At 46.1% G+C, this 60,948-nt stretch overlaps 1 protein-coding gene and 1 long non-coding RNA gene across 5 annotated transcripts; both read right to left on the reverse strand.

Moving 5' to 3' along the window:
* Positions 1-17,832: 17,832 nt before the first annotated feature.
* On the reverse strand, positions 17,833-23,502 carry LOC113844028 (uncharacterized). The gene is made up of 3 exons (XR_003498104.3): positions 23,236-23,502; positions 21,124-21,284; positions 17,833-18,984 (listed from the first exon to the last, which is right to left on the reverse strand). It is a non-coding gene; the product is annotated as an uncharacterized lncRNA (long non-coding RNA).
* Positions 23,503-28,563: 5,061 nt separating this feature from the next.
* Positions 28,564-58,282, reverse strand: XPNPEP1 (X-prolyl aminopeptidase 1). 4 transcript variants are annotated; one of them, XM_072039773.1, is made up of 20 exons: positions 58,146-58,282; positions 55,531-55,661; positions 50,122-50,185; positions 48,573-48,677; positions 48,166-48,258; positions 47,115-47,258; positions 46,641-46,736; positions 44,322-44,403; positions 43,168-43,378; positions 39,573-39,662; positions 38,409-38,459; positions 37,235-37,293; positions 36,484-36,561; positions 35,873-35,944; positions 34,072-34,132; positions 33,178-33,247; positions 31,880-32,053; positions 30,957-31,033; positions 30,162-30,260; positions 28,564-29,123 (listed from the first exon to the last, which is right to left on the reverse strand). In XM_072039773.1, the coding sequence occupies exons 2-20, from the start codon at positions 55,645-55,647 to the stop codon at positions 28,995-28,997; spliced, it is 1,872 nt and encodes a 623-aa protein (XP_071895874.1). In that variant the 5' UTR covers positions 55,648-55,661; positions 58,146-58,282; the 3' UTR covers positions 28,564-28,994. The 4 variants fall into 4 exon arrangements, with proteins under 4 accessions (XP_071895874.1, XP_071895876.1, XP_071895875.1 ...); XM_072039775.1 differs by lacking the exon at positions 58,146-58,282 and adding an exon at positions 57,996-58,130; XM_072039774.1 differs by lacking the exon at positions 58,146-58,282 and adding an exon at positions 57,829-57,969.
* Between the last annotated feature and the right edge of the window lie 2,666 nt (positions 58,283-60,948).

The following is a 60,948-nucleotide window of genomic DNA, read 5'->3' on the forward strand; positions in this document are numbered from 1 at the left end:
TTCTGGTGATGGAAGGAGTAGTGGGTGGTCCTGCACCCCCACCTCTTCCTCAGTCCCCAGATACTGCCAGGGTGAACCTTGGAAATACAGGATCCAACACCTGCTGAGAGGGCAGCTCATTTCCAATAGTCCCTCAGTAGCCCAGCATTAGTATAGGAATAATGGGGCAGCCCTTTGTCCTTTTTTATCCCCTTTCACGTCTGTCCAGTTCTGTTTTTACCATTTCAGATGGAATTTAGTTTTGTCTCTTGTCCCTCAGACATCTGTGCCCAGGGAAAGGCAGGAATTGGCCAGCTTGCATCACTACAGCTCAGCCAGAGCCTGGTCTGAGCCAGTCCCTGCCCACTTCTCCTCCTTGTCCTTTGCAGACCAGCTGCAAACCCAAATCCAGCATGCAGATGGGGTGGATAACAGAGGGGTCTGAGTCTCAGTGTGCTCAAAACCCAGCCTGATGCGATGGTGTAGGCACAGTCACTCACAAGCCTGGAGCCAGGGACCTCCAAGACTGCAGAACACACCCCCAAGGGGAGAGAGGTTGCTTGGAAAAGCTCTTTTCTTGCTGCTCAGCCCTTCTCTGCCCTTCTTGTAGGGCATCACATTCCCTTTCCAACAGCAGAGGCAGGTCCTGGGGCAGAGCCACCAGAGCAGCATGCTTCTACAGCTTGCACAGGAGACTGGCAGATACCTGCAACCACAGTCCCCAGCACTCCTCACACACCACCGGGAGCTCTGACATTAAAAAATCTCTTGTTTGTGGAAATGTAACTGCCTAGAGGGGAAAGATGCCACTGAAGCATTGTGAGGGGTAGCCGGTCAATAAAGTGCCATATGTTAGCAGGAGTGTAGGATGTGTTCGTACATTGATAAGCTCAATATTACCACTGTGCAGAGGCGCTGGACTGGGCAGGTTCTTGTTGTTATTTTTTCCTCTGACTGCTTTTCAGGCCCACTGGGATAAATGACGAAGGCCACCACTTAGATCTGTTTAGAAACACGTGTACCTACAAGAAGTGAAGGCAGTTGCTGTAAGAAGGTCACGCTGTCAGACAGCAGCCAGCAACTGTGCCTGCAGAACAGCCATCCGGCTCTCTGCAGACAGCAGAGCAGTGGCAGCAAAGCGAGGTCACTACGGCTTGCTCCCTAACCCACAGCAAAAAAGCCAGCGACTGAGGCAAGAAGACCAGAGGAGGCAGAAAGGGAAATGTTTCATTTCCCCATCCCCACCCCCATGTAATCCCACGGAGCCTAGAATCAATTTGTCCCGACTTCCACAAGCATGGAAGGAGAATCAGAAATCCTATATCAATTTATTACAGCTCTGAAAGGGAAGAAATCAAGCAGATGGTAAAGCAACAGCATTTTTTTCTTCCTTTCACTAGCCCTAGAGTTATTGGGACATGCATACAAGGAAGCCTCCAGAGACCCCCCAGTCCTGCAGTTGACTTCCCCACTGAGCAGATTGCTTAGTTGCATTTATACTGCCTGACCCAGTTTTCATCTCCCTGTTTGAAGAGACAACAAAATCATACAGAAAACCAAGCGCAGCCCAGATGCATTCAGAAAGTCTTTGGACTGAGAACCACAATAAAAGGAAACTTGCAGAAAAGAGACTTCACTTTGCCCAGTATACAAAAGGGACTGGTATCGTATTGACTTTACCAGCAACTTAATCTCCCCCTGCCTTCCTCCCTACACCACATTTTACCCTCACTAACAAGACTACAGCCACACGTGCCTGTTCTAGAGCTACTGTAACATCGTGCTTGGTGTAGGTCAAGGCAAGCTTTGTGTGAGGGAATGTGGTTTGCACTTCTGGTTGGGAAGGATGCTTAACCTGGAGATGTTCACCTGCAAGAACCCCAAAGCTGTCTGCCAAAAGGTGGAGTCGCCCAAAAGCTAAGGTCACTGACTTCAGTATTGGAAACCTGGGAATACCACCTCTTCACATATATCACAACCTTTGCTGTGACCAAAGATTCAGTCCCGAGGCCCCACATCATACTTTGTTTCTGATCTGATCATGGGAGGGGCGGCTCCCAGAGTTCTGCCTAATGAATGTCATAATACAGCCTTACGATTAATTTTTCATCCAAATGAGAATTAATGGACTTGGGCTTCAAATGAGAAACATTTTCCAGTTCTCTCAGGAGGAGAGCTCTGCTTCCCATGTGTGTGTGTGTGCACATGTGTGCACATGTGCTACCACAGGCATGTGACAGACCAAATCTTGCCTATTTGCAACTGAAGCATATTCATAGCTGGCAGTTTCCCACTCTGATAAATTCTCTCCCTCTATCTTGTGTGTTAACAAAACATGTCATAGTGTCTTATTTTCCCTTGAATTTTTTAAAAGTGAGAGCTGTAGAGTAATTTAATGTCCCTATTTACCACATTTTTATTGAATACAGGAATCAATAACAAACTACTGGTCAATAAAGAGCTGTTTATTGAAGACAAAAGCTTCTTGCAGGTGCTATAAAGGAAAAAATAGAGGAATAATTAATAAGTGTTTGACAGTGGCCACCGGGCTGTAACTAATAAGGGGAATGTATCATCTGTTAGGAGAAAGTTTTCATTTCACAGCTGCCTGGAAGACCTGGGGACATTTTTCTGGCTGCCTGCAAGAGCAGAGCATAGGTGGTTACCTCCTCAGATGGATGTTTTAACCAAGCAAAGAAAACTCCTTTGCATATCTTAGAAATTGGTTATTGCTTGTGCAGAATTGCTGTCTCCAGTGAGTCAAGAAGTCAGTTTTATATTCCTACAGAGAAGGATTGAGATCCTTATGCCCTCGTCATCATATGGCTGCACCCGTTGCTTCAGTGGTGTTTAGATCTGCCTCACTGGCACAGATCTTCTGGTCTTTACTGTGCAGCTAGAAAGCAGATGCTAACTGCAGCCCATGCTTCAGTGGTGTTAGTACCACCCAGCAGAGCAGGCTGACATAAGCCCGGCCCAATTTATTACAGGAGGGATTTTATTCTGCCCACACTGAGCTGAAGAAGACCCTGGTCACTCCCAACAAGCTGGCTTCAGCTCATAGGAATACAGCAAAAGGGAGAGGAAGAAAAATATCACAACAGGTACACGGCAAAATACTGCAGAGCTATATTTTTCAGGTGCCCCTCAGGTGCCTCAGCTGTTAGATTTTACTGCCCCATCAGCGAAGACAAGGATATCGATATTATCTATACATCCATCCTGATGAACTGCTAACCACTACAAAAGCACCTTGAGGGAGAAGGCATTTGAAATGCCCAAGAAATGAAATTTAGAACAGAAAAAAAGACAGAGCCATAAAGAAATGAGGTGGTTGCCTGTATGGGGTACGTGTCTGCAGAATACCAGCCTTCAAGTTGCTGCTTGCTGCTGCTGCTGTTTTTACAGAAGTGAGAGTGAACAAAGAACTGAGCTGTTCAGGTAGAAGAAATAATTAAGCCTGTAATCAGTTATATGTCTCCAGATGGAGGCTCATTAGTTTTTCAGGCAACATGCATTAAAATTCTGACAAGTTCATAGCAAAGTCCAAACAATTCATACACCTCCCTAGCATGTCTCTGGCCTGTAAGGTTCTCTTTTAACCCTCACAGTTGTAATGTGTTAGTTAAAGGTAATGGGAAGAATGCTCCAGCATTGAACCCAATCCATACACGGTGGTGATGTCAAGGCATCAGGATGTAAACCGGCTGGCATTTGGTATATTTAGGGTTTAATCTATATGTAAATTTCCTGAACATACTTAAGTAAAAAATAATTCACAAAAATTTACGTTTACAATGTTGAGTGTGATTCTTTATGTCTTTAACTAATGTTCTCAGATCTGTAATGTGGTATTTCAGAGCACAGAGCTGACAGGTTGTTTGAACAGGATCAGGACTGAACATTTCCTCTTCTAAAACAACAAACACCTGAGAGATGTTGGTACATGAGTAACAGGCAGTAGTAAGACACAGAAGACATCTACTGAGTAAGACTCCTGTTAGTTAGGCATCTCCTGAACTGATGCAGGAAAAATATAAGGACAGCACTGACATCTAGCTTAACTTTTAAATGATGTGGCCTGCTGAACCTTTCAGTGTGCCCGCCCCATCCCCAGCTGGTGATTAATACTAGGTGGACAGTTCACTGCATCCCATATGTTACATGTGAAGGCTGGGTCATTTGGTAATAATTGTTCCACATACTGGGACTGACTCCCAAGGTGCTGTTGAGCAATGAATTAAAATCACTAGACATTTCCCAGCTGCTGCTAAACACCGTGTGGACTACACATATTAGAGTTGGAATTTTAATATCACATGACACAGGTTGTAAGCAGTGGTTGAGTAAATTCTCCTTGAGTTGGCACAAAATTGCTTGGGTTTTGTTGGACTTTTGTTGTTTGGGTTCATCCGTCTCTAGGTGTGGGTTCTTCAAGTAGACACGGTTGATGTGTGTCCATCTGAAGTCTCTAGGCCAACCCAAGCCATGAAATGGTTCAGCTTGTTAGATGCACACCTTTGCAGACAGGTGAGGGACCAGTTCTCTGTGCAGTAAACACTTCCCAGCCTCCGAGGGGTCACCCAGCACCCAGCTAACTGCTGAGGTTTCCCACCCTGCCCTCATGGAAGGAGTTGGGCAGCAGATCCTAATTCCCATATGTCTCTGTGTATGTTTCCCACCTACAGGTGGTAGGATTTTCCCCAAAGTCTGACGTTGCTTTCATATTCAGATGTTTCTGTATGTGGGGAAGGGACATGTCTGTGCAGCATGTGCTGTGTGCACCACCCCAAACCCAGGATCCACTCCACACACACATGCATGAGTTGAGACCTCCAGAAGATTTGGGGAGGCCAAATAAACAAAAGCTATTTGTATCATAGACATCATTTTAAGGCCAGAAAAGGGCTTTAAACAAGGACATAGGTCACTACCTCCCCTAGTTCCTCCCACACAGAGAACAATAACCCTCTCAGACAGTCGGCTCTGACTGAAAGACTTCAAGCAACGGAGATTCATCATTCCATTAACTCTCACAATTTCTCATTTCCATGACAGCAAAACAGCAGTTTTCATGCAAGCCGAGAAACAGGCATGTTGAAAAGAAATGCTCATACATACAGAAGGAATGAATCACGAATGCTTGCACTTAGTACCCATTTAAATTTCTCACACTAATGTGCAGGTTATAAACAAGAGACCTAACAATTTTGAGATTTTTACCTAGATGCACGAATCTTCTCTTTAATATTAAAACCTCTATAACACATAAAATTCAAAAACATATATTTTTGCATATAACCAAGCCATTTGCATTCAGATGGTTTAATTGTCTAGTGCAGTAGGAGCCACATTTGCTAGCTGTATGTAATTTTCAGACTATTTTATTCTTATTATGTTTGTATAAAGTCTGAAAGAAATGGATTATATGCACTTTAATGTCTTTGTCTTAAAAAGTAGGAATATTTACATGCAATATCTGATAAAAAAATTTACCAGTTGGTAGCACTGAATTGGGAAAATTTAAACATAATTTCAAGATAAAATATACAAAGAGTATATGTACTTAAGACCAAACCTGTTGCAAGCACAATCAATAAAAATATTCATTAAAAACCTTGGCTGTTCAGAGTTAATCGTTTTCTTAGAAGGCTCTCAAACACCTTACGGGGAAGACAATACACAATGAAGACATTTAATTAACCTTAACTCTGACCCCCATAGCAAGAGCTTACACGTATCTTGCAATCATTATTTCTTTCATACCTGCTATGTACCTGTGGGAGCACACTTTCTCATCACAAGGATCTTTCAGTGCTTTTCTAAATTTCTCTAAATCAAGCATAAGGGACACTTAATGAAATCACATAAGGAAGCAGAGGGAATGGGATAAGATTAAAGATAAACATAGATGGAGATCATCTCCTCTGCCAGGGTGGGAAAATCTTCAAGATATGAGAAGATAATCTGTAGTAATGCAAATATAGCTGTTCCTCTGCCCTGGATGTACTGCAACAGGAGATCAATGAACAGAAGGGAAGAGTTACGGGGAGAGAAAACCTTTATTTTACACACAAGAAATTACATTATTCTGGGAATGAGTAAGGCTGCCAGGCCACGTTCTTGCCTTGATTCCCTCTTTGTAATAAATAATAATCAGGGCTTTCCCATGGACACCCAAAAAGCAAGCTCTACTGAGATAAGATGAAGGAAGGAAGAGACTAGCTCAAGCTCCTTCTTGGAAAACTTCCCAGATTTATGTTAAAACTCCTTGTAATCTCTCCCCTACTGACACCATATCTGTGATAAGAACCTCAGACTGAGGGTTGTTAGAGATTTATTCACTAAAAGCTTTTCAACTCACCTTCCAAATGCACAGCAAATTCACATGAGTGTCAAGAACTCCTGAAAAAAATACCACTTGGAAGAAAGCAAAGGCTGAAGATTTTAAGAGGTGAATGAGAAATGGCTCATTTACACTCAGAATATCTCAATGTTCATGGGAGTCTATGAGAACACATGGGTTTAATGGAAAGGGAGAGGCACCCCACACTTCAGAGAAATTCCTGATATGGGAGGGGATGTAGCAAGAATGTCATCCCCTTGTCCTCACAAAGGAATACTCACAAAGGAAGACAGAGAGCTCTTAAAAAGGCAGATCTGCTGAAGACATGGGCTGACATGCAATAAGACTTCAGCTGTACTGAAGGAGCAAAAATACACTGTTGAAAGGAGTATTTGGAAGCTTTTTGGAGGAGAACTATCTCCCCCATGCCATAACAAAATAGCCTTCCTAAGACACCGCAGTTATGGGAAATAGTGCCATAAAAGGAATGCAGATCATTTAGGAGAGTCAAATTTGGTGTAATATGGATTACTTTCCCTTGACTTACAAAGGCAGCATACATTTACTGTACTAGACAGTAACTGAGAAACTGGCCCAACCCTTGAGTCAATGAAGAGGCTGCCACTGACTTCATTTGACTATAAATCCAGTCCCAAGAAAGATAGGTGAAATGTATGTACTTTCTACTACCAATGAATCATGGAACGGGCGAGAGCTATTTTTCAGCCATGTCCACGTTGTTTGAATTCAGCCAAAACTGCAGTTCGTGGCTGAAGGCAATCACCTCTGCAACACAGCTTCTGCAGAGGCAAGACATGGATCTTTTAAACAGCAGAGTACAGCAGCACCTTAGAGATGAGAGCAGCTCGAGAGCTCATTCATTGGCAAAGAGCATGTGCCATTATCTCTTTGACATACACACACCCCGGCCCATGATAGCCCAAAAACGTATGGATATATTTTAACATCTAGAAATCTCAGAACAAACATGAGTGCTTGGATAACCTCTGCCAGGCTGCCAAGGACCTGGAATTCAGCCTCAGCAGAGATGATGTGGTTCCTTCAATCACAAGCCCCTTGCCCTGTAAGATGCTAAGACAAAGTCAGCTCAACCCTGTTTCATTTATGAGAGCTGATGTGATAATAGGCCAAGGCCTTACAACCTGAGGGCAGTGGCCCTTTGCATCCATATATGAAGCAAAACAGCTGAACTCATTACTTGCTGGAGCGGACAGCATCTGTTCTATCATGTCATCGTGCAGACTGTCAAAATAAATGACTTGGAAAGATCAATACTGGTAAAAAAAAAACACCAGGGGAAAGGCAGACAGATGGCTTAGATAGGAAAAGTTGAACTCTTCATCAAGGCTCTGGTTTATGCTCATAGTTTGGTTGTTTCCTTAGACCTGACTTTTCAAAGACCTGCAGACTTGCCTGCATAGAGAGTGCAGGTGAGCTTAGAAAACATGAAGAAATAGCCCAGACCTTGTCTCTGAGAGCCCTAATATTGCTTCTATTGTTTCACTGGCAGAAACTGAGCCCTACATTTAGCTCCATTACCCAGGCTTTGACTGTGCTCACTAAGAGTAAGTCTGTTGGCACATCACAGCAGTCAGTCTGGTTCCTTTCTCGTAATCACAGACAAGAGGGCCAGGCAACAACCTTGGCCTGATTCACCTCCTCTTCAACACCCATCCAGGTATCCTGGCTGTGAGACCCAACCCAGTGTCTCCAAAGACTTTTTAATTGAACTGCAGAAGCATCTATCTGTCAGCAGATACAAATGGCTTTCTGATAAACACCCTCTCCCTACACTTTGAAATCCATACACTGCTGAAAAGCTCGTCACTGAGCTCACTCCCCTATTGAATACTATTGGAAAAGAGTAGGAGACATTTTGCTCTCGCAGCTTTTGCATTGAGCTCAACTACTTGTTCAATGCTACCACGAACTTTCACCTTCTTGCATCCAATATTTTGCCACCCAAAGCAGGAAAATCATGAGGAAGAAAAAAAAAAGAATGTCATCATAGAAGAAAATTAGCATCCAGCAGCCCAATAACCCCTTCACTGCAGCCCATGCAGGGTGTTATAATTAAAGCCATAAAATATTCAGAATTGATTTTTGCATTTGGAAGATATGCTTACAACATAACTGATGATGGCTGCTGCTGTGAACCTGGGAAAAGAATTCTCCCCCAAAAAGCTGTTCTTGCTAGAATACCTGCAGGCCTCATCCTGCCTCTGCCAGGGGGGAGGAAGGCCAGATAACCCAGGCAGCAAATACATCCTGTCCCTACCCAGCCCACGTTCCAGACAGTCACAGCTTAACTCTTCAAGATCAGAGCCAGGCTCTTCTGCAGAACCTCCTTGAGTGCATTTACACACAGATGTGCACCCAAGCCTGGTGGCATGCCCTGTAGCTGCAGGAACCAGCCCCTGCTGACCTGCCCTGCCATGAATGAACCAACCAGCAAAGCAAGCAGCATCCAGAGACCAGCAGATCAGTGAACAGTGCCCAAAATTCACAGAGCTCAAGGAATAAGTCCTGGCTCCCAGGAGGCTGATGATTTACTCATGCACCTCGTGGAACCATGAACTTTGCCAGCTCCTCCCGATAGTAAATATCAACACCACTTTGAACCTACTGTCTGTGATTTCTCTTAGACAGAAAGGCTGCCCTGACCTGGGATTTTGCTTTGGTGGTCTTTTTTCTGTTTGATAAGTGTGAAAACCTTCTCCAGTCTGTCACATTCCCTTTAAAAGCAGCATAATTTCCTAATTTAGAAAGTTTAATAAGAAGCGTGAGAAGTCAAGATGAAAAACCTTTTAAGCAGAGTTAATTTGCAATAATATTTTAAGCCCTACAATAAGCAGAAAGCATCCAGTCTTCCTCACGAAGTGATAGCTACACTTTTATTGCATTTTTTCTCCTCCGTGTTCCCCCCCTGCTCCAGCCACTGCAGTAGCAGTTGTGCAAGTTGTCACCACCGTGCTGCAGGGCAGGGGGATGAAGCCAGTGTTTTCCTTGCAGAGCCACAGCAGGTACTTACTCGTGTGCACTGGCCTGCTTATGCAGAGAAGGGAGGGAGCTGCACAAGCCGGCTGTGCTCCAGTCATAAAGAAAAGGCAATCTCTTTAGAAACGTTTTGGTGGGAGATCTCCGGGCTGAAGCCCCCTGCCAAGTCTCCATCCGCCTCAGCACAGGAAGGATGGCAAGAAGCCCTACAGCCAGGACCAGCTCTGCTTCCCTAAGCCTGCTGCAGAGCAGCAAGTATCTGAGCCTATTTCAGGGAACAAAACCCATTACCAAAACCCTGGACATAAGTGTCAGCAGCTGCAAGAGTTTACTTTAAAAACCAGCAGTTCCTCCCGCTACATTTCATGGTGAGAAGCAGGAATTCTTTTCCATGTGTAGCAAAGAGGGCAAATACAGCCCGAGGCCCACCCTGCAGCCAGCTGTGAGTTAGAACAAAGCTATTACCATAATTCAGCTAACATTTGCTACTTGTCCTTTCCAAAAAAAATCACCATCTTGTAGAGAACTTCAGATGAGTCCCCTCGATTTACAGCTAAAGTCATTAGGAGCTGCAAGAAATAATAATGACCTAAGAAATGTCTTGCTCCTGAACGCCAAAAACAATCTGAATAAAAAATTCATTGATCAATATTCTCCCATCATTTCTCACCAATTAAGCCTGTAAGTTAGTGTACCTGAAAAGATACGCCACAGCAAAGACTTTATGGGCTTAGCCTTGGCCGTTCACCTGTGAAAAATAAAATCTGCTTAATTTTTATGTGATAATAATTATGTAACTTATTTTTGGAAGTAAATAATTCTGCAAGGATGAGATGCACTACACAGAAGAGTGGGCTGGGCCCGTGTTTTGCCTGCTGATACGGGCCAATTCTGCTGTCCCTTTGAATGCCTGCAGCACCAGCATTAACCTCTGCAAACATCTTGAGAGAGAAATGAAAAGAGACCTCCCAGCAAAGCTAAATTCCTCTGCCAGCTGACATTTGTTTCCTTTTATCTATACATTTGTCTAATTAAGAAGATATAGTGCTGTTTTAATTTTCATATAAACTCTTAACTTCAATGGGTATGCATTCTGCAAACCAAACAAGGATTTATTAAGATAATAAAGCAAGCACTTCATAAAAATTTAAATGCCTGCTACGAGCGTCTTTTTTTTGTGGAATTAAGAGGCCAAGGAAATCTCTTAAACTAGGGGAGGCATCTGCAGTAGTCGAACAGCCTTGGCAAACTCATGCCCAAGCACATGCATGAAGTCCCTGAGTGCAGGGGCAGCTTTCTATATCTTAGGCCATCCTCTGCCCACAACACTGAGACTTCAGCAGGATTGTAGCTGTGTGCCAGCCTTGCACCTTTTCAGGCTCATGGGTGCACTGGTTCAAAATAATTGATTCATTTACAAGGACCTCAGCGCGGGGGGAAGCATATTAGTTTCCTTTGCTTGTGCTGCATCGTCTGTTTATAACAACGTAGTTAATCAAAGAAAGAGGAGATGAAGATCTTTTTTTGCCAGTGTGGCAGGAAAGACTGTGAAGCTTTAATTGACCCCTCGAGAGACAAAGTGAAAAGCTTGTGGAATGAGCTGAATTTTTAACACAAGGGCACATTTGCCTTTCAGTTCTGCTCTGGAGAGTAAAAGAAAGGGTCGTGCTCCCTGGTCCCAGCTGTCCCGGGTGCGGCTGCTGTGCCACCTCCTCACATGAACCTTTTCAGAAGCAGTGCAGGTATTAATACTTCAGAGTAATAGCTCACAGTAATCCCTTAAACCCCGTAATTGAAAAAAATGGTCACTGCTGACTAATGATTTTAGAGGCTGGGGTTTAATGGACTGAGTTCTGAGTAAGACGCATGGGGATTTTTAAGTGGTTGGTAGCCCTGCCCGACTTGTCTGGGCCATGCACAAAGGTGTTCCTGAAGGCTATGTGACCTGGGGCAACCAGAAAAATCTAGCCTAAGACCAAGACTGCAAGGGACCAAGGATACTGTCCCAGTTGCCACATCCTACCTCCACTCCCCACTTTGCAGCCAGTAGTGGATTTTACGTAGATTTAGCAGGCTCCGCAATGAAGAAAGCTCCCAGCTGGCTGGATGAGGAAGGACAGCATCCCTTGTGACTGAATGAAAATGTTCATTTTGGCTTTCTGTTGAAAGAAGGCTCATCTATTGAAGGAGGTTTCATAAAAGTACTTTCAAGCCCCTGCATTAGTCATGAGATGCCAGCATCCATATACAGCCTTTAGAAAGGTGGAGAAGGTGGAAAATATTCCCAGAAATACTCAAACGTGACCAAACACTCGTCTAGTGGCAAGGTTTGCTCAGGATAACTAGGATTTGTTTCTAATTCTGCACTGTGGGCTCTGTGTCCCCTTCCTCTCCTCCCTCCCTGTAAACCTGAAGCACAGAGGCAGTGGTTTCCTTAGCGGACCTGGCAGCCAGAAGGTTGCTGCGGGTCCCAGCCAACAACCAGTGCCTTAGCATGTGGTGTTTCCTGGAGCTGAGAAGCCTACTGCTCGTGAACACTCTGATGATTAATTCCTCCAGCCAAAACAAAGCATACGATCTGCTCACAACCTGTGGTCACTACCCAGATGTGGACACGTCTGTGGTAGCAATGAAGAAAAGCTTTTCAGGTAGGGGCGATTGCTTTGGTTACAGCAACTAAAAGCTATTACTTCTGCCAACAAAACTCATTTTGCCCTTGTTATACCGCTGCAGCTCCAACAATGGTGTCATAAATAACAAACATACCCAACCGTGTGGCAAGAAAATCTAAGCAACACTTTATCTGCTACTCATTTATCTTAAAATATTCTAGTCAGATTTCCTCTCTAGTGTAGCAAACATTATGTTTTCCTTCTACTTCTCAAACAACTGTGACATTCTCAACCACAGTGCAAGAAAGTTCTCTGCAAGCCCCCAGCATTATGCAGCCCCATCAGTAGCTTTGATTATTTAGTTGGCACATCTCCAGCTTGCCTGCGTGGCTCTAAGACTGTCAGTCCTGCGCCCTGATTCATATTCCTACCAGTTAATACAGTTCAAGTGCCAAAGGCAAGCCAAAGGGCGAAGCCAAAAATAGGTAGTAGCATCAGCTGGGAAAAGTAACTGATTCACATAATGTCAGAGACCCCAAGATGACCTTTTGAGCCAGTATTTAATAGAAGGCATTGAAAATGAAGATTTCATGCCTAAGGCCATATTGATAGCATCATGGAAACTACCATAAGCCAGCACTGTTCTTCTGTGAGTTGTTTTTTTAATGATTGCTAATCTTGTTTAAGACAAGAAAAACTGCAGTTTACTTGACTGTTCTGGGTCTACAGGGAGGTTTCATTTCATTCTCCCTTTCCTTCCTCTGAAGCACCAGATGCCAGACAAGATTAGACAGCAGTTTGAACTAGAATGAAGAAAAAAAAAATCAAAAAACATTTGCATGACCTCAAAAATGCTCCTGGAACCAGACGTCCAGATCCTGGTCCTCATTTGAACCAGCTTTATATTCCATCAGTGTAACAATGCAGAGGAAGTTGACAGAAAGTTGTCAAAGATAACTTTTATGCCCTACATAGAAAGTTTTTGGGACAAATAACCAATGGTCCATGGATCATTTGTTAGTGAGCAAGGCAGAAACATATTTTCATTCTTTTCTGAAAATGCCCGGTTTTGACTTCCTTATCTTGTATGGAGGGGAAAGCCATCCCTGTTTTCTACTCATTTTGTGGGAACTGGTTTCTTTGGAAGTCTTTCCTCTGACTTTCCAAATCAAACTGTCATCTAGAAATCCTTCACCATCATACCAAAATGCAAAAATGAGTATTATTGCTGAAGGAAGCAATAGCTGAACAAAAAAGGTACTTATCCCTTATAAGGCATAACAACCCCAGGGCATCCCACAGGAGTTATCCCTATCACCACTGGATGAATAAAGATTTTTACTGGTCCACAAAGCCCAGATCATACATATTCATGCCAAACATGTAGAGCTCTTGTCAAAAAGGCTTTAGCCAAACACAAGGCAGGATGTAGGTTACTCTTGAATCAATAGCTCCTCGTATGGTGATCTACAAAATGTCATAGCAACCAGTCCTGCAATGGGTTGAACTTCCTCTGAGGTAACATTTCTGAGGGGAAGTTATGCCAACAACTCAAACCACATCTTGGGATGCAGCCCAGAGCGAGGAACTAGCCCCAGGAACTGCTGGCACCCTCCTCTTCAAGCTGCCAACTTCCTGGGTTAAGCTATATGAAGAAAAAAAGAAAAAAAAATGTGGTGAAAAACCAGGAGGAAATTGGACTGAAAATGTTCTTTCCACTGGAGTTAAGCAGTACGTGAAAGCTGGAGCATTATGTTCAGGAGACAGCCATTGAGAAGGCAGGTTCTTTGCCTCCTGTGGGTTGCTGAGAGGGGATTAGCCCCAGAAATGACCTTCTGCCCTGCTGTCAGTCTTGCCAGCACCTTTAAAGAATAACTGCCTGTGCTGTGACCTCCACAGCACACCAGCTTGTTATACGAGACACATCTAGCCTAAACTACGTTCTCCCAGCACACCAAGACTCATGAGGGACCAGCACTTAAGAGATCCCCAGGCACAGGGAGAATAGCTGGGTGGGGAAACAGAAAGAATTTCTGGTACGTTTTTAACCAGTAGGGTTGAGTACAAAACCTGAAGCTCTATTTTTCCAGTTGTGAAGATATCTGGAGATACCTGTGTCCTGTGTTCTTAGAAACACTTGTGTCCAAAACATCTGAATGCTGGAGTGTCATGGCCTGGACTGGAAATGCTTGTGCTGTAACTCACACAGTACAGAGTGGCAATGATGTAGCCTCAATCAGGGGATCCCAGATGTTCTCCAGCCACAGAGCATCACACCACGAGGCACAGTGTTGTGACTCCCACCATGACTTTGAGGAGTGCCCTGGGACTGCACTGCCCTACAGCACGCAGCACCAACAGCCAGTAGATAAGATTTTCTCAAACTGTTGCACCCTGTGCTTTCTCCTTCATAAAGTCCACCCTTCACACTATAATCAGCATCCAGATACCCCTCCTCTCCTTGGGACTCACATTGCCACCTCTTCACCCACACATGCATGTGCTTCTTGTGCTCTGCTGGGGATGAGGAGAAAGGGCAGGGGATCGTATGCCCCTTCAGGAAAGGCTGATTAGATTATTTCAGCCTGCTCCCCTTAAAAATGTATAGTTATGGACCAACAAATAGCACACCCAGGGGTGACATTCCCCACATAAACGATTACTTAAGGATTAGTCACGCAGCTGTACCCAGAGCATATGGCTGGCTTTACAGGAAGGATTGTTATAGCATAGATGAATACAGATGACCAAAACTGCCAGGACAGGGGCCCATCCTTCCACTTCAGCTGGCTAAAAAGTTTGTTTCAGGAGCTCTGCAGGGCTGTATTTGGTGCCTCCTAGAAGCTCCTGCAGCACGGCAGTTGGCAATCATGAAAGGCAGGAAATCCTTTGCAAAAACAAAGGAGTGGAGAACACAAAAAAAGTGTCTGATTTCCTGATAAATCTTGATCACTGCAACAAAAGGTCCTCCCCCTCCAGCTGGCAGTTTCTGAAGGACAGTAGAAAGACAAGAACTTTCCACAGCATTTTTGACTGCAATATTCATAGGGGAACCCCAGGAGCTTTTTGCGCAGCCTGAGCACACAGTCACGGTGCAAACTCCCCTGCACAGGGCCCGTCCTTTCCAGCAAGCTGAGCCCAGCCAGTTCGTGTTCACCTTCAAACCCAGGAGCAGAACTTGCTTTGGGAAAGCTGCTCTGTGCAGTGCCCTAATCCAAAGTTTAGCCCTGGTAAGGGTGGAAAACATGCCCCAGGTGACTTTACCAGGATTTCAAATCAATTGTCCTTTACATTAATAATTGTGGCTTTTAGCAGAGTGGCGTTCAGCATGTAGGACTGTAGGATATAACAGATGCGCTTTGGTTGCTCTAGTTTTTTCAAATTGCTAGTTTATCACCCTCGTAACTCTGTGAAGAAATATCCATAGGGAACATATATATTTCTGGGGGGTGGGGAGGGTGGCTGGACATGCCACACTCACCCCCTATGCTGTGCTACCAGCGCATGTACAGGCACATGAAGTCCCCCATGAAACGAGACCAGCCTCCTGCTCTCACCGGAAAACACACATCATCACTCCCTATCCATGTTTTCACGCCTGCGAAATCATGAACAAGACAATTACAGAGCAAGCCTTGCAGCAGCAAGCCTTAATTATCAAGGCACCTCTACCTTCATAATTTCAAATACTTGTCAGCAGGAAAAAAAAAAAAAAAAAAAAGGAAAAAAAAAATAGGAAAATGTCAAGCAAACCACAGATGCACTGAGAGACATGATTATTACATGATTATTATCTTCCCAACACCACCACCATGTTTTCCTCCTTTAGCCATGGCTCTTCTCCAGGCTCACTGGAAGCCAGCTTGCTTGCTGCCTCCTCGCCAAGCCTGTGGCTCTCTGTGTGCTTTGTGTCACCTCTCCCCACTCTCCAGCTCAGTCAGCACCCTACAGCTGCTCAGAGGGGGCCCTTTGGTGGCAGGACACAGCCACGACCAGGCTCAGGCCCCAGCTGCCCATGGCCCTCCAGGGGCACAGTAAATGGCGGAGTTGGGACCAAGGCAGAAATATTGAGTGAAAGCAGTCCAAGGCTCAGCCAGAAATGCTCGCTCTAGGGATGGAAATCTGCAGCATGGAGAGGAGCAGGGGAGGAATAGGGTTAAGAAAAAATCCTGGTGCAGCTCTGCTCACCAGGAGCTCCTGTTGAAGCCACATGGGGTGCACCAGGAGGGGCTGTCGGTGCTGCTGCCCCATGGCCTAGGTCCTCTCCTGCTCCTCAGGGAAAGGATCAGCAGGGCACGGCCCAAAGACACGAGGCACTGGCTGTACTCTGTTTTTTAAGGTTGGTGGATGGTTTTGTGTCAGCAGAGCCAGAGCTTTTATGAACAAGAAATGTTATTTCTTCCCAGGCTCCAGGAAATGAACCAAGAATCCTTTCCTGGGCACGGAGAGCAGGCATAGAGCCACACAACCCAGCTCCCACCCAGTTACAGGGAAAAGATGCAGAACAGGGAAAGGATGGATCATCTCAGGGCAGCGGACAGAGGACAGACCAAAAGCTGTTTTCTGATGACTGCAGTTCAGCAGCTAGCACCCAATAAAATGAATTCAAATTCCTTTCTCACAAATCACCTACGGCTTGCTCCCACTCTGTGGATGGAAATAATGAAATGTCCTTGAGAAATTGAAATCCAGCCACTGTGTACATTTCAAGTGCCCCAAACTGCTAGATTGAAGATGTGGCTGATTCACCATCTCTAATGACCTCCCAAACCTAGGAAAAGGACAGATCAGGAAAGGTTTTTTCTAGGCTCCCCTGGACTCAGGGGAAACCATAGCAGCTCTGCTAAATGAAAAATAATATAATGCAGGTCCCAGTCCTCTATTCATGATCATTTAGCCAGGTGTGATGCTGTCAATAGCAGTGGCTATGCATTACTTTAACACAGGTGTAATTTAGCAAAGGGTCATGTCTGCTTTTTTCCCCTAAAGAGCCCTCACAAAAAGCAATCTGTCAGACCTTCCTATTCAGATCATTCCCAAGTTATGTTCTGCAATACAGTCATAGAGAAAAATGTAGAGTGCTTTCAGTTTAAAGTGAGATGATAAAAGAATACATGATAGCCAGCAAGAAATTTCAAGGGGGGAGAGCAGTCCTTCCAACTCCTCTTGGGGTCTGACATTACAACTCCTCAGGCAAGTAACCTAATAACTTACTTCATTCATTCCTTTTAGTGGGAGGTAAACCCAAGTCCTAACTATTGCAGATCTCATGCCTGGCTTGGGGTCTCAGTTTTTCTAGCTCTAATGAGTAGGTGTTTGCCATCTGAGAAGCTCACTGTTAGCGGAAGGGCAGCTAATGGGCATAGGTGACCTTCTGAACAAGTGTCTCAGCCTGCTGCAGAATGCAGACATCTGTGTACAAGTGGGTTTCTTTGCAGGGTACCCTCTCACAGCTTTTGGTGCTGCCAGGAAACTTTCAGGGACCTTAACAAGTTTTTCAGGTTCTGCACAACACATGTTGCACAAAGCCATGAGCTCTTTTCTGCATCCTACTCTGTGACAAGCAAACCATTTGATCCATACCCTTTCAGAGCCACCAGAAGGCTCCTATTAGCTTGGCTGAGTTTGAGTTAGGCCTAGAGGCAATTTCCTGAAGAATCAGCTATTTTTTGCCAGGGTCCAGCACATAAGGAGGTGAGGTAAACATGCGAGCTGGTAGGACTGAAGATGTACAAAGGGTAGAGGGATGTCCATACCACTTACTGCCAGGCATCTTTGAGGAATTCCTCTCTTTTGCCCCACTGGAAGTGAAGGCAGGCAAGGACTCCCACCTCTCCAGCACAGACAGATGAATTAGTGCTTAGGTTTGTGCCATTGGTAATATTCACGCACAGTTTGACAGGTTTGGAAATGAGAAGAATAAAATTCAACCCTGCCCAGTTTTGGCAGAGTGGCAGGGGGATACTCACCCTGTCCAGATTAACAGAGCTGTGAGCACATCAGGACATCCAGGCTATGTACAACCCATGGCAGGCAAAATTAGTGGGTGGTGCACAATATTAATTCTGCTCCTTATCCATGTGCACCAGGATGCTGTCTTTAATTAAATTAACATAAGCTCTCTCTTTGACATTCTGATTTAATATTATAGGCTTGGGGGTTTATCCCATTAAATGTGCAAAATGTGAATGCATCTCAGACTCATTTTTTCATTTGTTTCTCTGTACCCACACAGTTTCAATTGTCTTAATGATCTAGTTTATCTTTGCCAGCTGGGACGTATGCAGTGTTTGGTTCTTAAAAGGGGAGAACAAATCACTACAGTGGCTCCTCTACTGCAGGGCTGTGGGGAGCATCCCACTGAGATGGACAGCATGATGGCTGTCATCTTCCCAAAAGTCACCCTGAGCCTGTGGGACCATGCTAACTGAAGAGCAATTTATGCTGGGCTCCAATTCAATCCCTGCCCCATTCACCAGGGCAGAGCTTCTGTGGGTCCTTTGACCATTCCTGAGCAGATGAGGAGGGCTCTCTGGAAAGGCTGTTCTCCCTGGGCTGTTTTCTCTCTTTTAAAAGCACTTTTCGTGTTGTCAAGTGGTGTGAAAGTGTCATGGAGAGCCTTATTCAGTACACAATGTACAGAGCAGGGATGGGTCATGCTTTCTCACTCATAGAGGGAGATTCCCTTGCACACAAAGTCTCCAGGTGACACTGACCTGTTTTGTTAAACCTCACATCCAGTTCCCTGCCCACCATAACTGTGGGTCTCCTTCCTGGCCAGCTTTCTGCCACCAGGCAGCTGAGTCCCAGCCCCAAACCCATCCCAAACCCTTCATCAATACCAGCACTTTCAGCGCAACGGTGCTCGCTCTCCACACACAAAAGGCTTGCTGCAAGGTAGTGAATACAAGGATTTTCCCCACTTGTTCTTTTTTCTGCCTGCTTGTCAGAAGCCGAGGAACCAGACTACAGTTTTGCAACACGTGGTCTGTGTGCTTCCATCCAGTCTTCGCATTTGCATGTTCCTGCCTGAATTAATCACTTAAATTAATGCTTGCTGATTTTCTCACGTCAATAAATGCACTGAATGCAAAACAATATCATCCTTACAGTGACTATTTCTAGCTCTACAGCTACAGATTAAAACAAAATTTGCTGATGTTTCAGAACCAGCAAAATCAGGCATCTGCAGTACAACTCTGATGCTAAGCAGTCTGTTACTAATGATGGGATGGCTTGTATTAAACATTACATGGTTATTAAAACTACTTTTAAATGCTTGACCACAGCAGCATAAAGCTCACTTGCTTTGCTCTTTAAAGGTAATGGGAACCTGCTGTACTGCAGGGTCATTATCAGGTTGGTTGTGCTGCTGGTGCTTTTCTGGCACCAGTGGGTGTCTTCTCTTGATTCAGCATCTGAATCTTTTTTGGATTTTTACAATTATTCCACCTTAATCTAGGAACCCATCTTCTTCTTCTCCCGCTGTAGGTCTAACTGGACCCAGATCCGTCAGCCTACAGAGAGAGGGCAGGAAACAGCAGGCCAGGTTGATGAGAGTAGGGGTACTCCTGCACAAAACCATTCCCTGGGGACAGCCCCACTCTGACCGTGCCACATCTCCTGCTGGAGCATTGGCTTGGCCTGATCTCCATCTCTCTGTCTACACCATGGTCAGTGAGCTGGCCGGGCACTGTGCAGTCCTCTCTGAGCCAGAAGCAGAGTGCGCTGTGCTGACGGTGATTTTATAGCTTAGTCTGGTAGGGTTCAAGGTTTATTTTTACTAAGAGCTGACAGCTAAAGCAATATCAGCTGCCATGCACGAGTCCTGTCACCCACCCCCAGCTCAGGCATGAAGGGTCACTCACAGAACCCAAACCCGAAGAGAGCAAGAGGCAGCACACAAAACATCGTCTCTGATGATATTTAGCCATTAAAAACTGAGTCCTACCAAGCTGCCTTGTAGCTACGCTGAGGCTTTAACATAAAGTCTCTCTGTCAGGCCGCTCCCTTTAGCGAAACCAACAGCGCTTTCAGGGGAGCATTTTGTAGGAGAGGTTATGTTTTAGTCTGGGCTTCGCAGGAAGTAGCTATCCCAAAACAAGGGCAGTCCGGCCTACTGCTTCCTGCCCAGTGCTGGGGCTCCCATTTCTCTCCACCGACCTCAAATCAAACAGTATGGACCAGAACACACACCTCGTGCATCTTTGCTGCTGCTCGTGTTTCTCAGAAACTGCACGATCACAGAGTCAGGATTTTTTTTTTTTTAGCAAAATGTTTGACTTCAGTTTTGGTTTAGAGTTTCAGCCAGGTTTCGTCAGGTTTATGCCCAAGAATATTCTAATGCCCTTTCAAAACTTGTCAGAATGCCTTATCCAACCATTTCTAACTGGAAAATTTGCAAATCTTTTTTTTTTCTTAAGAAATTAATCCAATTGGCTATGTTTAATTAGAGTTGTCAGTATATTCACATCTTCTGAAAACAAAATGTTTGATGGATGTCATTTTTTCATCCCAATATTTTCCCAGGCTTCTTGCTAGTAAAACTGTTCATGGCTTTATCATCTCATCCCAGAAAAGAGTTACCCTACAAAATATTTTCAAAAAGCAGGAAAAAAAAAATCCCTGTTTTTCCCTCATTTTGACCAACTGAAATTGCAGCGATCGCAGCAGCACTGTGCTCGCATGCCTCTCACAGGAGCTCAGGCTCCTGAAAGAGCAAGGGAATGCTCACTCCAGGGTTGACTTTACTTAATTAAACTGAAGGAATATTTTAGCAAATGACAAGGATTCTTCCCAGACCCCACCCTGATCAAGCTGTGCGTCGAAACATGCAATTTGGTGATTTTTTTTTTTTTTAAGCAAAATTACTGTCAGGCTTTGTGACCCAGCAGGAAGACAGGCTATTAACGAGTCAGATATTTATAGTGCGGATGTCAATAATTCGGACTATTTAATCACCGCTTACTTCGATTTGTCCACAGCTCAGGCAAAGGAGCAGGCTGTGCCAAGGGCAATGGAAGTGCACGGAGCTGGTCTCAGGTCTGGGATCTGGCTGTGGGTCACTGGAGCAAGCATCCATGGCAAATTTCCTATGTGCATGTGTCCCAGCCTCCATGTTAGGCAATTGAGTCATGTACTTAATAAGCCTTATAATTAGATAATTACCTAACGGTGAGTTTCTGATGATCCATCCCAGCACAGACGCTAGTCTAAAAGGTGCTCAGAGGCAGATCTCTCCGGCACACCTCCCAGCACAGCTGTTCAATGACAAAATGGCCCCCAGATGTTTTTGCAGGACCCAGGTGCCTTCCAGCTGTGCCCTGCTGCTGTAATGGGAGGAGACAACGCGTTCAGGCTCCCACAGCTCACAGCACAGCCCTGCACCCCTAAGGTCCTTCTGGGGACTTCTCCCCACCTGCAGCACACAAAGGACTCCTGGATTACAAAAGCAGGGCAGAAATACAGTGGTATTTTGCCAAACTCCTCTTCTTGCCTTCAGCAATCTGCAGTTTAACAGTCTAGAGGGATTTTTTTTTCCCCTGGATTTGCTCTTCAGCTAGTTTTTTAATCTCTTTAAGCAACCAGCACCCACAACCACAGCAGAGGTCAGCTCTGCCTTGTGGGAAGCCCTCAAGACCTTCCCCTCTTTTGAGCATCCACCTGGAAAACATCATTAAGCATCTCCAATTTCTTGCATAAGAAGCACATAATGGACCCAACCTCTAATCAAGCCATGCTGGGTTATCCATCCTCCAGCCACGGCTGGATCCTGTACATCTGCTAATGCTCAGCAATGTGTGGTCTTAAAGGAGCTGTGGGTGGGGATGGGAAAGATTTGTGTTTTTTGACTAATGGCACGGCATATATTTTGCTTGCAAAAGGCCTCTCAGATATGAAGTTTCACAAATCTTATGGAAGGGTCTTTTCTGAGTGCCCAGAGATGGTGCACAAGCTAATCCTGTAGCACTGAGATGATAAAAGCACACCCTGAAGAAATGAATAATTGACGGCCAGCCCTAAATATTAATAGCATACAAGGGGGAGAAGACACTTTCCTCAACTTTGCACTTACCAAGCTGCCTGTTTGGATTTGAGCGGAGATATTCTCACAACCGCTCCAAGCTCCTTAAAGCCCCTCCTAGAAGTCTTTGGAGCTCCAAGCTAATGCTACCTTCGCCTGAAATCCCCCAGCTCATTTTCTATTCAAACCTCAAGAGGAACACGGCAGTGTTTATCAGAAGACGTGATCCAAATGCAAATGGACACGGAGGACTCTTGCTGAGTCCCCTGTCACACACACAGCAGCATCTGCATGGGAGAGAGGATGCACAGAGCCAAGGGACTGGGCGCAGTGAGCTGGGACGCCTGGCCAGGGCTGCTTGACACGATGCTGGGGTGGTGTAGGGGTTACTGAAGGCCCCAGTAGACCCCCTCCAGCTGGCTAATGCTCATTTTGGGAGTGTTTTACAACATGCTGCCCCAGCAGGGAACATATCCCAGCCTGATTTTTAAGCAGGAACAGACCAGTGCAGCTCTGTGAGTTGCAGAAGCAGGGACAGGCTTTGTGCTCACCCCCATACACTGCCCCAGTGATGCTGCAAGAAAGAGCACGTAGCTGAGTGCCCACACGGGAGCATGCCTTCAGCCTCTGCAGGCTGCGATGCCAGAGCTGGAGCAAGCCACTGGCAGGTATCTGACAAATGATGAAGGATGCGATTGGATTTTTTTTTTCTCTAAACTAATCTGAGAGTGGAAGTGGGGCTCTGCAGACAGTGCATTGCGGGCGCGAGGCAACAAAACTCCCCTGCAGCATTCACCAACCCCAGGCCAGTACAAAAATAGGCAATGTATTAATTTAAAAGAGAGAGACACAGAAAGAAATATTCTCTATTCTTTCGTATGACTTAGGCTGCTCTCTGCTGGCTCTGTGTGCTCTGCACATGTTCGTGGTCAGGATCACCAGCAGCATTACCAACAGTAACATTCATCCCCAGATCAAGCCCTGGGAGGGGAGACACAGGGTCCCCTGCTCATCTGCCACTGGCTTCATAGAGGAATTTAGACCTCTGCCTTTATAGTTTTCTGACCTAAGTTTCTGTACCCCGCTTTCACCTCTTATTCCACATTTTACACCTTGCTAACCCAAATGGCCTGGTGTGAAGTCCGGACTGATTTCTAGGTTATCCCAGTAAAATCTGGAAAGGGCCTTAATGAGTTAACACTCCCACTGTTAGGGGGCTAAAATACCCAAATAAAAGAACTTTCCTCTACACTTACTTGTGTTAAAGCATCTCTGTGAGGCTCCATGACTTCTAGACCTGACTTCTTTGCTGGCAGCAGTAGCAGTGTGGCAGCACCTCTGCTGAGGAAGCAAGGGGTTGGGGACAAAGTGCATTTGAACAGCAGACCACATTTGGCTTGGTCAGCCTCAGGAAGCAGAAAAACAGTCATTTGCAGCCAACACTGTTTTTGGGGATGGTTTTGAACTTTTTAGTGATGGGGGTGTGCCAGGTGCTGAGAAGCACTGCCCCAAGGGAACCCTGTGGAAGCTGCAGCCAGCCCAGCCCCAGCCAGGTGCACCAAATTTCTATGAACTGAGCCCAAACGTGCCCCCCCTCTGCCTAATGTTTTGCAGGTGTTTGACCATTTACATCAGATCAGCTTCAGCTTTTGAGGACTCAGTGGGGTTTGCTCAGCCTCCATTTCCCTGTGTCAGGAGGCAGAAATGGTCTCAGCACTGGAGGGGTGATTCAAGTCCCTGTCCTCCAGCCAAGCCTACCACAAAGGGCTGTGGCTGGAGAGCTGTCACTTCCCCAGTGGACATGCCAGCGACACACCCTCACAGAGGCCCCGCCAGCCTCCAGCCAGCAAAACCTGATGGTTAAAGCCCACCTCTGAGCGTGGTTTTGCTGATGGCTCATCTCACAAGTTCCTCCTGGAGGAAGGACAAGAAGGAGCTTGTGGGCAGCGATCGAGGTACAGCTGCTCTTCAGCAGCTCATTTGGAAGCCCAGCCAAGGAGAAAGAGCAATTTGAGTAAATGAACAAATAGGTCTAAAATGGCCTCAAATAGCTTTTGGCTGTAAATTAGGAGACACCTAACAGAGCAATGTTCTTGAGTCACTTTGCACAAGGCACAAGCAGAGGAGAGAGCCCCCCGTGCCTGCTGTTTACAATGGAGCCAGGTGAGCTCATGAAGGAGCTGCCCCAAATCCCTTCCTCCTCATGGAGCAATGCAGAGAAACCTTAAGAAACAAGTTTTTTATGGGGTCAGGCAGCATTATGTTCCTGTTTCTTTCCTATGCTAATCCTTATCAGACAGCTGATGCTTCACTGCGTCGCAGAAGCAACCATGTCCATGGGCATCCGCCACATCCCAAATTTAGAACACTTTTTAACAAGCTAGGAGAAGCAAAATAAACAGCACTTGATCTGCGAAGCTTCCCATTCTTGACAGCGTCCCCAGAGGTGGTGGAAAGCCGAGGAGATAGCTCCTTTCTTTAATTGGTACATTAAAATTCTTCCAAGCCGCTACACAACTGTTAATAGGCAACTTAATTAAGTACTAACCCAGTTCATATTTCCACCCTCCAGAGGCTCTTGTTTCTTTTTTTTTTTTCTTTTTTTCTTATTACAGCCAAAGCCATAGGGAGTTTTGTCCTTATCGTGTAAAACAAGCTGAGGGCACTGACACCAGACAATTTATTTAACTCCTGATCTCAAGACACCTCTGCCAGATGCCCAGGCCAGCACTTTCTTCCCTAAAAAGAAGACTTGGAGAAATGATCTGTCTCCTTTTGCCACTCTACAGCAAGGGGTCCTGCTGTCCCCGTTTGAGCAGAAAACCTTCAAAGCAGATTAATTACTTCCCACAAGGCAGAAAAAAAAAAAAAAAAAAAAAAACAAAAAGGGAGCAGACCCAGGACTCTGGGAACAAGGTGCGAATTGCTACAAGTCAGCAAAAATAAATGGCGAAAATCCTCAGCAGCAGCAGCAGTCGATTCACCCCTGCTGGGTGCCAAAAGGAGCCGCTGCCAGGCAGTGACAGCTCCTCTCCAGACATCGGGTGTGAGCACACAGGCGTGTTTTAGGCAGTTGTGTGACGTATTTTAGGCAGTTGTGTGACTGAGTAGCCTCCTGCAGCCTCGCAAGAGCACCCCGCAAATGCAGAGAAGGGGCAAAGGAAAGAAGGTGCCATCTCCTGGTCCCGAGGGCTTCCATACCTGGCTGCTCCAACCACCTGGCTCTTGTTGCTATCTGCTGAAGGGATCACAGGAGGGAGTCCCAACATCATTGTAGGGCAACTAATTCCCTGCGTGCAGCTTAAATGTCAGGCTGGTTTGATGGGGCTGCCAAGGAGGTCCTCAGCAATGGTGTTCTCAGTTTTCCTCTTCTTTCTAAGGCCAGGCTGGGGTAAATCAAAACCTGCTTCAACGGCTGCCGTGTAAAGTGAACAAATAGTGGGGTTTCCATTACAGGTGAAATATGAGCCATTAAAAAAAAAAAAGGAAAAAGAAAGAAAGAAAATGGGATTTCACTGCTGCCAGGCACACTTATGGTAATACCCACAGACAGAGGAAGGAGATGTGACTGCAGAGAAGCCAACCAGTCTGCTAGGTTAGGGAGTGAAGGAGCATTTGTTGCTCGAGATGAATGAATATGAATCCTTCTGCTCAAGGAGAAATGGTCTGTTTGTCTCAGAAGCCTTGTACACCAGCAGGCACATTGCCAATGCGTGCGTCATGATTCGTGATTGAATGGTGAAGCTGATGGGGATTTTCCTCCCTGAAAAATAGGGTCTGTCTCCTGCTGTACCATTTTTATTCCAAGGGAAACAAAGGGTTTGATTGCCCCTAAACACAGTTGTAGTGCTAGAAATCTCCAGCTATACTAACGTTACCAAACAGCTGGGCAAGGGACAGTGAGGGAAGTGCTCTGGCAACACAAGTCAAGGCGGCCATATAGACATCAAATATTTTGCTGATGTACTGTCCCATGGGTAGAGACACAATCAGGAGGCCATGGTGACAAACTGCCCCCTTAGATCCTGGGTTGAATGGAAGGATTAAGCCAGACAGGTTGCCCCAGCAAGCACCCCTTTGACCGGGACTGCATGAGGAGCAGAAATGTGCCTCGTTGCATCATCCAAAAAGGGGAGACACCCAATGGGTTAAAAAACTGCAAAACCATATGCGTTAAAAACAGACCACTAAGCATATTGTTGAAAATGCCCATTCCTCCCCACACTGAAAAATTAAAAAAAAATAATAATAAAAAAAAGCCACTATGGAAAGAAAATAGTAATAACAACAAAATGAAATAATATGGTAATTTTCGTGAGGAGCATAATCTTACAGTCATTTCTGTGGATGGCACATACAAAAAGAAAACCTAAACCTGACAGAAACTTGCTTTCCTTTCCTTTTTTTTTTTTTTTCCTTTTGCCAGCAGAAATGAAGACAGAGACCACCCAGGAAAAGCAGACACTGAAGAAATAAATCAGAACCTGGAAAAAAAAAAAAAAGCCAAATTTAATTTTCTGAGAAAGAAGTAAGGATCTCCTCAAAGATCTCCTCATTGGGTCCAAGGCACTTCAGCAAACTCCCTGCAACAAAAGCCCACAGGGTCAAAGTGGTACAAGACGACCTGCTGGGGCTCCCCAGGCTGGTCCCTAGAGGAGCTAAATCCAGATATTCCCATCTCTGTCCCTGTGTGCTGGAGGGATTTTGGGATGGGAATGCACCAGGAATTTCTGGGACGTGGGTGGGAACCACCCCACTTGGTGTATGACTGTGAAGAGGGAATCCATGTGGGAAAAAGCCTAGTTGGGCACTGCCAGGTTTGAATGGCCCCAAGTGCTGTTGGTGTCACGTCTCCCCTCCCCGCTGAGGTGCCTGAGCCAAACACGGTGACTGCGGGTTTGAGACAGGACTAGAGCTTCCTCGGCTGCTCTGTTTGATAGAAGTCATCCTCTTCTGCATTCCCTCAGGAAACATTTGCCCTGAAGTTTGAGCAAGGAGAAATCTACCCTTAGTCTTTGGTCTCTGCCAGGACAGCCAGAATGCTGTTGTTGGGAACACACACAGCCAGCAGCTCAGACCCCTTGTGGGTTTATGCTGACCACCAAAGCTTCCTGCATGAACTTCCACCGCCACCCTGGAAGGCAGCTGCTTGCCCGCAGACAGTAGCTCACGCAGCCTGGCGAGGCTGCAGCACTCAGCATTGCTGCACGCAATGATTTTGCAGGGAAATTCCCCTTTTGTCACAGTACAACCTGCTCAGATCCACCGCTCGGTCTTTGATCCTGTAGCACCGTCAGTACCAGCAGCAGTAATTTGGGCAAAAACATTTCTTCCACAGGTGCAATCTGTTTTAGTTGATAGCACATACTCCTGAGACACTGGGGACTGCTTGATGTGTGAGCAGGGTTTCCCACAGACCCAGCTGAAATGACAGCTAATACTTGCATACTTGCAGGTGGTGGTGGGAAACTGCGTGGATATTTAAATACAGACACACAGCTGCAGAGGCTGTAGCATCAAAAACTTTTAAACCACTTACTACACTTTTATTTTTACACTTTCTTGGATAGCATAGCAAGGAGACGAGGGAACATTATTTCCTGGAATATTTCTCTTCCTTTCTCTTCCAAGTTTTGTTTGGCTACATGGTACTGCTTCCAATTTCTACATCTCTTGAGGGATACACCAATTTCATGCTATTTAACAGAGATTAACATTTCCCTCTTGGAATTACAATAATTATTTTTTTAAAAAGAATTATCTAAACATTTCCATTTGCACAGACCATTTCCTTAAAGTGTCAGGAATGTGAGTTACTATTACCCAACTGTCCCTTTTATATTTAATACCGAGTTTTAGTTTGATTGAAACACTGTAGGTAAGTGTTAAGAACGTTTCTTTTAGTAGGTATATTCTTACAAAACCATTTGGCCTTAAGGACAGTGCTCTGATGGGGCTGCATACAGTGACTTTCCAGAAGCCAGCTGAGAAGACTGCAGAGCAGAGCATTCTCCCTCCCAGCTGAAGGGAGGGAAGAGCCCAAACCTGCATTTGCCTTGCAGTAGTTCTCTTAACCACTAGATGTCTTTGTGCACTGCCTAGCACTCCAGAGCACTGCTCCTGGTGTCCAGGGCCTGACTGATTTTGTATGAAAGTTGCAGAGAGGCCTTCGTTTGTCCATTGCATTTTTTATTTTTAACTTAATAATTGCCTTGTATCCAGAAGAGCTGTAATCCCACAATACTGCCTACACATCCTGCACTGCCACAGGTTATACAAGTACTCCGTGAATAACAATAGACAGTAGTGGTCTGGGTGCTCCACAGGCACAACCCTCCACCAAGTGTCACTACATCCCTTCCACGATCTGTCACAAAGCATAGACAGAAGTGATAGCTCCCACCAGGCCTTTCCATAACATCTGCCCAGCTCCTAGCACAAGGCAGCTCCATACACATATATGCAGCTCTATTTCTTCACTGTTCGAGCAGGATGCACACAAATGTGGAATGATCTGGTCCTTGCCCTCTTTTAAGCTGTCCAACCCGATATATCACTGATTACAAGAGAAGCCAGACAGAAAATAACGTGTTGGAAACTTTTATTCAGTAATCAGTCCTGCTGTTTGGGTAGCATCCCAGCAACTGGAACCCAAGTATGTAAAAATACTGAGTTTTCATAGTGAAAAACCACACCATATAAAATATTCCAGTATTGTCTCTTAGAACCATTATTTCAAGAAGACCCCTGTTTCAAAGGCAACATGCTTATTTATTTTGTTTGCTTTCTATTCTCAACCTCCCCCCTGCTCAAAAAATGTTGAGACAGTAACCCTCCTTACCCCCATGCTACCTGCCAACTCAGGGGAGGAGGAAGACACTAAATGAGATCCCCCTTCTGATTTCCAAAGGCTTATCGACAAAATTTCTCCCAGTGGTGTCAGGGGCCAAGAAGACGTAGATTACAGTGACACCAAGCAGTCCTGATGTCCCCTGTATCGAAGAAAACCGTGGTCCTACTGAACTCTGATCAGAGGCTCTGTCTCCCGGATGAGCCATTGAAGAGCTTCAAGCCGACCTTGCCTCTCCAGCTCTGCTCCAATTACCTCCCGGCACTTCTGATGATAGTCATTCACCCAGTTCAACTAAAGAAAGGGAAAGATATGACAGTCAGCATGAATGCAGAATAGCTGCTGCCTTTAGAAGGTATGTATAGCCAGAGACATTAGTAGGCCACTTTGAGATGGGCTGTTAAGCTAGGATAGGATCTTGTCCCAGAGGCAGACCTCTAATATATGGAAGTGACTTAAATTCGGTAAATTTGATGAGGGTAGGAACTGAAGCAATTAGTCCTGAGTTTTCAGAGGAACTAAGGTTCAGTTCAACTGATAAGTATTTAAAGTCTCTGCAAATCACTGCCTCCAGCAAGTCAGAATAGCTACCATGGCACAGTCTACTAAATAGCTTTGCAAATTTGTAACTGAACAATGCAGTGATGAGATACGAGTAGCCTATTGATCTCAACAGGTAACCTTAAGGTAGATAGATCTTGGTATCGTTCAGTCCTCTTCAGAAAAAGAAAATACAAATTGGATTACCATTCAGAAAACTAGGAGAGACTGAAGAAAAATGGACAATATGATAGAAAACCAGGATGAAACATGCCAAGGTGAAGGTAGAGGGAAACCTAAACAGAAAGCTGTGGTGGTAAAGCTATTTAGGAAATGAACGCTGCTGAGCAAGTATCCTATCTGCTCAGAGTCCATATGCGCTGATAAATGTGGCATGGCTAAATGGGACCGACCATGCGGAGACACAAATAGCACCATGGGACAGTCATCAGTGTAAGTCTCTGGGGAGACAGCACAGGAGTCTGACAGAAGCAAACGAAGGCAAGAGTAGGAAAGACTATATGTAACAGCAAATACCATAGCAAAGGAACTACCAAAACAACATCACTAGAGTGTCCTTGCTGCCCTTGTCATAGAATGATTTAGATGGGAAGGACCTCTAGAGAGCTCATCTACTCTGTTCTCCCTCTCAAAATTGGATCATTTAAAATTTAGTCAGATTCCTCAGGACTGTTCTCTGAATCTACCAAGTAGAGCAGAGGTGAGTGGTTCTTGTAAACAGAAAAGGTTCTAGCATAAAAAAAGGCAGTGGAAACTTACTGTTTCACTTACCTCTTTTTGTGTCAGCAAACTAACATCAATCATTTTTGTCTGGATTGGAACCAGGGTTAAGGGTTCAAAAGTCAGGCTCCCTCTGTTTTTGAAATTGTACTGCAACAGAAACACAAATGGGGTTGCAAATTCTTAGGAACAGCTCTAGCAAGATCATACTCTCATGTCAACACCGGACAGTAAAAAATAAAAACAGCCTTGTAGCATTCAGATGAGAAGGTAGCAACTTAACAGTATTTTTTTCCTCATATATCAAGCAGAGAATCTCAATATAAACCACTGTCATTTCTTTCAGTGGTCACTTCATAAAGGCTATGTCCCAGGTCACAATTGCACAGAACTAGCCATATGGTCATTGCCAGTTCAGCATTTCCAAAAGCGTAACCCAGACAGACATGCAATTACAATGTCAAAATCTGCCTGTAGCTTTGGTTCTGCTGCCAAAGGGGACTCTCTATCAGAGATAAAAACCCTGACCTTAGAAGATTAACCAGCAATGATTCCAAGGGGCTGCATTAAAGATAATTCTGGTCTTTGACACCCAGACAGAAAACATTTTAAAAGAACTCTCACATACACATTTCAGCCTATGGAAACTGCAGAAGCAGAACAGTCTTCTGTGTCCCCATTGACAGGGGAGACTTAAAACCAGTCTTCACCAAAGTAGGGTTTTGAAGAGCAGCAGACTTGAGTAGGATTCAACTACCTGCAGCATGATCCCACCTCAAGTTCCAGTACTCTAAGTTTTAAACCACAGACTCATAAAGAAAGGGGCATCTTCAGTAGGTCACTCACCTTGGTTTCAGCAGGAATCACAAGGACAACATTTTCTATTCGGATCCCAAAGGACCCATCTTCATAATACCCAGGCTCTGCAGAAACAGACAATAATTAACTAAGACACACAGATACACTGTGCAAATACTTATTCCCTATGGCCAAACTTCCCCTTCATTGCTTTAGTTTGCTGAGGTCGCTAAACAATCTTGACATCAGGCACCCAGAGAAGCAAACAGATTTCTGACTCCTTAATCTGCACAGAAGCCCCGAGCAAGGTGACAGCAGAAGTTCTCAAAGATAGGAGAAACCAGACAGCCCTCAAGCTCAGAGAGTCTCCTTCCAAGTCAAGAGAGAACACCAAGAACATGTTTCAAGTACCAGAATCTCCAAAAATCTTCATCTCTTTATGAAAGGCAGGTAGGAATCCTCTCCCCTGAAGTCATTTTACGAGGGTGTTCCCTGACTCCCTGAAATAACTTAACAGCCCTGAAGGAATACAAGTGTCTCAGCAAAACCCAGCAGGTTGTTAATTTACTACAGGGAAAGTAAGGCATGTAATGATATAAACAGCCGGCTCAAACAGCCCATAGCAAAGACAGAATTATTTCCTGGTGTCCATCTAGTTGTGTAGCCAGCTCTTCTACTGCAGAAGGTGAAGGCCGCCTGACAGGGCTGAGATGGTCAGCAGCACAGCTCTGCTGAGGTTTGCCCTGTACAGAGAAGGAAGCAGGCCTGCAGAACCCAACTTGCTTTATTGTGACAGCTAAAATCACAGGGTCTTTACCCAGAGAGTTTAAACGACAATTTAAACTGAGAAGGCAGGGCCAGAGCTTATGATCCCATCCTCCCTTTCTACCACTGTCAGATTTATCCCCTCTGCATCTTAAGAGCTTGGTCCCTCCCCCTAAAATCCAGACAGAATCACCACTGTTAAATACCATCAGAGACGATCATGCCAGCCTCCAAAGGTTCATCTGCAAAGGTTTTGTAGCTAATGCCGCAAGGACCCTCGTGTACGTTTAGGAAAGAGCCAACACCATGTCCTGTTCCATGCAGGTAGTCCAAACCACAGTCCCACAAGGCAGAGCGGGCAAAGGAATCTAGAAGGTGACCTGTAGGCAACACAGAGAAATAAAAATTGATCGAGTCAGACTTCCTCAGAGACTGATAGTCACACTGAGGGCTCAAAACTGGAAAGTGTGCAAAGAAAAATAAGAAAATTTTAAAGGAACAAAAGAAAAGTCACTGGTTTGTTAGAAGTTACAGGGCACACAGTCTGCCATTCAAGCCCATTCTTTTCTAAAAAGCCCCTCTCCTTCCAGGTTGCACAGCCTTTCAGTTTTGCTGCTTGCTCCACGGGGGTTTTCAGGAAAGAACCTGGTGTTTAAGTAGTGCATAGAGAATTCAGTATCTTTCTTAAAAGGTAGCTGTGCTAATAACTCAAAGTAGAAGATGTGATAATTGCAATTGGTGAACAAATCAGACAGCCTTCTTGCCTGGATGCCCAGTCATTTCAGGCTGTTTCAATCAGTGTAGAGGATTTCTATGGCCTGCATACAGACACCAAAGTCCACACGTGCAAGTTCTAATACCCTCCAATTTCAGTTGGAGTTTCTCATGCCACTACCCAGCTGCTTTTCCTTCGCATACCCAAGAACACAAACTGGAAGTAATCCTACAGAAAGGCACCTTGGTATCAGATTTAGGACCAGGGAGAAAACAGCTTGCAACATTCACCAGCAGTGAATGTAGATTACAGCTTCTCCTGCACAAAATTAAAAGTTCCTCTGTGTGTCATTTTCCCATGCTGCTCACTGATAAAAGATTCCGCATTAATTGGAAGACAATTAGCCAGTTCTTTTGAAGCTGGAAAGTGACCTATCCCTTTGATAAGGCTGTGAGTAAAACATACTGAAGACAACCTCAGAGCACAAACAAGCCACAGGCATATTACAGTGCCAGTGACTGATTAAAGTCACCATCACCCTAGAACCATCACACTCTGAACACCCTTCAGACTTCTCCCTCAAAATGTTTGGTGCTGGTTGCTGCTGAAAAAGGGAGAAAATCAGTAATCCAGAATCCAAAGTGTTGGTGGTGTAACTGTCCGTGTCTGTTTCCAACACATCTGCCTAACATATGTGGACCTGTCGCTCATAACGCTGCTCTCAGACCACAGAATGGTTCTTCAGAGGTCACCACAGCCATGGTCAAGCACTCCAACTCCCCAACCTACCTTTGGTTCCATTCGGGAAGATGGCTGCACTCACAGCTATGTGTCCCTTCAGGACATAGGTGAAGCATTCCTGCCAAAGAAACACGTACCATAAATAAGCAGGGAGAGACAAAACATCATCCTTCCCAGGAACAGAAGAGACTGCATCTTGTAGCAAACTGCAGAGGATCTAGAAAGACCTACTCATGCTTTCCTGTGACAGGCAACGCCAAAGCAAAGCAGAGCAGAAAGTTTAAATTGCTCTGAAGATCATTCTCAGTTAATATGCAGAACGTGTCACAATCTCAGGCTGCAGGTTTAGCAGCAGGATTCATCTGACCTACATGACTCATTTTCTTTGTGGCTATAGTTTTACTTCCTAAGCACGCCCTACAGCATATTTTCATCACTGAGCAAACTATAATGATGAAATGAGTGTTAATTAAAGAAACAATTTAAAATAAACAAAATTACATCGCTGAATTTCCAACGTGGACCTTCTCAGAGCAGTCAGAATGGATTTTAACACAGTACACTAGACACAAACCACTACTGCAGCCCTGCATTGGATACTGAGCTTTATGCTAAATGAAACTCCTACAACTCCCATGTTGGGCAGCCAGTAATGGGCATCCACAGCCCACTGATTTTATTATCTCTCAGAGAAGACATGTCATTTAGTAGATAAGAGGTGTGCATTTTATGATAAAGAAGTGTCATTCTCTAAATTACTGACGTTTGATGAAAACCTGTGGTCTGACAGTCTCCTTTTCAAATCAGCAAACTGCTACCACTTTTATTAGTAAAGAAATGATACCCAATAGATCCCTCTGACTATGTATCAATAAGGCACATCGCTATATTTAAGCATCTCTAATAAGGGTCAGACTGAAAAACACTGAGATGCCAGCTTACCTTTTCATAGGCTGATGGTGTGCCAAAATGCATTGTCCTGGTCACATCTGTTGTACCATCTCTTCCAGAAGCAAAGAAAGATACAGCAAGGGATGTGGGGGGAAGAAAGATCAAAGTGAAAATGCACAGAAAACTCAATCAGACTGCAGAAAAGCAGACTAATCATTGGGTAAAGTTATCCACTGTGCTACACAAAACTGATGCTATAGAAGTTCCCAATCTCAAAAATTCCTGAACACACACACATCCCTCATGTAACAATAACAATTTACAATTCAAAATGTTATCTTTCATCCATAAGGATCCCAAAGCTCTTTTCAAATTATAATCTAGACTGCTCATAAACATCAAGTTAATTTGAGGTTCAGCAGCTGGTACCTGCCCATTGAGAACAGGACAGAGAAGGCCAAATTTATTCTATCTGTATGAAAGATGACTCATTAGCAGCTTAAAAATATATATTTATGCACAAATTACAGCTACCAGCTGAGGAGAAGCAAGTGCAAGTAGGTTTTGTGTCCTTTTCATCCTCAGGATGCTTTGTGCTACAAATTATCTATCATTTGGATATGGGTTAGTCTGAGACATCAGAAAACGGCTCGAAGTTCTTTATGCAAATATTATTTTGAGCCTGTTGTGAAAAACACAAAGGGTCTTGAAATAATAGGTTTCCTCTGAAGCACTCACTGCTGTGCCAGCACTCTTCCCCAGCACACACTGGTCATGGCCACAAAAGAACTTCCCAGCAGTGACAAGCTGAGCATCCCTGTGACAATGCTACTGTAAGTGCCATTGAGGTCCAGCTTGCATGTTATTCAAACGGCTGCTTTTCACAGAGGCACTAAGGAAATCATTAATTAGGCCATTGGGGGGGGAGGAAGGGAGATGGATCTCATTGTAAAAATCTTATCAAAAGATGTCTACATTGTTCATTTTCAAGGCTCTTCCTGACTGACAAAATAAAAAGGCTTAGCTCCAAAGACAAAGCTCATCTCAAAGGAGCAGCCAGGCCTATCTTGCATCTCTCTGAACAAACTACTTCTCATCTATTTACACTGGTTAAAAACACCCCTTCTTTCATTTTCCAGGGGGTCAGAGCTACACAATAAACAGCTGCAGAGACTGAGGCTGCTGCCAAAAAAAAAAAGCAGAGAGTGAGTCAGCCATGATGCCTTCCCAAAAACACAAGTGAGACCAAGTGGCTACTGGGATATGAAACCCTGCCCGAGTCTCTTTCTGGAAAGAGAAAGAATCCCACAAGGCAATGCTGTCCCACTCCTTTGCTCCATCTTGTCCTGACTTCAGCCAAATTATTACCTTCTGCCCACATCCTTACTCAGCTTTGTAGGCAGCCTTAGGCTGAACTGGGAAGCCAGGCCTGCTGCCTATTCCCTGCAACTCTAACGTAAATATGCCAGTGAGCAGAGCTGCAACAGACAGAAATGCGTGCCACCAGCTGAAGCATATCCACCATCACACTGTCAATGGGATTCTAGGGAACAGCACTTTTGGATCTCATCCCCTGCCCCAGGCCAGGCTAGTCATCGGCCCTAGTCTACTGCCTGGAGCCTAACTCGGTGCCTTCTGGCAGGGATCAGTCACACAGTGACTGTGGGGTTATGAGCATAGCCAAGAACATCAATCTCCTCCCATAGGGATACAACAAGCAGGCTTTCTGTGAAATGGCACTGCAGTCAAAACCACGCTGTGCCACATTTGCCAGAGCAACTGCGAGCTGACCCAGCAGGGAGGTCACTAGGAGCAGAAAATGTAGCGGTTCGGCCCCATCCATCCCACTCACTTGTATTGTGCTCCCGAGTCCAGGAGGTAGATCTCGTTCACAGACAGCGTCCTGTTGGTCTCAGGAACTGGCCTGTTAGGTTAAAGACAAATGTTTTTGTTCCACCGCTTTAAGGTCTCCAGCCCACATCTGCAGTCCAGAAGCCATATCAAGTGCAAGCTTGGATGCGTCAGCTCTGATTTGTGGCAGTGATAGAAATCCAACACATGCTCAAGCAGGGTTCATACTGAGGAATATATTTTCTACAGTACATGGCACTAAAGTACAAAGAATAGCTTTGTTGCTTCCAGGAAAACCCTCAGCATCTGTTCCTGGACACACTGCAGAAAAGCTTGCACTTCATATTTGTCCTTCCCAGACTTCTACCCCCAAATAGCCCTTTTCTATGGCCCCTGGGCAGTTCAGCATCATAATACGTGCATGCTGCCAGCGGGAAGAGATCTTTGTTTAGTATGTGTAGGAGCTCTGGTGGAATAAAGCAAGATGGCAATCAACAACAACTGCATCTCCCTGGAGTGAGATCATGCTCTGCTGTGATTCCACAAAAAGCTAGACAACTCATTCCAACCAAGCTTGCTGAAGGATGAAAGAAGCAGCCACGTTTCTCTTACTTGTAGTGAATGATGGCTCCATTTGGACCTGTGCTTGATATAGTAGCAAAACTCAATTCAACAAAGTCTTTCTGTTGGCTGAAAGAAAAGATTGTGATCAGTACAGCACAAGCAAGAAGAGCACACCAGGTACACGGTGTGCCCCATCCTCAATTTCACTTCATCTTAGCCTTCCCCTTAGCCTTGAAAGCCACCTGGGCAAGGAACACTTGGATAGAAGAATTGTACAGATCCAAATCCTGTTGAGCCAACCGTGTGAAAGCCTGCTTTCCACCTCCACCCTTTTCTTATGAAAAAGTTCACCACCCAGACCACCCCAAAAAGAGATGTCCTGAACTATTTGTTACTTATTGACTTATAGACATTTCTGGAGGTCCTGTTACATACAGACTGGACTATCTCCCAATACAAATGGTGCTCATTCTCCACCAGAAGAGGAAATTTAACTCTTCCATGAACTCCTCTGCGGTAAGAAAGCAACCACCTCATATATAAGGGTCCTAACCTGCAACATTCCTCTTTGTTGTCTTAGGAGGAAAGTCGGACCCAGTAGGCTGGGACTTGTACCTCCCCCAAGAGACACAATTCTTCCCCAACTCTTTCAGATGTTCAAATAAATGCTGGAGTTATGGTTTGTCCTCAGGTAAAATATATCTGTGAGTGAGCAGGACTTCTACAGAATAAAATAAATACAAAGGATAAAAACACCACCAAGAAAACACCCTCACGGGGGGTGGGGTTAGCATTTTACCTGCGAAACTCCTCTGCTTTGTCTGCAGCAGTTATTTCTGTCACTGTTCCCTTCGGAACCTAGCGGACAAAGATGCAGGTTGAATTAGTACACCAACTAGCAAAGAGAATGCTATATCCCTGAACGCTGGCCCCCCTCTGAGCATTATGAAACCGAGTCTTGAAGTGGCCTGTTTCCAGGTTTTCTGTCCTCATTCCTTCAGTAATGAGGAACACAAACCCAACAGTATTGTGCAGGGCGTGCAAGAAGCAGGAAGCAAGAGCTGGTCAGAGCAGGATTGCTGAACCTCGCCTAGGGAACAGCTGGTGCAGTATCTACTTTGCTGAGATATGCACAGAGTAATATCTCACAATGCAACATCTCCTCACATCCACGTTACAGTAAGTGTAAGCAGTTCTCTCCACTTCAACAGCCCATGCTGTTAGCAGAAATTTTATGCCTTTAATCTAGAGACAGAAGCAGTTGAAGGAAAAAACAAAGAATGGATGTTCCATTTTATTTTCGGCATTTAGTAAATCAAAACCTGCAACCCAGGGGGACTGAATCAGCTGGTCTTGGACTGGACAGGAAAAGAGATAGGTCTCATAACCCCTGAGGCAAGTTTCTTGAGTTACTCAGACATGTAAAAAGGCACCTTCTGGAAGTCAAAGCATTTCCATAGGTGAGTTCAATGGACTTAGACATGCAGTAGCACACAAGCAGCACAGCTTAGTAAGTGACTGTGCAACACCTGACATTCTGCACCTTCACTATGTACTTCTAAACCAGAGCCAACATGAGTAATTTCACTTTATCCCAGTTTTACTGTACATGGGCATGACCAGACCTCTTCATTCATAAACACCAAGCCTGTTCATTCTGCCAGAAAAATATTTCTTTTTACTTTATGATTTGCACTAACAAATCAGCACAAGACAGTATTAACACTACGTTAAGTCTGTTCACGTCATTCCTCACCTGCTCTGGCTTTGGCCTGTGTAAAATAAATGGGAATGTGTTTTCAAAAAAGTCTTTGGCCTTGGATGGAAGTATCATTGAACACACACACAAAAAAAAGATAAAACTCATGTATTTCCTCATTTATATCAAAGGGGCTATCAGGAATATTAAAAAGTTCATGCTAACGACGAGTTTTACTTAATAAAATTTCCAACTTAAAAAACTAATATCCTACCTCCTTCTCCAGCCAGTTAAAGAGCTCACACAGGGCAACAGCATCTTTAACCTATGTTAAAATAGGCAAGAAAAAGGAATTGTGAAGAAGAAAATAAGTTTCAGTACAAACACTGTTTTTGATGCAAAGCAATTCAACCTGCAAGTTTCAGAAATACAAACTAAGCGGTAACCTGGTGTGTTCAGCTTCTGCATCCTGCAATTACTGCAAGCATCGGAAATGTACCATGACAATTAAATAAGCATTAATACAGGTTTTCTGCTGTGGCATATCTTACTCTGAAGAATTACTGAGCATTCAGCAAACACTAGCTATATCCCACACATGATTTTCAGGTATCTTTTACACACAAGATCCTGCATTTCAGCTCATGGGAGGTAGCCACGCAACACATTTGGCCATGAACAGGGAAACAGGATCTTCTCTGCACAGTACAAATATTTTTACTTCCTTTTAACTGACAGGGTAATAAAGCATTGAAGTAGGAAGTAGCAGATCCCAAGAAACTAGCAACAAATAAGGGACAAGCCCGGAACTGCCAGCGCTGCTTCAACTAGCACACTTCTCCTGTTGTAAAACCTGTTCCTTGGAACTTAACAGGAAATAAACAACAGAAAATTTCAGCCCTACCATGAACCTGTTTCACAGGCAACTTCTTTGCTTGAAAATGTGAAACATCCTGGGAAATCAGACTCATTTCCACAGTGTCGTGATGAAGACATGAAAATGGAGTGCTTTGAGGACACAAGCTGCTTTTGAGTATCTTGGCCTGTGTCTTCCACCATGTGTTGAAGAATTTCTATATGTTCTTTAAGCCGTGTTTATTCAAGAGATAATAATTTTAAGATTCCAGTGAGACCAGCAACAGAACTTGCAAAGGGGACAGAAGATCCCTTTGAGGGTTCGTATTCTAAATAACACTTCTCAAGCCTACGTGGTCTTCCAACAGAGCAAGGTTGGATCCTCACATGATTAGAATGTTGTTCTTCACTCCAAGGGAACGCTAAACAAGCAAAAGGCTGCTTCAACAGCAGCAGTCATCCAACAGGAAACATTTTTAACCTAATGTCCAAATTAATATTTGCTTTTTAAACCACAATGCTAAAACAAAAAGGAAAATTCAATTTATTAAATGTGCAAGGAGGCTCTCAAGGCTTCACTTACATGTGCTCTTCTCATGCCTTCCGTTTCTGACGCGTTCTTCACAGCTTTTGCAATGCAGATGGGGGTATATGGGGTGAGGTATTGGTAAGCCTGCAGCAGAAGGACAGGGATTACTTGTGGATTAGTCAAACTACGTAATCCTACAGGTTTAATAACTCAGCCTGGCCACAATTCATACTTTGGCAGTCTCCCTCAACCTTCAGCACTGTGAGATGCTGGTTGCCAGTAGTCAGATAAGTGTACTGGGAAATAAAAAGGAGAAACAGTCCCTGACTGCAGGAAGAACAGCCGTCAGGGAAACCCAAGGAACTGAAGGGTCAACAGTATGTCACAAAGCAGGGTCAAGACTGAATATTCTAAATATCGTATCAATATCTGAGCTAGGGGATTCCTGCTGGTTCTGTTCACTAAAGGCCCAGAGACAGCTAATGAGAACACCAATTCCGGGGACTCAGGCAGAACTCAAGCTGTGCAAACAGACCTAAAAAGTCACCTTGACTTGTTACCTGACTGCTAATCTCAGGCAGCAGCGAGCAAAGGGTATCCAGCCCATGTACCAAGCACTGGAATTGAACCTGGAGGACTCCTTAAGGGTCTGGCTCCTCCAGCACCGAGCACCACCACCTTTAATGATCAGTGCTGACGAATACTTCAACAGCCCAAGAAACATGAAAATAAACAGTTTTACATGCTGTCCAATTCTGAAAGGAGCTTACATCAGCAGTTTGAGACAAAGCTTTCCCATGCATTAAGAACTGGGAAGGAATCAGTTACCACTGTGCTTTCCCTAAATATCAGCTGTCCTTATAAGCTAGCAGGAACACTTGGCTGGTTCTCAGCACATCCTCAGAAATTCACAGAGGTGACTTGTCCAAGCTGCATGACAGGATAGAAGGAACAAGAACAAGATCTTTTGCCCCCCAGTTCTCTGCTCTATCCATTATATACTGGGAGATGAGATGAGCAGCTACATAAGTAGGTAGACGATCGCTATCTTCCTGTTCTCAGCACACCAGCACAGAGAGAAGCATGACTCAAACTTGTGGGAAAGGACTGCTGGACCCTCAGCAAAGACAGATTTCACACAAATCCTACAGGCTTATGGTCTCCAAATTCTTAACAACAACAGCAAGAGGATTTCATTACTTTAAGCAGAAACTAAAGCACAGAAGAAGCCACAGGAAAGTTCCCTCGGAGCCAGGACAAAACTTTTTAACAGTCAGACTGTATTAGATCGGCTTGTCTTTTACAGACACTGTCAGGTTCTATTACTCTCCTGTGAAAAGCATATTTACATGCAGTTGTAGGCAAATCTATAAAGGGTTTGCAGATCTGTGTTTAATAACAAACTGGAGTTTTGCCAACGTCAATATTTGTCTTTGATGGAGACAGGCAGTAGATGGACTTCCAGGACTGGCATTCTTCAAACACCCCAGGCCAGTTGTTCAGCTGATGTGAAGCGGTACAGAGATATTGAAAAACACCCAGCATGAAAACTGGGAAACCTGTGGCTCTGCCAGGGACTTTTTAAATGGTCTTCAATCAAGAAATTTCAGTTGTTGCCCTTCTGCCTTCTACTGCACAGAGCTCCTTGAGGCAGGGACTCTCCCTGTGCATGTAGCACTGTAATGACTCAGTATTAGACCAAACTTCCATTGCTAAAGGGGAAATATCATCACTACAACTCATTAAATTCCTTTATCTAGGCCAGACCTACTATACTAGTCCATAGGGACGTTTACTTGCCCTGCATAAAGCAGCCACAGCCACTTACCCAAACCAGGGTCAGTCATTGACTCTAACTACAGAACAACCAGGGGGTTGCTGCTCTGAAGGCAGAAGAGGAACAACTTACCCTGGATGGGCCACTGACTCTATGCCTCCTGTTACACTGAACAGAAGGCAGTGGGCAGAACGTCAGCATTTTGCATTTAGGTGCCATTTGCAAGTGGATTGATGGTGGCAGAACATTTAACCCTAAGCAGGGGCAAAAGAGTGCCTGTCTTGCTCATGCATGTGCCTTGTGGTGTCTTTGTTTGTTTTAATTTTTACTTTTTTTTTTCTTTTACTAAAATAAAGATAAACTACACGCTTCCCCCAAGTCAGTGCAAAAGCACCAAGAGCCACATGCCATTTTAAAGGGATGTGCTGGTAGTAACAAAACTTGCCAGACTGTTTTGGTTTTATCATCTGTCCTGATGTACTAAGCACAATGAAGGTACCAAATTATGGATGGCTCCTGCTATCCATTAGAGAGTTTAAAGAGAGTTTAAAGTTGGAGAAGTTTACCCAGAGATTTTTGTTCTGGCTGTATGGATCCCTGCTCCGGGAATTTTGTCTTTTGGGAGAGACAAAGCTGAGTCCACTCTTAAAATTCGTGTATACAGAAAAGGCCTTCAGGCCCCATGAGTTAGCTGTTGCCGCATGCAGGGCCGTATCACACACGCACCTGCAGCACATCCAGGCCATACATGAAACAAGAAAACTGCCTGATGGAGGTCGAAAGCTGGTGGTAGATGAATAACGGGCTTGCAGCCAAGAATTTTTTTACAATTTAGTTCTTCCTTCAGTGACCCCTTAATCTCAGCCCTGTGATTCTGAGGTAGCAAGCCTGGACTGTTAAGGAACTCAGCACAAACAGACCGTGTTCAGTGTGTCTGGTCTTCGAAAGCAACATCTGGAAAATATCCACTGGAAAACAGCTGGTTCCCTGCCATACTGCTGTGCTGTGTGTTCACTCTCAGCATCTTTTGTGTACTAGGTGTCTCTGCAAACTGCATGATGTTCCAGAGAGAATGTGATCTCTGCTAAACAAGAGATGTACACAAGATACATGGAAGCTGCCTTATCTGTCTGTAGTTGCTGCTGTGTCGTTCCCTCAGTATCTCCTTTCATGGCTACCACAGTATCAGGTGCAAAGCGGGGCTCCCAGACAGTCATGTTCAAGTACAAGGGTACAAAACAGCACATAGATCTGTGCAAAAATCATTCTGATGCTACAACTGTCCCTCGGCAGATGCAATCACTGCCTGGACAACCAGTGCCTGCAAGTTACTTGTCTCCTCACAAGGTTCCCTGCTGCAACAACCATCTCCCTGTTCCTCCTGTCTTCAGTGAGGCATCATACATTGCCTCATATCCTCAAGGCACTGCAATAAAAGAGGAACCATCTTCAGACACTCAGATCAAGCCTACTACCCCCTTCCTGAAAGTCCAGCCCAACTTTCCTGCTTCATTTCTGAGAGTATTTCCAGCTCTAACTGCTGGGCTGTGCAAGGCTGGTGCTCCAGCCGTGGGCATGGTGACCCGAGCTCACCCTGCTCCCTCTCTCCTTCCCCTCTCTCACTATACTTGCCTTATCTTAAGCTGACAATTCTTTAGGTAAATCAGCTTAGTGACTTGGAAGGGCAGCTCCATCGAGAGCAACCCCAGGATTAAACAATGCCTCGATACCTCAGTACGGCTGGATCCCTTCCGCTCCAGCTCGTGGCATGCTTTGTGGAAGGGAAGCTGAGGCAGCTGCCCTCATTAACACCATTTCTGACCAGGCTGAACAAAGAGAAGAAAAGCCTTTTTCCTTGCCAGAGCCACAAACCTTGGGAACAGCCTCAGTCAGAGCGTAACTGGCTTTGTCACTGAGCCATACTTTCTCCTTGGGTGAGAGGCTTGCACCAACAGCCTGCAGCTCCGTCAGGATGGATCCGTAGGGCATCACCTGGATCTTAAACTCTGGCTCCAGGTTGGAGTCAAGCTGTAAGTGCTCCCTCACGGCTGGGTCCGTCATCCGGTCACCATCAATAAAGAGCCTGAGAAAGAAACAGAACAGAGCAGTTGGGATGGGACCCAGTCCTACATTCATTGGAGTAAGGTACAGAAGGAGAAGCCACGCTGTTCTGGTGTTCAGGGAGAAAGGAGTTTGTCAATTACACTTTATACTTTGCTCTATACTGTTTTATCCACCAGCCTTCACACAGCTTAAATCCCACTTTGAAATTATGAGGTAACATCCTGCTGAGAAGGAAGGAGTTGATGGTGTTTTTGTTTGCACGACACCTTCACAATGGCTGCATCCAGTCACTGTGCTTCAAGCAAGAGAGAGTACCAGAAGCACACCATGGCCATTCCCTCATTTTTAAGAATAACGTCTTGAAAAGGAAAATACACTGTCAAGTACCACATTGCCCTCTCTTGCACTGATTGAGAAAGTTCAGCTCACCCTTCATATGCAACTTGTACTCACTCAGCCAGGTTTTACCCCAGACGCATCTAACCAGCAGCTTGGAGATGCCTCTAAGACTCCTGTGCTTGCTGAAGCTCATTTTATGCAACAGCAGCAGGAAAGTAGCCTTCTGTCCTAAATCAGCCCTGAAACTTTACTGCATGGTCCCTGAAGTTTTGAGGTTAACTCATCAATGACTCATTAGAGGGAGGTTTTCCGATGCCCAGGTCAGCACTGGCTCTTACCCACATCTCACCCCGGGCTCCAACAGCCCTTCATGTTATCTCAGGGGTCAGTTGTCCTGCCCAGTGCAACCCAGCAAGTCAGCTGAGGTGCTGAGGAGCACAGCAGAGCTCTTGGCTGCCTCTCTAGCTCAGGGGAGGAAAGCAATTAATGGCAGAGGCAAATGTGCTCAGAAGAGACATTAAAGCATCTGAGCGTTAAGTGTTTTTAAAAGACAAATGCTTTGCTGGGTCAGATCTCCCACAGGAAAATGCATCTTTGGGGACAGAAGAGGGGAATATAAGCACCTGATTGTGTTCATTCCTATGACGGCGTACGCAAAAAACACAGGATTGTACTCAACATCAGAGCCTCGGAGGTTGAAAAGCCCTGGAAAATAAGAACGCCAAGAATCACAGTCCTGGTTCATCTTCTGTAACATTAAATAAAACTAAAAATAATCTCAGCAAAATACAGTCAAGCAATGAGTCGTCAGGGGTGCAGGCCACGGGTCCAGCTCCCACCCAGCTGTTCCACATCTTGCTGCCTTTCTGGCAATCCTAATTTTTGCCAGGAGATGGCACCAGAACCGCAGCTTAAACACTGCCATCGAGCAAGGAAATTAGGGTTTAACTTCTAAAGGACAGCTGGCTTGGTAGAAAGCAGGTACAGGCAAAAAAGATATGGACATAATAAAAAACGGTCTTTGCTCTTTCTAGTCTGTGCAGTACAATAAAAGCAAACTTCTCAGCAACCAGAAGAGTTCAAAGTTACAAGAGGATACATCATTTAATTACAAACTTTTTTTTTTAATAATTGAGGGAGAAGGGAAACAATAAGCAAGACCAAAATGCTCCTTTTTTGGCCTCTCCTTTGTGTGCCTCCAACACCTCAGATTCAAGCTGCACAGTCTTAATTCCCCTTTCCCCCCCAAAGATTTAATTCCTCACAACTCCAGGCAAAGTCAAGAGTGGAAGTAAATGTTCAGCATCTCCAAACTCATGATTTTAGGGTCAAATAAAAACCCCAGGATATCCAATTAGCTGAAATGAGTTACTCAAGGCAGTAACGCCAGCCAGCAGGACAGCTGGAAAAAGAACCAGCATGTCCTAAATCACAACCAAGACTGTATTCATCGAACTGTGCAAATTCTGCCACAAAAGTCAAACTAGAGTTTGATTCTCCCCAGGGGAGGAATAGGTCACTTGAAAGCAGGAAAGAGCCACAAAGAACTCTTTACTGCATGGGTACAAACTTCCTCGCTCAGACGATTCCCAATGCAGTAAGGAGGTCTCCTTTGTGGCCCTCTCCTCCTGTCCCCAGAAACTCGTCTGAAGTTTAATACAGGAAATTGAATTAAATAGAATTAAAGCGACCTTCCCATTCCTCCCCCGGTTTAGGATAGGAAATCAGCCAGGTACCTGGCAATAAGTTTCTCTCATGACCTCCTCTGGTCTGTCTTTAAACCCTTGATTCATAACCTAGCTTGGCTTTGCTGAAGACATTTAATTTGAAACCACCCCAGGGCACCAATTTATCATTAATTTAATTGGAGATGCGCCTGAAAAGGTGAGACAATCTCTGCTCACACAGGCCTCCCCAGGGAGGAGTCATATTCACCGCTCCCTGAAGTATTTCTTTCATGAAGCAAACCCTGTGCTCAGTGCCCCAGATCCAGGAGAGCCCACAGGCCTCCACAAGCTGGCTTCTCCCGGCGCCAAAGACTCTGTGCCTGCAGTGCTGGAGCTAGGAGCATGCCATTTTCCTTTCTGCTTTGTCAGATCAGACATGAGGTACATGCATTAAGCAGCACACACCCCGCCAGCGCTACGTTCCCACTGCACCAGTCTGTGGGCTGGGATGCACAAAGGATATACAAAACTAGTAGGAGTCCCAGAGGAACCACTGCTGTTTCTAGCTGTGCTCCCTTTTTACACACTGGGCTGGCAGCCAGGGTGTGCAGACCTAGTTACCCCGGGGCCCCAAGCACAGGGGAGACCCTCTAACAGGACCCTTGGACCCCAGGTTGAAAGAATCTGGGAACAACAGCTGAGCCCTGACATGTTTGTTTTAATCAAAGCACTTGCCAAACAGCGGAGAGGTAAAGACTGACATAAAACCTTGTGACAATTCGGAGGATGACTGAACGCCACACACCCCACCCTTGCCTTATGTACACAAAGCCACATGCTGCACTGCTTTGGTTATAGCTCATCCTCTGCAGCAGATAACAGCCTCCATCTTCACACAGGGTGAAGCAGCATCAGGATACTTTAGAACCAGAAGATCTCACGGCTCATTTTTACCCCTCTGGAAACCGCCTCAAGCTTTATATATAACTTCCCTTTACCTTCTCCTGCACTGTTTTAAAAAGGTGGTTATTTGCTGCCTTTCCTAGGCCAGAAGTGTATCCAGGAGCTGTGCTGGTGTAAAAAGACAATGTGCAGAAATGCAGGCTGGCTGTTTGTGATCTGGTTTCTCAACTGCAGCTGATACAAGTTAATCGACATCTAACAAATACATCGGCTGTCATGAGTGCCTCTCACCCTGGCAGGGTTCTTCCTTTCGAAAGCAGGGAGGATGTTTATTTTTTAGGACGAACTGAAAAGGGAAATGCAAAGACTTACATGCTACTTCATCCAAGGCTGTTACCACAAACCACAGGACTTTCCTCTCAGCCATTTTTGAACGGAGGGCTACAATTTTGTCTCTCCAGCTGACCCCTGCAAAACACAATACGAAAGGCTACAGTCACCAGCTTTACTGGGGATGATGGTGGAAACACAAATGAACTGGATTTTGGAGGTACTCAAAGCACACTGTTTTGTTTGTGGTCCTCGGTCCCGCCCAGTAACTAACACAAACCGTCTCAGACAAGCTGCCCTCTCCAGACATCCATGAATTTGTTTCTAAACTATCCAGCCTCTAGCAAAGTTACGTCAAGTTTCAAGAACAAAAGAGGTCGTTAGCTGAGGTCTGACCAACTTCTCAACCTAGTCACAGTGGATCACATTGGGCTCCAGTGGTGTTTTTCTCACTGTCTTGTAAGGGAGATAGGGCAGTATAAACAGTCCCTGTCTACTGAGTATAAAACTTCTCACCTGTGTAATTCAAGTCCAGCGTGATGAGAGGCTTGCAGGGGCGCTGAGGACAGTCTGTCCAGATTGTATCGATCAGGTTTTCTTTGATAGGTACAAGATCGTGGCCAGCACTTCTCAAGACTTTGGACATCCTCTTCCATTGGTCTAACACAAGGAAGAGTCAAGAGCGATAGTTTCAAAGAACACATACTGACTGAACAACAGTCCCATTCACTGGGGGGATAAATGGAATTCTGAGTCTCCTCCTTTCTTTACAGCCTCTCCTTCCCATAAAAAAAAAAAGCAAAAGCTATTGCAAACTTAATTCGACAAACACAGCCACAGCAGGGCAGCAGCAGATACAGAACCTTGTGGCCCAGGAGCCTCAAGCTTCTGCTGGGAGACAGAAGTCACAGGAAGAAGCCACCCCAGAGACCACCATAAGGATGTCCTCTACCCCATATGGATCATGCCAGATCTAAGCTAAACACAAGATGGGGACTCATGGGACTGCCATGAGTCTTATCTTTTGCTCACATGCATCAAAGGAAAGGTCTCCCCTTGCCACCAAGGACCTTTGGATTGGGCCCCACGTTCTGAAGGATGAGTAGATGAATACTCGTTCACCTCTCCAGAAGTGTGCTTCCTACAGAGACAGCCACAGAGACGCTGAGACCTCCACACAGAAAGGGTGTGAGTTTTGCCTAGGTGTTCTGGCTCATATGCTGGCCAAAGCATTCAGCAACTCTGGGCTGAAGTGCCTTTTGTCTGTGCTGTGGCTTGTCAAAGGAGGTGGACTGTGACTCTACTTTTCACACAAGGTCACTGCAAGTCCAGAGTAGTTGCCACCTCTTGCATTTTGGAGTCAATGAGCTGCTGTGAAGCTCTCACGACACATGCCTAAATCCACAATCCAACCTGTTTTGCATAATGGTTTAACTCCCCACCACTCTATCTGGACCAAAGTACAGCAACATTTAGCTGCACATCATCAGACAACAGCTTAGCCAGGGAAGCAAAGAAACAAAAACTAGCTGCCCAGCCCACAGTTAGAAAATAAAGTAAAACCAACCAGCTGGAATAATGAAAGGGTCCACTCCCACCTTCGAGCCTTCTGGGAGGACACTCACCAGCCAATCCTCCTGAGTCGGTGTATCTTTCAGACCTCCATGGATTAACAAAGTAAATAAAATATAGTAAGAAAAGGTTCATGGAAGCAGTCATACCAAAACATTACTACACTTCCCAAAATACCAAGTCCAAGCTGATGCATCAGACATCATCTACTACTGCATGTCCAGACCCACGGGAAAGAAGAGCCACAGGATCCCTGGGCCCTAAAGCAGGAGCAGCAGTGTACCTGATACGTCCCTAAACTCCTGCATGATGGGGTATCCCTACTGCCCAAGCTGTACCATGGGCAAAGCAGCTTGTGCTTGTTTGTTTTTCAGAGGAGCAGTAGCCCAGCCTCCTGCCTACCCATTTTCATGAGAGTCCAGTTGTTATCCATTTGATTTGCTGCTTGCAGGAAGTAGCGCCCATCTGTCCACATGGCTGCGTGCTGTTCCGTTATGATGGCAGTACCTAGGCAGGAGGGCAGAAAGATGTGCTTATTTAGAGGTTACTTAGAGTCGGTCTCCACCTGATTGTTGTCACACTACCACATACTGTGCATCCCCAGACTTCTTACAGGGAGGAAGCCTGAGCTCAGGCCACCCACAAGATGCAGGTGTTAGTAGGCTGGCCTAAGTGAAGATCACTCCCTGTTGCGTCCCCTTTCCTAAATGTTACAGCTGCAGCAGAGATGGCTGAGCAGGAACTATGAGCATAAACCTCTGCTGACTGCAGGATCTCTGTCCTGTTCTGCTGACCCCAGATGGAGGGATGTAAACAGACAGTTAAGACAGTGACATTTCAGCAAGGTACCCTCACTGCCTTGCCCATTCAAAAAAAATAACAGAAAAATAACCAGAGAAGTCTTTTGAGTCTCTGCATCTTGACTATACTCTCCCTCACCTACTACATTCAGGAACTGAAGTCCAGATTAACAGAGCTTCCAAAAGGGAATTGTTTTCTACCAAACTCCCCCATACATGCACACAAAATCCCTTTTAAGCTGCTTCAACCTGAAAAGATGGAAAGCAAAAGTGCATTCCATCAGGAAACACAAGGTGAGTGAACCCTGAATGAAACTTCACTGATTAACCAAATGCTAGGCTGAGAACACTGACCTTCCAGGTACGTCATGAGGGTCCAAAATAGACAGGAAGATTAAGAAAAAGCAACGTGGAAGGCATGACACCAATACAGGATTCAAATTATCCGTTAGCATCAGGCTGCAGCCCTGAGTTTACCACCTTCCACGCGGGGGTCCCAGAGTAGTTCACAGGAACTGATGAATGGACCCTCCAAACACATATGTAGCAGGATTTATTAAACCAATTTACAACTGAGGGGAAAAAAAAAGACCTAAGTAGACTAAAGTGACTTTCCAACAATCACACAGCAGAGATACATTGCTTAGGGCACAGCTAGCGTAAAAAATAGGTCTCTTGACACAGAGCTATCCTACAGCCAAGAAAACATCCTGTCTCAGCAAGATAAGCAAACTTTTCCACAGAGTTCAGTTTCCAAATGCTGTGATTCTGGCCCTGTGGCTCTCCCTAAACAGAAGGGCTAGCTGAAGTCCACCTCTACTATTTACCCAAACAGGCGTTGTAAAATTCTATTCTGGCTCCACATCAAAAGAAACGAGCGTAGGTTACAAGAACCGCATTAAAGAGTTAACAGGATTTTACTTTATGGACGGTTCATTCACAGGTCAAACATGTTCTGAAAAGTTGTTATTGCGCTGATATTACATAATTCCAGTGGGCAGCCAAGACAGAATTCTGCAGAGTCTGGGATGGGAAGAGAACAGTCCAAACAAGCTGGATAGTTTTCCATCCTGCCTCCATGCCATGAATGAGAACGTTTCTTTACGGGGGAGTTCTGGATGTTAGCAAGAACCCAAGTTCTGGAAAATTACCTGCAGAGCCATCAAATCCAGAGATGAACGCCCGCCTGCAGTCACAGGGTGCAATGTACTCACTCTGGAAAACAAAAGAGGCAGCAATTACTTACAGCAGCAGGCGAAAAAAAGTCAGCTGATGACAAATACTTTGATAAGCTGCTTCTCCTAAAGGATGCCATGGAGAGAGAGAAATGAGTTAAACAAGCCTCGGCTCTCCTTCCCCGGAACATTTAATCATCTGTGATTATACTGTATTTACATCCAACTGGTTTGGGAGTTCTTTTAGTGTTTTATTTTCAAGCTGCAACACTTTGCTCTCACAACTGTCTGTAAACACTGAAGTGCTTCAGAGTTTGCAGATGTTTATTTCACACTCAGTCTCCCCTTTAGGCAACAAACAAATGCTGTCTTTGAAGCTGCTATGTGAAAGGAAGAGAAATCAGAAGTGCCCCTTGATCTTGGAGACCAGAGTAACCAGTGCATAAAATCTGCAAAATTCACTATCTCCAGTGAAGTCTCCACACTGAGATTCATGAGGATTCCTTGAAGACTTTGTCTTCCACAATGACATTGAAGACAAGTATTGAGATGGTAAAACTGCGAAATCTTTAAGCCTTTATGAAAGTTCATAAAGGTGCTGATCCTCTCACTTCTTCCTTGCCTACTCAAACCCCAACTTCAGCAGAAACTATGGTTTTTCCATTGAGTGAGAGAATCAAAAACTACTCATCTGTTCTTGTCCCAAACCCATCACAACCTATTAGTGGGCGCTTCTGTCAGCAACACTACAGAGCCTGAGAAGGCACGGATACCTGACAGTCACGGGGCTGCCAAAATTAAAAGAATAACCATACCTGGAAATGGCCCACATATCATTCTTTTATCAGACCCCATTCTGGCAAGTTCGAAGCTCGGAAGTGCTGAGCAGGCCTGTTCGTAACTAGCACAACTCAGCAGAACAGTGTAATCCAGGCTGACAGCAGCGACGCTCAAATGGCAAACCCCCCTGAGATCTGTACCTTAGAAATGGTCTGAAACCAAAGAGGGTTCCTGTGCCCATAAAGCTTCTCTCCCCCCAGCTGTGCTGTGGCAAGAGAAACACTTTGGGAAATAAGCTGAGAAACCACAACCTGATTCTCAGGTGGCTTCAGTTCCTGCTGTGATAGGTACTGCATTTCCCTCTCTCTGGCCATGTCTATTTTTAAATCACTTGCTCATCAGAAAATCCTCCCTTCAAATCTGCTCTTCTTCACTGTTCTCCTGAAGGGACAGGGTTCAAAAGCACAGAAACAAGCAAGCAGCACAAATTGCAGCGGCTCCCTGTTACCCAGGACCAACACAGTTCATTTCTGCTTCTAACCATTCCACGGTCAAAAACCCTCCAGAAAAAGCTATGTCTTCCCCTCCCCTGAGAGGTCCTGGGCAGCAGCTACCAACCATTTCCCACTGACCTGATGAAACCAAGCCTTGGAAGAGCAAAACCCATGGCCCAAAAGAAGATCTGGCTGAATAAGTTTTTGATCTCAATTGCCAGGGAAGATCCCTGGGATTGCTCCCAAAAACTCCTCTACTTTATCTACCCACTAATCGGCAGAAACAGTGCCACGAGCCCCCTGCAGAAGAACAACAGAAGCATCAGCAGGCAGAGAAGACTTCTGGGGAGCAACCATCCCCCACAGGTGCCTACCTCACAGCAGCAGGACCAAGCACGAAGGCAGAGCAGAGCAGCACAGGGCTGGAGAAGGATCCTTCATTTCGAGACTTCCCACCAACTACCCGCCCCGATGACCACTACAGCTCCCCCTCCCCTCCACTTCTCAACTCACAGCTGGGGCACCACATCTGAGGGTCCAGCACCTGAAGGAGATGCTGGAAACTTCCCACTGTGGATTGCATCACTGACTGTGATAACACAGCAGAGGAACATTACAGGCTGGTTTGCTGCTTGTGCAGGCAATTTCACATTCATGGGAACGAGTCAAGGCTGAGCTAGCTGCAATAACAGCCCAGAACATCATTAACAGCCCAGAACAGTGAAACGGATCGGTGTAATTAAAAAAAAAAAAAAAAAGATTAAACTTTTTTTTTTTTTTAAACCTTGTAGATTATCGATTTTAGATCTGGTAAAAGCTGAGCTAAGCTAACAAAGACCTTGACTGAATGGGAAATACCTCATGCTGTCCCATTCACAGACAAATCCAAAGAATGCTTTAAGTGCTCCCAATGAGGCAGATGGGCTTTAAAAGGGTCTGTGAGGGACCTGGAGGGGAAGAGGGTTCATTCATCTGTCAGCCTGAATTCCTGCACTCCCACCTGTTCCGTTCCATGCAGCAACCCCCGCTGTGCAGAGACGAGCCCGTACTTTGCACAAGCTAAAATTACAAGGGGAACACCTGTGTACGCCACACAAAGCGCAGGCCACAGCACAGTCAGAGCAAGGTATTTCCCTGGGGCCTGCCTCGCAGCTCCGATGGCCTTCAACCTGCCCCTTTCTCAGGCTCTTCGTGGCTGCTCTCCACACCTGTCAGTCCCAGGCATGCAGATAAAACTGGGGGCTGCATCACAGAAACCCTCAACCAGCCAGGAAGACCCCAGAAAATCAGTGGTGTTCATCAGTAGTTGCATGACTGAGTTCTTAACATCTTAAAAATTAGTTTGCCCAGGGCATTTGAATGTCAACCGAAAGCAGCAAGGAGAAGAGCAGCTCGCTGCCCGCAGAGCTACCGCACCGATGCCGCTGAAGAACAAACACCGCTGTGTGCTTGGAGGGAGGTCAACATTCGCTGCCAAAAACCTAACCACAGAGTAAGATCCGGAACAGGTCAGCACAACCTGTGCACAAGCCATCTCCTCTCTTGCTTTTATAGCTCTGCTGATTCCTCAGCTCACAACGCGTGTGCCAGAGGAGGCAGCCCCAAGCAGAAGATGACATCTCCGCCAACCCAAACACAGGGCCCTGAGCTGGGCAGGTCCTGCCTTCATGTGGAAGATCGGCCAGATCTGACCAAATTTGTTTGCACTGAGCCAAGAGCTGAGGTGGAAGCCAGCCCCAGCAAAGCTGTGACTCAAACCCAAGTTCCAATACAAATATCATTCCCTCCCACTACGGGGAAGGCGCCTCCGATCTCTGGATAACCCCACGTGGGCAGACTCCACATTCACTGTGAACTGGATGACAACATAAAAATGGATCCTGCGCTTCCCACTGCAACACCCCAAAAGCTGAGACAAGCATTTGTCACGCAGACACAAAGGGATTGGGTGCCTCAGTCCCAAACGCCTGGCATTTCATCCTTTCATGTTCCTTTGGTAACTCAAGCCACGGACATGCCCAGGACTCCTAAAAGGCAGCAGGGCTCCTTGTATGGACTTCAGCCCACTTCTGGCTGGGGCTGCTCTCCTTTCTCACCACCCTTTGGACCAGCCAGGTCCCCAGGGAAACAGTTTCTTCTGACTTCTTATCACCAGCATCAAAACATTCAAAAATCAAAGCAGCTGACACTCAGGGCTGGCTACAAACGCCACAGATGCAAGGTATTAAAAGCCTTGATAAGCCAGAGTCAGAGCCAGCTGCGTGAGAGCAGCTCTTCAAGTCTTTCACCTCCTGACACAACTAAGCATGGAAAGCAGAGGACAGAACTGGTAGCAAGACTCCAGGCAGTATTATAACCTAAGCCTTTTGGCCTTGACAGAAAAAAACAATTTTCAAAGCACCAGAGCCCAGAGCTCAAATCTTCCCAGTGATGTTACCATGAAAAGTCAGGCAGAAGTTGCAGCATCAGGGCCTGATAGCACAGGTTCAGCTCGGGGGTTTCTTTGCAACCAAAAAGGCCGTGTTTCCCCCCCTCTAACACCAGGGTCAACACTACAGGAGGGAAAACCCTCCTTGTTGATCAGTTCTCTGGCATGGATCCCAGGACAGCCACTTGGGCATCACTGACCCGCGGCCTTCTGAGTCACAGAGGGAGCTGCCTGAGAGCAAACTGACTGCAGGCCTGTCAAGTTCCAATCTGCACACAGGAAGCAAAGCCTTGCTTGGAATGTAGGAAAGCTGCAAAGCTCAGCTCATCACAAGTCACCTGGCTCAGTGAGGCTGTTCTGGGCTCAACAGGTTTCCACCTATGCCTAAAACTGCAGCAATTCCCAAACCTCATGGACAAAACCCTGTGCTAGCTAGTCAGGAAGCACCAAAATCAGCAGCTTTTGGTAATCCTTTCCATTTAGATGGATTCTCTCCACAAAGAAACCTGACCAACTTGCCTGGCAGGAAATAGCAACATGGGGTTCTCTGCTTAACTGCACTCTGTCAAGGAAAATAGAGCACCAGAAAAACCCAGAAGTCCGGAGGGTCACATTCTTCAACTCACATGACAGCATTTAACATCTAGTGAAATGAAACCGGAGTTATATATGGACAGGGGCAGCTCAAGGCAGGAATGCAGCAGACAATGGCAGCTGCAGAAAACGCCTTCCCCCTACCTGCCCAAGTTTGGATCTCCAAAAGAGGAAACATGATGCTGCACATCGCTCCCAGGGCACTGACAAGCCCAGACCCAACGCGCCCCAGTGCCAAGTCGAGGGCAAAGGTTCCGATTCAGTTGCATTTTGCTCTCTTGCACCCTGGGGTAAAAGAGCTTTGGGCGTGAGCCAGGAAAGCTTCAGGTCTTTTGTTTCCTGAAAATGGCTGAGGAGGGAAAACGCCTTAGCAGCTCTGATGCCTCCCAACAGAGCAAGCAGAAGAGCAAACTAGCCAAGGAACAGACTGGAAAGGAAAAAAGGCAGGTCAGAAATTTAAAATCAAAGTCACAGACTGCAGAAGCAGCACACAACAGAGCTGCCACTATGAGTTACCCCCCTCAGTCCAGCTGCTCCTGTTTTTAGTGCCCACAACTGGCTGATGCAGAGCAGCCTCCGAAGGGACAGGTCACTGTGGCATCCTCCTTCCCCACCTCTCCAAAGCCCTTCTGCATCTAGGAGCTTTAGCACAAGGCAGCAAATTCCAGCAAGAACTGGATCTAGCACAGGGAAAGCCCTGCAGCCACCAGGCTTAAGAGCACATTTCAGTTGGGAGGCGCTAATGGAGAAACTAAAGCCCATATAATGCCTTTTCCTCCCCCCGTAAATCCATCCTTTCCAACAGCCAGGATGGGGACAGCAAGTGCTCTGGCAAGCTCCCTTTTCTCCCTGGAAACAATCTGATGAGACGTTGCTGGTGGAACATCCACACTGATTTGTTGCAAGAACATAAAAACCTTCGTCTCCTGAACAGCCTCCAGAAACTTTTTCCAGCATGATGTTTCTCAGGTTACTCAGGCTTTTATGCTAGAATCATTAAAGTGAGTAGATGAGGGATGATTTCAGTTATCCCTGGCTTGTAGTTTTTATTGGGAAGTATAATTGTTCCCGTAATCCGTCTATCCATACCTGGTGGGCATCTCCAGAGGGCACTATGTAGGCTTGGACAGGTTCCTGGACATACTTGGGACTCTTCATCACCTGCCGCAGCTGTTTCAGCAGCTCTGTTGTAATTTTTGGACTCATCTTCCCACCTGCAACTGGAACAAAGCACAAAAACTTCAGAGGTCCTCCAGCCAACGCTGGCCTCTCACACACGGCTGGAGGCTGCCACCACTGGAAACTCCCTTTGAGGACAATTGTACCTGTGTCACCTTCTGCTGTGTTGTCATTTCACTTAAGAAGAAAAAGGACCATAGAATCAAACCTGTTCTGTGCTGTTCAGGCCCTTTACTACCTGGTAAAGGACGGGCACGCCAAGTGGAGACACACACAAGCTGAACACACACACACACCATCGCTTCTTGGCACCTGGAAGCAAAGCAGCTCAGACATGCCCAACAGCCTGAGGAACCCCATGACAGCCAACAACGGTCTTGGCACATAACACTGAAGGTTCCAAGTCCCCGCAGATCAGTCACGCACACAGAAACAAACTGTCTTTTCAGTCTGGAGGCAGAAATATTGTGGCTAATGCTCTGCATGAACACACAGTGCAGGGAGAGCAAGCTGTGCATTTTGGAGACTCAGACCAGTTAAAGCAATTTTTAGAAGTTCCACTACAGCCCAGGATTTCGTACTGAATCGGGGACCAGATTAACTCAGACAAAAGAATTCTATTCCCACAGACATACACAAGGATTTCAGGGGGTGTACTCACCTCTGGGCTGCACGTCAGCTCACGCAGCAAGAACTGACTGTAACAGGAGGCACAGCCCGTTGAGCTCTCACAGGTGACTGCCAGGGGACAAGGGTGGTTTAAAGGAACCTTCCCTAAAGACCTTTGGCGATCACTCTGCTGATCTCAGCTGGGGTAAAGGAGGCAGGAGTGGGGCACAGCACAGGTGGAGAGGAAAACAAGGGCACAGGCCAAGTACACTCCCTTAACCCTGTTCTGCAATGGATGCACCTCGACTATTGCAATACACAGCAGCCTCTCAACCCGCTTCCTAAAAAACAACAGCAGCTGGAGCCCTGTGCAGGGACACAGAAGGCCACGCTGCTGGGAAGCCAGAGTGAAGGCTGAGGTGCCTCGCTCTGCAGCTCAATGCAGAGGTTGTGTAAGCAGTGCGGGAGGCCTGGCCTGAAAGCCTGTGAGAAATCAAGTGATGCCTTCAGAGATTCTCTCTGTCTTTTCTTCACTTACCTCTCCAAACTGTGCCCATAATCCCCCCTTCCCAGTCCTCTACCTACTCCTTTCACACTTCCAGGTACAGAGTGGGATGCTGTAACCTCAGTGCCATCACTCCCAGCACAGGGTGGGCAGGCTGTGCTGCCCGAACACCACGCTGTACAGTATTTTATTCTGACCAGTTCATTTCACAGCTCATTGCACAGCTATGTCCACAAACATAGAATAGATGGCAGAAGCAAACAGCAGGCAAGTCTCAAACATTTTTTTACCTATACATGCTCTTATTCTAACTACACCTCAGTAACTACCAGAGGCCCCAAGAAACATTACGGTCTTGGGCCAAAAGACAGCAAAGCACAGCCCTGTGGTGCTTGTCATCTAAACGGGGAGGCAGAAAGACTGCCTCCATTTCATAGGAACACAGTGTGATCTGACAAGGCCACACAGCAACACTGGGACTGAGCCAAGAACTGCACTAAGACCTGCTGCTTTCAGGTGGGAGAGCCTCAGCCCCAGACCATCACTCATACTCCTCGCCACAAGAAGCTCAGAGCACGCCAGACTCACATGTGACAAGCTGCTTACTGGTACGCTGCGTTTTAAAACCCAGCTCACAAGAAGCACAGGATGCTCAAAAGGCACCACACACACCACCACCAAATTGACAGCCTGACCCAGAGCCTTCACTGGGATTAGATTACAACCCAGATTTATTTGTAGGACAAATTTCATATTTTTTCCACAGCGAGTGCAAACTACGCTGAACTTCATTATACCATGATTGTTTCTGTCAGTCCTTTATAACAAGCTGCTGATTTACTCACAGAGAGAGAAAAAAAAAAAACATAGAAGAGGGAGAGCAACAACACTGTGACCAGCCAGGAGATCCACTTATTTATTTTAAATAACCTCACGAGGCCACAGCTTCCTTTCTCAACCTGTGCTTCGCCTCCAGGAGCCTGACAGCCTCATTCCAACAGGCAGGAACGCCGAGGCTTCCCTTTTAATTAACCCCCTTGCTGACGAGGCCGGGATCTCTCAGCAAGCGAGCGGTGCGGTGCTGCTGTCCTCACCTCTCAGTTCAGCCGGGCTCTTTCCTGCCAGCCCTTTCCGTGCTCACACCCCGGCGGCGCTCAGGCCGCGGCTATAACGCGGTATCGCCCAGCACCACGGCCCCACCGCTGCCTCAGGCCCCGCTTCCCGGCCCTGCCGCCCCCCGGCTCCCGGGGCCGCCGCTCACCCAGCGCCGTCTCGCACACCGCCCGGCAGGGCCCAGCCCCGACAGCCGGCGGGGGACCGGGGCCCAGGGGCCGGAGCCACCGGGAGCCGCCGCCTCCTCCCCCGGCCCCTGAGGCCCGGCCGCGGCCGCGCAGCCCCCGCCCGCCCTCACCTGCCGCCCGGGCCCGCCGCTGATGACGTCGCGGGCGACGTCACGGGGGCGCGGGGCGGAGTGTTCGCCTCACGGCGCGTGACGTCACGGCGCGTGACGTCAGCGGGCCGCCTCGCTCGCTGCCCTCAGCCTCCTTCACCCCCCCCCAGCCCCAACCCCAGTCTCCCCCCCCCCCTTCTGCCTCCACGCCATGGTTCCAGCGCGGGGCCGGGCCCTGAGGAGGCCCCCTGGAGGTTAAAATAAAAGAAATGAGGAAATTCACACAGAAATGTTAAAATACGTGACACGCAGAAATGCTAAAATACACTAAACCACCGCTTCCAGCGCCTCAGTGCTTGGTGTGCTGACCAAAACGCCGCCCACCTCCCTCTTCCCTCTGTTCTTGCTCTTCCCAGCTGAGGGCTCGGCTCCGTGAGCTGCCCCCGGTGCCGCAGGGCCGTGTGGTGGCAGCTTCAGCACCCAGCCATGGCTTCCAGCAGCATTGGGCTGGCTGAATGTTAACGCTCACTGATTGCCTTCCCCGAGCAGAGCAGGCTGAGGGGAGGCCTCATGGCGGCCTGCAGCTCCCTCACAGGGAGCGGAGGGGCAGGCGCTGAGCTCTGCTCTCTGGGGACAATGACAGGACCCGAGGGGACGGCATGGAGCTGGGACAGGGGAGGGTCAGGCTGGGGGTTAGGGACAGGTTCTGCACCCAGAGGGTGGCTGGGCACTGGGACAGGCTCCCCAGGGCAGTGGGCATGGCCCTGAGCCCGTCAGAGGTCAAGAAGCGTTTGGACACGCTCTCAGACACAGGGTCTGATTTTGGGGTGGTTCTGTGTGAAGCCAGGGGTTGGACTTGGTGACCCTTGTGGGTCCCTCCCAACTCGGGTACTCTGTGATTCTGTGATGGGTATTCTCACAAGACCCTCATTCCAGAAAATGACCATCTTGTAAGAACAGATGTGTAGGGGCCCAGAAGTATTTCACAGACATCTCGTTACACTGCAGCAGGCAGCACCAAGGCTGTTCGATAGGTGGAGGACCCATAAAAAAAAAAAAAAAAAAAAGGCAGAAATTAGACCTAAACCCTTGAGTTCCCATTGCCAGGGCCTCTACTTCTCCCAGCAGACCTGTAGGGCCGCCAGGCTCCATGGTTTGTGCCCCTGCTTTCCCCATCCTGGAGAAAAGGTCCAGAGATCTCCTCTTCGCCCATGCAAGCAGGGAAAAACCCTGGACATTCATCATCCCAGTGCCACCAGTGGCCTGACCCCGCAGCACCAGTGTCCAGCCTTTGAATGAGCACTGGGGGGCTCCAGGGTGCGCTGGGGACTGGTGCTGAGGAGCAGCCCTGGGGGATGTGGGTGGATCCCCAGGCTGAAGGAGCCAGCAGAGGACTGCGGCTAAAGGCTTTGCCCAGGTGTGCACGGGAGGCAGCACTATTTATTTTGTTTGAATAATACATGTCCTGTAAGTTAAATAAGAGAAAGTGGAATGAGCTTTCCAGTTAAGCCCAAGGGTTTGATGCTTATTTCCTGGGCATTTGGGGTCTCTGGGAAGCTTCTAATGAACGTGCCAATGTAGATAATGTAAAATACTTTAATAATTCATTTATCAGGCAGTGCTGTGTATGATATGAAATCTGAAATGATTAAAGGGATGAAACTGTCCTTTCTAAGCAGCTGTTTGATCTCAGCTAAAATGGTGCAAGTTCTGTCGCAAAGGTGTTTTATCAAAGTGGTTCAAAATACCTTGCTTTTTATTAAATTGTCCTAAATGGGCTATTTTTTATGTTCTTACAATGCTATATTCCATCAGATTACAAAAGAGAGGGGAGAGGGAAGACGGCCTAGCAAGTAGCAACCAAAATTGCCTGAGACCAACCTCGCCATATGACAGAGCCATTAACTCTGTTGTAATCTTGATCCATATCAAGAGATCAAGGCTGGGAAATAAGCCATAAAAGAACTCCCATTACCTTATCAGCCCTCCCATACCCGTGATACCTTTATTATAGCTGCAGCTTTCATTTCTTTCACCTTCTCCTGTTGGGCACAGCTGAAACTGTGACTCCTGTTTTGCAATCTAATCTTTTGAGATGACCCTTGGCCCCGAGGGAGCCCAGAGCTTTATAATGGCACCGTTGGCTGTTGGTGGGACCAGGGAGGTGGAGGTGGCCCCAGGTAGCTCTCTGCAGACCGCTGGTCCCATGCAGGGTGCTGTGGAGAGGCAGCAATAGGAAAGGGGGATTTGTTGCATGAGGCTGAACACCTGCAGCGGGGGAACAGTTCAGTTCACACCACAAGCTGGCTTTCAGAGAGCAGCATCCCACTGGTGGTCTGGTTCATCTCCTGTGCTGAAACATGAGGGTGCACGTGTGGGAAACACCACAACTGTCCAGCAGCCCCTTTTCTCTTGGCAGTGCTGCAGCATCCCGTCCTGGGCAATAACCAAGCCTCCCAGACTCATGCTGCTGCCCTGTGCCTGCCATGCACACTGTCCTGCTCGCAGCACCACAGCAGCTTCATGGTCCAGCCTCTGCCTGGCTCGGCGAGGACACATCCTCTCAGCCTGCAGGCATGCCTGGGAGAGAGCACATATTTTGAGAAGGATTTTCTTCCTATTTCCACCCTATAAAGTTACCTAGCATTTAGCACCTGCATTTTGGTATTGTATAACAGCAGCACGTAGCGTGCCGAGGCACGGTGAGTCCTGAGAATGGTTCAGCACAAAAGGGATGGTATTTTAAGCTCTCTGCTCTGAGTTAAACAGAGAGACTCCAAACATGTGTAATGAGTCTCTTCTGGATCACATTTAAAATAATTTT

Source organism: Anas platyrhynchos, chromosome 6 (genome assembly GCF_047663525.1).
Source record: "Anas platyrhynchos isolate ZD024472 breed Pekin duck chromosome 6, IASCAAS_PekinDuck_T2T, whole genome shotgun sequence".
Lineage (NCBI taxonomy): Eukaryota > Metazoa > Chordata > Aves > Anseriformes > Anatidae > Anas > Anas platyrhynchos.

Bases quoted from the DNA above. Each gene is read 5' to 3' on its own strand.
- XPNPEP1 (XM_072039773.1), bottom strand. From the start codon at position 55,647: ATGAGTCCAAAAATTACAACAGAGCTGCTGAAACAGCTGCGGCAGGTG. The intron at 44,404-46,640 runs GTAAGTCTTTGC...CTTATTTTCCAG, and splicing joins AGCCTTGGATGAAGTAGCAT to GGCTTTTCAACCTCCGAGGC. The intron at 43,379-44,321 runs GTGCTTATATTC...TTTCTTTCTCAG, and splicing joins ATAGGAATGAACACAATCAG to GCTCTTTATTGATGGTGACC.